Source organism: Triturus cristatus, chromosome 5_2 (genome assembly GCF_964204655.1).
Source record: "Triturus cristatus chromosome 5_2, aTriCri1.1, whole genome shotgun sequence".
Lineage (NCBI taxonomy): Eukaryota > Metazoa > Chordata > Amphibia > Caudata > Salamandridae > Triturus > Triturus cristatus.
Window position 1 is genome coordinate 1,048,973,531 of NC_140588.1, and position 72,089 is coordinate 1,049,045,619.

Here is a 72,089-nt window from a genome sequence, read left to right on the forward strand (position 1 = left end):
CAAGATGGGCTTCTGCGAACCCTCTAATGCAAATGGGGTTTTGTCAAAGGCAAGGCACCATAACAAATATCATGGCCTTAACAATGCTAATGGATGCTGCGAAGCAGGGAAAATATCCCCTTTTCTTTTGCTTTATAGATTACACAGCCGCCTTTGACCATGTAGATTGGACTAAGCTCTGGTGAAAACTGGATGGTTGGGGAATAAAAACTCCCCTCTTAGATCAACTTAGGACCCTGCATAATGATACCTGGATCAGAATCAAGCTGGGTGCTGGGACGCACCTCTCAAAAAGAATCCCCACTACTAAGGGTTTAATACAAGTTGCTTTTAAACCTTTTCCTGGTGGACTTACCAGGTGAATTGGGCAGTTGTTCATCACATGCTCCTAAATCGGGAAATAGAATATTGTCTAACCTGTTTTATGCTGATGACTTATGTATGTGTTTTTTTTGTAAAGCGCACTGCTGCAGAGGCGTCGTGGCGCTGTAGACCGCTGGGGAACCCGTCCTGGCTATCCCTGTGAGATGGTCCCTCCTGGGTATCTCCAAGGTGAAACCAGGCATCCCCGGCGAATGTGGGGGGCCGTTGTGGAGATGAGGCAAGCTAATGCCCAGAGTTGCCGAGTGTGATTCCTGGTTAGAGTAGGCACCGAGGCGAGAATTATCAGTCTGCTGGCCCTGGTCCACAACCCTGCCGCGTCGGGAATTGAACCCTGGTCCCGGGCTGTCCTCTGCTTCCGGGTCTGCCGCCTCTAACCAGTGAGCCACACTACTCTACTGACTTAGTCCTGATCAGCTGGACCCCCATTGGCTTGCAACATCTTTTGGACGTCACCCAAAACTTTTCGCTACGAAACGGTCTAAAAATAAATTTAAAAAAATCAAAAACCATGACAGTAAACCACCATAAGAAAAGGAACTTTAACTGGTTTCTGGAAGGGACGCGCTTAGACCATGTAAGAAGTTACACTTATTTGGGCATTTTGCTAGATCAAAATAACTCCTGCAAGCCACAGATGGAATCTCTGCGAAGCAAGGGAGTTATGACATATCTAGCAATAAAACCCTAACGCTAGAGTCTTTCTTAAAAGTTCTGGAGCAAAATTGAAGCCCACAATAACGTATGGAAGTGAATCATTGAAGGGTAAAGATGCAACAGTTCTAGATAAAATAATAGCAAACTCCTACCGAGTGATCTTCAAACTCCCTAAGTATGTCTCTCCAGCCCAAATAAGGTTGGAATTCGGCCTTCAAAATCAATCAATAGAACGAAGGGAAGCATATGTAAAATGCTGGCATAAGATTAGACTGCCGAGGAGGGGACCCTGGACAACCATGTCTGGGCTGAGTTGTCCCGTCCTAGAAAATCGCCAGCCAAGGAGTACCTCCAGGAATCCATCAAGCCTCTAGGCCTGACAGACCTCTGGAACACCTCAACGGCTCATTCAGGATTTAAAAGTTTTACAAGGACAACACGATTACTATCAGCCATAGAGGACAAGAAAGCTCTGTCAAAACGAGCGCATGGCTGGGTTGTGCTTAACAATTACGACGTACTGAAACCCCAACTTTACCTTAAAGCAGGAATCAAGAAAGCGACAAAAGGAAAAATTCTTAAAAGTTCGCTTGGGAGATGGTTCGATCAACCCGTTCTTACCGAAAAGGAGGCGATCAACCCTGCCGCCTGTGTGGCCGCGGTACAGAGGCTCTCATCCATATCACCTGTATCTGTGACGAACTAAAGGATACGAGGAGTTCTCCATTAAAACCTCTTTTTAACCAGCAAGAAGTCAGGTCTTGCAGACAGGCAGTAACGCTGTGCTTTAATCCAAAGTTAGTGCTTTTAAACTTTTTATAAAAGTTTTAGATATTACAGCACAGAGACTGAAATATATTTCTCCTTTGGTTAGGAATCACTCCTCAAACAAACAACTGGAGTAGTATCTGAACAGTCCTGTTAAATTTAATTAGACCTTTTAAAGATGGCACTAAGACACTAAAACCGGGCATGTACTGAAGATGCTAATTGTTGTCTAGGAAAAAACGCGTGGTCGCAGTCTATTAATATACCCACGAGCAAGGCTTGAAAGGGACTTTCTGGAGGGATGACAGTTTCATTGTTTATTCCTCATTGACGCAAGTTTTAATTGATTATGTACTAACTGGCTCAATTAGGGGAAAAAAATGTATGTGAAAATCTTATTTAACTTGATTTTTGTGTAAAATAACATGGATGCTCCAAACATTATTTGAATTCATTATATTTGAGCAAGGAGTCGGATTGTAATGTGTATTTAATGTACGCAATGGTTTTAATTAATCAGGCATAATAAAATTACCTTACCTTACCGCTGGATCAGTGTCAAACAGCTAAGCCTATCCATTAATTGAATGTACTACAGTGTAGCTTGGCTCCTGAAATGATCATAATAGCTCCTATTTGTAAAAGCGTAAACATATCACCCCTCACGGTTTCAAGGCGCTGGAACCGGTGAGGAGATTAAGTGAGCTACTGCCCAGAGTCACACGATGCTGATCTGCCGCCGGCGATCGAACGGGAACCAGAGTTAGCAGCTCTGGACACTGCGCCACACCTCTCCCTGAGAGAAAGAGTGAGATTCACGGCAGCCAAAAATGCAATTTCATTGTCAACAAGAATTATTTAATTGAGGCCAACATTAACTACAGCCAACGTAGCAAGAACCCAGTTCAACTATCTGGAAATCACACTTTAGATAGACATATGTAACGTGCATTAGTATAATTATACATAAAATAGTGACAGCACGACACCAATGGCTGATTTAGGGGCATATTTACAAGCTGGCAATAAAAATTTATCGCCGCTTTTGTGGCCGTCTTCGGCCAAAAAGCGGCGATCATTTTATCACCTAATTAGCAAGCTCACGCTAACGCGTGAAAACTTGCTTTAGCGTGGGTATTCATAATGCCCAGCTTTGCATCTCTAATGAGATGCAAAGTGGGCGTTCCTGACCTAACATGACAGGAGAAATGTCGCTAAGCGACATTTCTCCTATCATCAAGCCCCACGCTATGCAGCATAGCGTCAAGAAAAGTAGCGATAACCCCTGTTATCGCTACTTTCCTTACGCCTGCTTCAGGACTGACTTAGCCATGATATCCTATGGAAGGTGGATATCATGGCTAAGTTTGTGAGTCCCTATCAGCATGCTAACGCCACACTACGTGAGATTATCGCTGGGTTTCCAGCGATAATCTCACGTTAGGCAGTTAGTGTGAGGATTTTTATCGCTGAGGAGATAAGCGTTGCTAATAGCACGCTATCTCAGCGATAAAAATCCACGTTACCCGGCGATAATAATCCTCACGCTAAGAGAGCTGAGCGATAATTATCGCCGGGTGTTGCTGATATGCCCCTTAGTTTGCTCATGGTGAAAACCTGAGAGCTGCAGGTGACAGAGAGACCTGTTCAGCCTGCTCTAAGCCTCTGAGATAGACTAGCAGTGTTCCTACAGCTGTGCTGGCCTGCAGGACGAAAGCCTCCCTACTTCCGGCCCACAAGAGCCTTTCCTGCATTCACCAAATACATCATAAGTACTGGGAGCCGCGAATCTGCCCCTATAACTTTACACATGACTAATTGAGTGATACGTTTAACTGCCCCGCCCTGGGGACCCTTAATTACACCCAGGCACACTTGTTTCAATACAATGGAAAGCATACCTGGAACAATTCAAAACACATTTACAAACTATGTAGCAGCAGCTGCAGACGATCAGCACATTCTCTAAATGTTAGTGGTCGTGAAGCAAGTCAAGAATGACTTCTATTAAATAAAACCTGCTGGCCATTTTCATTTAGTTTGGTGATCTACATCAATTTCCTTCAGCATAAGAAAAGCCTAACCCTTGTACTCTGTGTTGTTTTTCATTATACAAAGGGTGCCTGTTGCTAACATCGTTTGCTTCACCCTCGCCTTCCTGAATTAAGTGGCTGATAGTCCATGGGCATCAATTCACCAAAATCATTTTTTTTGCAGTTTTTATATATTGCAAACTTGACCCAAAGGTTTTGGAGTGCTTTAAATGAGCAACAGTTAACATTACACAAGGACGCATTAATTTTTTTGTAGGCACAGGGAGATTAGGTGATTTGCCCAGAATCACAAGGTGTGGAGCCGACGCCGAGACTCGGACATGGTTCTTCAGCTCCAAAGTCTACAGATCTGGCAGTTACATTTAAACAAGCAAAGAGAGTGAGGATCAGAAAGAGCTCGCCCTTCTCCCCAAAATAATCTATTTCAACAAAAAGGATGGGCTCTAAAAATCAAACTGCATCTAAAAGCAATCGCATGAAAAAAGCGCTAGGTTTTTTAAGAGAACCCTCACCCACCAACCTAGTTGGCGGCATGCTTCATCATTGGGTTCCTACCGAGGGTGCCGAGTGCATCCTATGTGTGCTTTGATGCCTAATTACAGCGGAGCAGGTTTTTTGTTTGTGACAATTTGTGAAAAAGGTGGATTAAAACTTTCTCCAGGATCCCCCTCCTAACCAGGAGCATTTTAATGATGGGATCCTGGGACAGGATTAAAACTGAACTGTGGATGTCAGGGAGATATAATTGATCTCATACATCCTAAGATGGGTCTACATGTTTCAGCCAAATATCATGAATTTGCAATGGCATTGCAAGAATAATACAATAGAAAAAGCAGACACTAGTCAAGTTAAATTACCAACCATGCATTATTTAGTAGTCTGCCAGGACACGCCAGATGCACAGCCATCTCCCAGAGGGCTGCAGCGTTCAGATTCTAGACACAGAGCAAAATCAACAGACACAGCACCGAATATTCAGGGACAGCGCCAGATGGCCAGATTAGGCCCAGGCATGGCCGCTAATGCCCAGGTACAGACCTGAATGCACATCTCAACCATTATATGCCCAGGCATAGCTTTAAATGCTCTCCCGTATTCATCCTCTGCCCAGAAACAACCAGCAGATGGTGACATCAAGCCTTACTATCACCAGGTAACATGTATAATTTCAAACACCCAGTGCTACCTCATAATTTGCATGTTTATTTGGATGACCAGACCTGCCCAAGTGCAAATTTAACACCCAATGCCTTGTGAACATCTCCCATGTGCAGGTGTAGGCTTCAAACATCAATGAAGCAGCTACTTGAGTAGGTAAAGAGCCACATGTCATGTTCAGTACTTCTAACCGCAATTTCCTCACCTTAAAATAAACCCCAGGTGCCAGACTGGATCCCGAACTATTTCTCCAGCAATACTCCTGCACACCACTAGGTGGCACCTTGTGGCTCCGCATTTGCTTTGTACCATTCCGCAAATAATGTATAGGAGGCACGTCACTGCACCACCCGTGCGTGCGGACGTCAGTTCCTTTCTTTCTGTGCCATCCAGCACGGACACGGAAAAGTGCTCGCACTTTTTATCGGCCTTTAGATGATTTTTAAACTTAATCCAGGGTGCCACAGAACAATGTCCCCTCCTAAAATGACAGATTTCAAACCATTCCATGATGGAAGCAAATGTTGGTCACTAACCTTCACAAGGTGTTCTCTGCTGTTTTGGCTCAAAGTTGTGTGACAGATCCACCCTCATGCACTTGAAGGCAATCCTGGTATGAGAGGCGAAGCTGTATGTCACCGTACATAAGAAGAAGTCATGGCCATTCACTAAGTCCCGCTCCAAGTTGCAGGTGTAAACTCGATCTCGCTCCAGAGTCAAAATCAATGTCCAACTGCAAACACAGAGAAGTGAAGTGAGACTTGACTCCATTCCGCCACTCTGTGTCCAAAGCAAAGGCACAGGGGTGTCATTAGGTCAGGTGGTCTGCCTCTAGGCCCTCGGTCATGGAGCTGAGTCATCCATCAGATTCTGGCATGCCCTAAGTTTCCCAGGCCATTGGTGATACTGCTGCAGATTAATGTCTCCAGGGAGGCCATGCTGCAGGGTTTTGGTCAATTTCCAGTCCTTTCTGGCATGCCTTCAGACCCCAAGCAACAGCATGAGCCGCAAGTCAATAACCAATGGTGGATCCGCCTTTGGCAACATCTGACCACTTTGGGCTTTCTCTGGGCTCGTATTGTCTCTGGTACCGACCTCCACCCTTTAAAATCCAGTGTTGGTACCCTGGCCCCAAGACCAGCCCCAGGCGCTTCCGGGTAGATTCTTGTACCAATGCCACCTGGGGTTGAAGAAGATCTAGTGCTGATTCCGATGTCCGACACCGAATCAACTTCAGTCCAATGTCAACCGATGTTGCACTATGAGATTACAAAAGCACAACTGATCATCGTACCGCCTAAATTTCAACCAGTGCCTCTTCCAGGGTGGACGGGGCAGCAGAGGCTCCAATATTTTTTTGTCTCTGTTTCTGAACAAGGTAAACAGCAAGAGGGAAATGAGATAATGGTAGGGAGATGGATTAGTTTCTCTCTCCTCAATAGAGATGACAACTTGTACATGGACTTACAAGAGGCCAGTGGGATTGATACCTTCCCTAAAACAGGGTTTGACTCGTCTCTTGGACAGCCAAAGGAAGAGAGTGCACCATTTGCAATAGTGGTCCGAAGGGCAGCTGAGGTCTTGGATTTGCAACTGCCATCAGTCAAGACCAAAACAAATGTCCGCACAGAAATATTACAGCCTCGGCCACCAAATGTGAGCCCCTGCTCCTCTTTAATGAGACCCCCACATGTATCTTGAAGGCCACTTGGTCAAAGCCCTGTTTATGTCTACAGGTGAATAGGCAGGTGGCCAGGTGCCACAGAGCTCCTGGAGATCCTGATTTTATTGCTAAATATTCTACTCCAGAGCCCTGGTGGTTCAGGCTTCATCCAGCAAGGTGAACCCTAGCTCATTCCCCATGACTCTTCCAGATAATTGGCCAAGAGGAGTGTAGCATTTGGAAAATCTTTGATCTCTTCTGCTAGTGTGAAATTGAGACCGTCAATATTGGTTATTTATTAAGTCACTACATTCATGATCTCGGGGATATGGCCAGCAAAATCTTGCTTGAAACCCCGGAAGACCTTAGAGCCTCTGTGGTTCACACAATTAATTACAGATAAGATGAGGCCAAATAAGTAATATGGACTGACCTATCTATTACTGATTGACTGGGAAGGGCGATGTGCACCAGTGTTGTAATCCGCCGACAAAGACTGGTACTTTCCACAGGATTTTCAGGAGATGTATAAGCCTCTCTTGTGGAAATGGAAATTCCCTTTGATGGTTCATGCCTTATTGGTGAAAAAGCTGATTCTGCCTTGGAGCACTTCTTCTTCATTGACATACCGAGGATCTGCCTGTCTGTAAATGAGGTGGGCTGACCTTCAGTGTGACTGAGATGGTACTTCATCGCCATTGCGACGGAGTATCCTCTCCGCCAAACACTAATTAGTCTCTTAGGCTTGTGATTCACACCTAATGAGTCACTGTGCCTTAGGGTGTAAGATTCACACTCCATGAATGACATTGTGCTCCTAGAAGTGAAAATTATACCAAATAAGTAAAACTGTGCTTTAAGGCGAGAGACTCACACAAGAATGAAAGAGGTCGTGCCACACCAAGCTATGAAGCTTCCACCCATTGAGAGATTCACATATGGAGCTAAATTGTGCTCCAAGATGTGGGACTTGAGCACTTTGAATGAGACTTTGCTCCAAAAAGCAAGAAAAAGCAGATTCAATGAAAGACTTGTGTGCTGCTTGAAATGCAGTCAAGACTCAGTGAGTGGCATTGTGCAGCAGAGGCTGAGATGAGTAACCACCAAGAGAAACTGCAACAAGGTGTGGGGTTTGCATCAAACGACTTTGGCTGTGACCCAAGAAATGAGACCTAAAATCAGTGAGTGAGACTGAGCTCCAGAATGGCAAACGCATAGAAAGTAGGCGAGACTATAGATTACAAAAGGGAAGTAGATGCTGATGAGTCCTACATAAAACTAAGTTGTTCTAATTACAAATGCTTCTTCATCACCTGTCAGGGAAGGAAAATCGACATATTCTTAAATATTTAATTGGCAGGTGGTATCCTCCTCGCTGAGCTACCACTAAGATTTTTCTGGCTCTGGAGACGGAACTTTGACTAAAACGCAACTGAAATTAATGATTGCAGCAGTGATGCAATCTTTTTCAGCCGAGCAATGACGCCACAGATGTAATAAGGAAATTAGAGACAGGTTTTATACGTCATTATGTCTGCTGGATGAAAATTGCAGCAGCCTTTTTTGATTTCTAAGTGGAAAATATAAATTATTCTTTAATCTTTTATATGACACTGTTTTTCTCCATATCTACACCTCCCCTACACTCTGGCTTCTGTGCTCAGCTGTAAGGTCTACACCTCCCCCCCACTCTGCTCATTTCCAGCCTCCCTGATACGCAAGGGCCAAGGGGCTGCAGGCTTCTGTACTTGGCTGCAAGGTCTACACCTCACCCATACTCTGTTCATTTCCAGCCTCGCTGTCTGAGATGCAAGGGCCAATGGGATGCAGGCTTCTGTACTCGGCTGCAAGGTCTATACCTGCCTCCCACTCTGTTCATTTCCAGTCACCCTGAGATGCAAGGGCCAAGGGGCTGCAGGCTTCTGTACTCAGCAGCAATGTCTACACCTCCCCCACACTCTGTTCATTTCCACCCTCCCTGAGATGCAAGGGTCAAGGGACTGCAGGCTTCTGTACTCGGCAGCAATGTCTACACCTCCGCCACACTCTGTTCATGTCCACCCTCCCTGAGATACAAGGGCCAAGGAGCTGCAGGCATCTGTATTTGGCTGTAAGGTCTACACCTCCTCCACACTCTGTTCATTTTTGGCCTCCCTGTCTGGGATGCAAGGGCCAAGGGGCTGCAGGCTTCTGTACTCAGCAGCAATGTCTACACCTCCCCCACACTCTGTTCATTTCCACCCTCCCTGAGAGGCAAGGGTCAAGGGGCTGCAGGCTTCTTTACTCGGCAGCAATGTCTACACCTCCCCCACACTCTGTTCATTTTTGGCCTCCCTGTTTGAGATGCAAGGGCCAAGGGACTGCAGGCTTCTGTACTCGGCAGCAATGTCTACACCTCCCCCACACTCTGTTCATTTCCACCCTCCCTGAGAGGCAAGGGCCGAGGAGCTGCAGGCTTCTGTATTTGGCTGTAAGGCCTACACCTCCCCCACACTCTGCTCATTTTTGGCCTCCCTGTCTGAGATGCAAAGGCCAAGGGGATTCAGGATTCTCTACTCTACTGCAAGGTCTACACCTCCCCCACACTCAGTTCATTTTCACCCTCCCTGTGATGCAAGGGCCAAGGAGATGCAGGCTTCTGAACTCATCTGCAAGGTCTACACCTCCCCCACACTCAGTTCATTTTCACCCTCCCTGTGATGCAAGGGCCAAGGAGATGCAGGCTTCTGAACTCATCTGCAAGGTCTACACCTCCCTACACTCTGTTCATTTCCAGCATCCCTTAGATGCAAGAGCCAAGGGGCTGCAGGCTTCTGTACTTAGCTGCAAGGTCTACACCTCCCCCACACTCTGTTCATTTCCACCCTCCCTGAGAGGCAAGTGCCAAGGGGATGCAGGCTTCTGTACTTAGCTGCAAGGTCTACACCTCCCCTACACTCTGTTCTTTCCAGCCTTCCTGAGATGCAAGTACCAAGGGGCTGCAGGCTTCTTAACTCGGCTGCAAGGTCTACACCTCCCCCACACTCTGTTCATTTCCGGCCTCCCTGATATACAAGGGCCAAGGGGCTGCAGGCTTCTGCACTCAGCTGTAAGGTCTACACCTCCCCCACTCTCTGTTCATTTCCGGCCTCCCTGAGATGCAAGAGCCAAGGGGCTGCAGGCTTCTGCACTCGGCTGTAAGATCTACACCTCCCCCACACTCTGTTAATTTCCGGCCTCCCTGATACGCACGGGCCAAGGGGCTGCAGGCTTCTGCACTCGGCTGCAAGGTCTACACCTCCCCCACACTCTGTCCATTTACAGCCTCCCTGCCCTGAGATGCAAGAGCCAAGGGGCTGCAGGCTTCTGTACTCGGCTGCAAAGTCTACACCTCCCCCACACTGCATTTCTGGCCTCCCTGAGATGCAAGGACCAAGGGTATGCAGGCTTCTGTACTCAGCTGCAAGGTCTATACCTCCCCCACACGCTGTTCATTTCCAGCCTCGCTGAGATGCAAGAGCCAGGGTGCTGCAGGCTTCTGTACTCGGCTGCAAAGTCTACACCTCCCCCACACTGCATTTCTGGCCTCCCTGAGATGCAAGGACCAAGGGGATGCAGGCTTCTGTACTCAGCTGCAAGGTCTGCACCTCCCCAAAACTCTGTTCATTCCCGGCCTCCAGGAGATGCAAGATCCCAGGGGCTGCAGGCTTCTGTACTCGGGTGCACGGTCTACACCTTCCCCATACTCTGTTCTTTTCCTGCCTCCCTGTGATGCAAGGGGTTGAAGGCTTCTGTACTCGGCTGCAAGGTCTGCACCTCCCCCACACTCTGTTCATTTCCGGCCTCCCTGTGATGCAAGGGCTTGCAAGCTTCCGTACTCGGCTGCAAGGTCTGCACCTCCCCACACTCTGTTCATTTCCGGCCTCCCTGTGATGCAAGGGGCTGCAGGCTTCTGTACTCGGCTGCAAGGTCTGCACCTCCCCACGCTCTGTTCATTTCCGGACTCCCTGTGATGCAAGTGCCTGCAGGCTTCTGTACTCGGCTGCAAGGTCTGCACCTCCCCACGCTCTGTTCATTTCCGGCCTCCCTGTGATGCAAGTGCCTGCAGGCTTCTGTACTCGGCTGCAAGGTCTGCACCTCCCCACGCTCTGTTCATTTCCAGCCTCCCTGAAATGCAAAGGCCAGGGAGCTGCAGGCTTCTGTACTGGGGTGCAAGGTCTGCACCTCCCCCACACTCTGTTCATTTCCTGCCTCCCTGTGATGCAAGGGGTTGAAGGCTTCTGTACTCGGCTGCAAGGTCTGCACCTCCCCCACACTCTGTTCATTTCCGGCCTCCCTGTGATGCAAGGGCTTGCAAGCTTCTGTACTCGGCTGCAAGGTCTGCACCTCCCCACACTCTGTTCATTTCCGGCCTCCCTGTGATGCAAGGGGCTGCAGGCTTCTGTACTCGGCTGCAAGGTCTTCACCTCCCCCACACTCTGTTCATTTCCGGCCTCCCTGTGATGCAAGGGGTTGCAGGCTTCTGTACTCGGCTGCAAGGTCTGCACCTCCCCCACACTCTGTTCATTTCCGGCCTCCCTGTGATGCAAGGGGTTGCAAGCTTCTGTACTCGGCTGCAAGTGCCACTCGGCTCAGTCAGACATATTATGGAGTCAGTGCGCTCCGGGGCCTTCCAGCTCGGCGACACGTCCAGCGCCCTCACAAATTACTGCCGAGTAATGCATGATTAATCCACTGCAAAGTGCTGAAAGTCAGAGGAGCGTCCATAAATCGTTGGCAGCAGTTAATGTGGAATGTTAACAAGGAGGGCAGGCCTTTGCTTTCTGACAGAAACAATGAAACATGGGCTGGGGAAAGAACAGCTAAGGTCTACACCATTGTCACTGAGAAGTGTCACGTGGGATTCACCACTTCTTTCGCTTTCACAGCCTTTGGGTTCCCCTCTCTCCACACTCACCCTAGCACATTTCTCTCACACACTAGTGTTTTCCAGCTTCTCTATGACCCTCTCTCTCTTCCTCTTAGCCCTTCTAACACACATTTTCTTATGTGACATTTGCATCTCTGTATTTACTTTCTTTTTTTCTCATCTGATAACCTTTCCTTACCCTCCTCTACAACCCCCTTTCTCTTTTTTCTCCTCTACAACACACTTTTACTTCCCCTCTCTTCACCGTAACCATCACTCTTTCTCTGCCTTGCACAACTTTTCCTGATTCCCCTTTCTGTTTTCATGTTGACCTACTCCTTGCTCTCTCTTTCATTTACACACCCTCTCTTGTGCTTTTCTCCACTCTCCTCTCCATGCTCTATTTCCTTTCCTCTCTTCATCATTTTCTGTTTGTCTCTCTTCAGCTTCGCCTTCTTTCATTTGCTCTAAGTCACCCTTTTGTATCCCACTTTCTAAAACTCTTCTCCTTATGATTGGACATAGGTGTCCCAGAGACCCCTAGAGGCACCTACCTGCAGTTGGGTGCAGTCACTCACTTTACCTGAATGGGGGGGATCCATACATCCGCCTAGAAGTCCCACTGGTCCCGCTGCATATACAGAGGGCTGGCATTTCACATTGCTTTCTTGTCTTTAAATGCTGAGCTGTACCCAGTCCAGGTGTGAGGTCACAGCTGCACATTTGTTTCATAGTGAGTTGCACAGTCACGGTCTGCACTAGGAGCACCAGATATGTGTGCACATTGCACGTACTGCCACTGTGCACTGCTTTACAATAATTCGGTTTCGTGACAAGATAACCACATTTAGTTTACAATTGCACGTCAACTACAAGCATGTAACAACTTTGTCCAAAGTGCAGATATGGGGTGGGGCAGCCAAGGAATCTCTTGTCCCACTGGCACCTACAATTTAATATCAGTTTTTTGAAGTACAAGTTTTCTGCAGCAGAGCTTCACAAAACTTTTCCAGGTGGCAAAGTTTTGTCTGAAACAAATTTGCAGTGCAGATGCAATTCAGTATCATCATTTAATTAGAATGGTCATATTTTAATTACATCTTTTTTTACCCATATAGCTGCGTTGTTTTGGCAAGAGGGTACTGAGGTGAAAGTTCAACATTGTTCAACATTCTGTCCATCTATTGCTCTTTTTGCATTTGTTTTGCAAGAGCTCAGGCATATTGCTTTCTGACCTCTTGTTGGCCATGCCTCGTCGCCACTGTGGCTGACTGAGCCACCATGAATGGGCAACAAACAATAGGCCAGAACGGAGCAGATAGTAAGTAAGTGGCTGCTAGAAGGCAAACTCATAAAATATAGGATCTGCTCCTGAAGGACCCCACTGCTTTTAGTTAGGATGGCTCGACAGAATTTCAGAGCCAAAAGTCTCATTGGAGCTATCGCCAAGTGAGCTTCTAGGCGGAGGATGCGAAACTGGGCCAGCCTGGGGTGGCATTTGAGGAAGTGCGGTTCTGAGCACAAGTAAACAAAGGTATCAGCATTTTGGGTTTGTACAGCAAAAGGGGCCATAGAATAGAGTTGGCCTGAAAGAAGAAACCCTGGATCTGGAATGAGGTAATATTGCTGCACCAGATGATAGAAGAAGATGGGAATTTCCTTAGAGACCATCATGCACCTGTGAAGGCTGCCACTGTGATTGGATTAGTGCCACAGGAAGCACAGACATAACTCCGGACACTCACAAATGGACAATTTGCTGCACTCAATCGATCAATCAATCAGGGAATTGTAAGCATGCTACTCACCCATGAGGATCTCAAGGCACTGGGGAGGGGGTGGGGGGGCAAAGTCAGCAGATCTGCTTAGCCGAAGAGCCAGGTCTTAAGAGTCTTCCTGAAGGTGTTCTGATGTCTGCCGGGAACTCGTTCCAGGTTTTGGCCACACTGAACTGGATTTGTGATCAGCCTCTCTTACATCTTGCCCCAATAGTTTAGTCTCCAAGGAACAAGTCCATCGGATTGGATATTTTGGTATCAAGAATATTTATTTCTCCTAAAGGGGCAACTCCAGTGTAACCTACAAAATCACTGGTGCCCATTGTGGCCTTTTTTGAAAAACAATAGTTGTTCTTTACCTTGTCCAAAGTTTACTTTTATTGATAAGCATTACAATTCTTGTTTCTGGACCCATCAGGGCCACAGCATGAACAGTCAAGCTGCATTTCCTAATGCGTTTGCACAGTCTCAACACCCACCCGTAACTCTGAACTTCTCCAGGTCGGTGCATGGTTTTAATGCAGCCCTCCTTGCAGTCAAAAACAGGAAACCGCTGCTCCTTGTTGCTGAGCTGTGCAGTCTGCAGGTCCTGCATTAACTCAGAACAATCCAGGTAAATATAGGCGGTTTAGACACTGCAGACAGTCTCTGGGTACTGCACTGAGCCAGCCCAACTCTGCTGAATCGACTGTTCTGAATCCTCACTTTGGAACTCCTCTATTTCGGGTGTTTTTGCTTATTAAATTGGTATTTCTTTTAACTAACTTGGTTTGAAACAGTTAGGTGTGTTATTGTCTTAGCTGTACAGCCTATACAAAAGAGGAGCTTCTGAGGGTGACACAGGGATTCCTAACAAAAACCAGTTTACCTTTAAGAAGACAATATGGCAGAGCTCAGGAGAGTTCTCTTAAGACTCTCTTCTTTCTCTCCCATAGTTTACCAATCCGCATAAGTACAGCCACCAATCACTGCAGTTAGTGGCACTTTTCCGGCAGAAACATGACTTTTTAAGTTTGCCACTTCTGTTAGCGGGACTTAACTAAAATTAGATACACGGTGGGCGTTCCTGTGCAAAAACTGCTGCTACCCCACTTTGCGATATTTACAATGAAATTCCCATATAGCGATAACCTCCAAAACTGCAGCTGATAGAGGCAGTTTTTTAATAGCAGAAAATAGCTGGTCTTAAAATTGGTGCAAACACTTGAGGCCACATTTCAGAGGTTTTGGGGCTGGACAGCGCTGCAAGGAATGTTGCTGCGCTGCCCTGTGACAAAATAAAATGGCAGGAACGCGCTCTATCAATAAGATAGGGCACATTTCTGGGCCTCATTCATGAAAAGTGTTGCTTCGCAGTGACAAAATAGCATTGCAACACTTTTCACTGAGCCCTCCTTGCAACACCAAGGATGCGCCGTATTTACTGTACGGTGCTACATGTCGCAATCAATGTGAGATACATCTGGAATCCTGACGTATCTAGCAGCGCTAAAGTCACGCGTTGCTACAGTAGTGTTGCGAGAATGATGCAACTCCAGCAATTCATGGGGCCAGCCTATCCCTATGGCACTGCGTCACCCTTACACCTGCCATGAGGCAGGCATAAGGTTTTGATGCAGTGGTGTCCTAGAATTGTCACAGTGAAATCTGAGAGAATTCTCTGCGCCAGTCCTACAAGGCTTTGTTGTGTGGGAACACCCACCCTGCTTACATCATACCAGACACAGCTATAATGTGGTACAGGGCTTCACAAGGTCACGCATATGCCTAGATGCGTCACTTTGTAAATACGGCGCAACATGGTGCAAGATTCACGCTGCAAGTACGTCAAGAAAATGACGCACCGGTGGCATTAAACTGCAGGAAGGGACTCAGGATTAAGCACTCCTGTCTTTTGTCCCTACGATTGCGCACAATGGCTGCCATGCGCCAACGCAGGCACCCTTGTGCCATGTTGCAAGGGTGTCTGTGTAGCGAAGTTGATTGATGTTGTAGCTCCATCTCTACTCGAGACGTCTGCAGGTGCATCTGGACTAGTGGAGGGCGGGAGTGAACCAGTTGGCCTTCTTGGAGTGTTGTTTGCCTGGTCTATTCTTGAGGGGTGCCAGGGGGTCGGCGCAGTTGGAGATCCATCGGTGGAGGATGCGCGCTGCGGTGTTGGCATCTGTAGGTGTTGGCATCTGTAAGCGTTGGCGGAGTTGTGGTGCTGAGAGAGTTGACGAGAAGTTCTTCGGTGGCCTTGATCCAGCTGGGATGGAGGAGTGGGCGATGATGGCGGTGGTGTACGGTGGGTGTGGTGAAGGCGTGATGTATACAATGATGGTCAGTTCAGGAGAGTTTTGTGGTGTGGCTATAGTTGAAGTTCCCTCTAGCGATGAAGATGGGCTCGAGCGTGTGTCCGCCTATATGGGTTGGTACAGTGACTAGCTACTTGAGTCTGATGTTGGTGAGGTTCCCGGGGGGGGGGGGGGTGGTGTTCTGGTCACTGGGATTGTCCAGGTGGAACTTGAGTAGGACGTAGTGGGTGGATGGGAGAGCCTGGGGTGTGATGAGGTGTACAATGACATCGTGTTGGGGTTGGTCTGGATCTGGAAGTGGAGGGGTTCCATGGTCACCGTTGGGTCATTAGTGTGTGTGGTCAGTCGAAGTGTGCTTTTGTAGACTATGACAATGCCTCCTCCTGGATGGTCGGGTGGTTCATGCGGGTGATTTTGTAGCCATCGGGGATGGCGATGTTGTGTCCGGAGCAGAGGTTGGTCCAGGTTTACATGAAGAAGGTGATGTCTGAAGAGGTGGGGTTGAGTAGGTCCCAGATATCTGTGGCATATTTGTGGAGGGACTGCACGTTGAGGATGATGCAGTTGAGCCGGTCGGGTGCGCTGTTGGTCGGCTGGGCGGCAAGAGGCACTGGTGTGCTGATGTGGCAGGAGGTGCATTGGCAGTATTGGCAGGCGCAGGGTGCAAGGATATTCTTTGGTGATGCTAGATGGCAGGCGGCATGGTGTCCAGGGTTGAGGGCAGGGAGGGTGCTGGCGTCATAGCGGTGGAGAGTCTGAGAGGCAGGGCCCCTGGTGCTGGGCGCAGTACAGGGGCGGACGGATGCAGATGGGCTTGACTTTGGCTTGCCTTCGGCGCACCAGTGGCATGCCTGCTGCGCATGGCCATACAGCGTATGCCATTAGGTAGTGCTGCAGGGTGGCTGGACAGCTGGGAGGCGGGAAACGTGGGAGAGCACCAGAAAAAGAAAGTCAAAAAAGACAAAGGTAGAAAAGCAATGGACCAGAGCAGAAAGATGAACAGGAACAGCAGAAAAGTGGGACAGGATGGCAGTCAAGCGGCAGAGCGGTGACGCTCTACCACTGGACCACCAGGATGAGGCTCAGGCGGGAGCTTGCAGGTGGAGGAGGGACTTGAACACTGACCTCCGGGTCAGGGGAACCTGCAGCAGCAGATGGGGACAGCAACAGCAGCAACCAGACGGCGCAGCTCTGTGGGAAGATGAAGTCCACTAAGCGTTAGTCACCCATCCACCCAAAAGCAAACAAACAGGGGGCAAGGAAAGCTAGCACCACACGGTTGCCTCTTCTGATCTAAAAGTGGTGGCCAGATTCCATGGCCCCCAATTCCTCAGTGAGTATTAGTGAATCAAGCTGCATACCCAAGGGCCTGGACCAGAATTGGACCTTGTGCCCCTGGCACCCAATGCCACCGATGGCCGATCTCAGTGACTTGAGCCAGTTAGTGGAGTACTCCACCAGTCTTGTGAGGTGCCCTCGATGATGTAGGTCACCCGCAGCGCAGGGATTGCTCAGGGCACATCACCCACAGGTGCTAGGCCTGGGCCTGACTCACCCCCGGGCCTCCTCCGCCAGGTGTCCCACCTTCTCCTCACCTGGACATTGACACCGGGGCTCAATGCGCTGCACTCTCTCCAAATCTGTGACTCAGCCAGCAGGAGACTCAGCCAGGTGGTATTTCACAAGTCTGGATACAGCAGTCACCGCCAAGTCCGCTGAGGAACCTCCCGATACCAGTGATGCAATAGGGCCCCCTTAGTTGCAGCGCTCCCGCCACACAAGTATGGCGCAGCTCAGGGGCCTCCCCTCCACAGCGTCCGGCCAGCGCAACATCCCCCAGCCTATGATGCAGAGAGGTGTGGCTCACCATTGGTAATCTCCTCTGTGCACCCAGGTGTAGTGGTGCCTCCTGGTATGAGATGCAGACCTCAGTACGTTGGTGTGCAGGAGCGCCTCTACCATTCGCAGCTCCAAGGTGCACCAGGCGGTCTTCTCACACAGGTCAGCAATGTGTCTCCATGCGACCCGCCAGACTTCACCACCAGGTGAAGTCGATTACCGAAGCCTCAATGTCTACTGCCATGGCCCAGCAACTCCATTGCACCTCTGCCTCCTACTCCAGGTCAGAAAGTCAGGCCTTGCTTTCAAGGTTTTGTCTGCCGTGGTGTTGCAAGGAGGGTGCTATGAAAAGTGATGCATCACTGGTTTTTCCATGCAATGCGCCTCTCTACAGATATGGAGCCCTGAATCTGCATTTCCTCTTCCACTGGGATTCTTTCTGCTCATCCTGGCTATTGGGGAGGTTGGGAGGGTTGTTGATCTGTGCTGCACTGGGCCCAGGCTGCTCCATTCTGCATTCCATTGGTTTTATTTCCTACATGAGTTTTATTGCCGCTAATGGGCCTTTCGTCACTTTTCTCTCGCTAACGTCAACATTTTTATTGCCTTGAGGCTAGTGTTAGCGGCAGTTTTCACCACGGCTAGCTGTTACTATCGCCATGTAGCAACATCGCTAACAGGTCGATAGTTTTTGGTTATAGGCCGCGTTAAGAAAACTGCTGCTAACTAACTCTAATGCTAGTTTGCGGCAGTTCTTGTACAAATACCCCATACTGCAGACAGGCTGAAGATGAGTTTACATTTGTTGCAAACACTTTGCATCAAGAGGCAGCTTGTTTGCGCTATGTGCTGTATTCTTGTATTGACAGTTCTATTCATTAGAGCCAGTGGCATTTTGATGTAAGTCACCACACATTCTTTTGACACAGTGGTACAGAGTAAATTGTTTGCAGCAATTAGACCTTTGCTCGGTAGCACTTTTCAGATAATAGCAAACCTTGATGGTCTATTAAGCAGCTTTCTCTGGAGTTCATTTCCATATCTATCAATTGGGCCAGCCCACTTCTGCTCCACTGTGGATCAGGAAGTGGGGCTCAAATTTCATTAAGTAAGGTCACTGACGTAATCGAAACACCTCAGGGAGAGGTGTGGCACAGCGGCAAGAGCGGCTGACTCTGGAGCGCAGGGCTCGCAGCTTGATCGCCGACGGCAGCTCACCTCAGCATCATGTGGCTCTGGGCAATAGCTCACTTAAGCTTCTTGGCAGGCCCCAGCGCCTGGATATCCTTAGGGGTGAAAAGTTGCACTTTACAAATCTGAAATTATGTATGTATGTAATTTTCCACAGTGCAAATCATAGTCAAAGACAAGAGAAAAGTCAACAATTTATAGGATTGACAGGAGAGGTAGCAGGTTGGTGGACTGTTAATGCACTGTGATGTAGTGTTCTTGAAACTGCTCCTTCATCTCTTTCCTAAATTGGAGCAGCGTTGGGTGATCCTGATGGATCCATGGATGTTGTTCCAGATTCTGGGTGCATAGATGGAAAAGTCCCGATGCCTTTTGTTTTTTACACCTATTTGTCCACAGTCTGATGGAGCCCTGGCTGTTGGTGTGCTGAGAACCACCAGAGGTGGTGAGCTTGTCAGTCAGGAAGGCAGAGGTGCTGATTGAGATGGGTTTTTAAATGATGCAGCTGGTTTTCAAGATGGTGCGGTCTGGCAAGTGCAATTAATGGAGTTCTATTAGGATGGGGTGAATTGATCATACTTCTAGGGCCCTGGGTGAGACAAGCTGGGGCATGTAGGATGCCTTTAAAGGGTGCCAGTGTGGAGTCTGGGAGACCATGAAGCATTGTACTACCACCATTCAGATGCAAGAGCATAATGGCCTGAACAGCAGTTCTGAACTTAATTTCTGAAATAAACGGTTTCACTTTCTTTAGAAGAGAGAGCTGGCACCAGGCTGTCGTTGTTTATTTGTCAGTCTGTTCCTTGAGGGTGAGGTTATGGTCCAAGGTGAATCCAAGTGACTTGGAATTCATTGAATGTTGAGGTTCAAACCCATCAAGGTTCATGTCACTAAACCAGGTTTGTACATTTCTTATAATAGTTCTCCTGTAGTGAAGTCAGTGTGAGAATATTCATGTTAGGGGCTGGATTGCTAGAAGTAAACAAACATAAAACACAAAATCATGAAAAAATATTCAAAAATTCAAAATTATAAGTAGTAGTACAAAAAGCATAGAATGGATCCCCACTGAATCCAGGAGGACAGTCACCCATGCCCCCATCAGCAGCAGACTCAAGTACGACAACACACTTAACGTCGGCGTCACCCAGAAACTCCTCCGAAGACTCCAGAATGTCCAGAAAACCACAGCAAGACTAATCCTCAACATCCCCTGTCACAACCACATCACTCAACACCTCCGCGATCTCCATTGGCTCCCAGTCGACAGAAGAATAACCTACAAACTAATCATCCATGCATACAAGGCCCTTCACAATGCCGGACCTACATACCTGAATCACAGCCTCGCATTCCACGCACCCAAAAGACACCTCCGCTTCGCACAGCTTTCCCTGGGTACCATTCCACGAATCCGCAAGACCAGAACAGGAGGAACAGCCTGCCCCTCCACCTCAGGAAGTCACCCTCGCTGATGATGCATTTCAGGAAGGACCTCAAGACCTGGCTCTTCAGATGAACTCAGCCCTTAGTCTAATCCGCTTCGACCCCCCTAGCACCCATAGCGCCTTGAGACCCTCATGGTTGAGTAACCTTGCTTTACAAACCCTGATTAATTGACTAATTGATTTAATGCGTATTTACACACATTTGAATAATAAAAATAATAATAATCATAATAGTAATGATAACAATACAATTAATCAAATTGAATCCTTAAAGGGTTTTTCCTGATGTTTTCAGGCCTTAAACAATGGAGTCATCAAAATATGAATATTTCTCTGGCTGCTCAGTGACCCCATGAATATCCTCCTATTCTTGTTGCCGCTTTTCAGTCTGATGCAAAATAGTTCCTGCAGGAAATTGTGTACCATTTGAATAAGATGAGCAAATAATTCTAGGTTTTATTAAAAGGGCTGTCACGAGTCAGAGATGTAAGCAGCAGGGAGTATTCAACATAGAATATCCCGGTGTGCTTCACAGCCGGGCTGCGTTGGGCGCACAGTGGTTGTGATTGGCCTGGAGCAGTCATGGGTAAATATAATGACAAATGGTGCATTTGAAAGAATTCCTGACTAATACTACAGGTCAAAAAGTTGCATGAATTTGTGAATATCTGACAAGAGGGAATCAAGGATCTCTCACATGGAATTGTTTCCAGAATGTTGGTGGCCATTAGTGCCCCTGAAGAGGGCCAAGTCAAGGATTTGTAAAGTTGAGGTTCCCATTTCAAAGAAGCTTTGTCTCACACAGAAGTAGCATCCTGTAGATAACAAAGAGCCACTGGCTCTGGTTTAACACAGCACTGAAGGCCTAGGTCCTTCTCTGTGGTTATACGATCCACAGCCTTTAGTTTATACTGCATAGTTAACTGTCTTACTTGCAGAATTTAAAGAGTCAGCATGCATTCCCATCCCTCAAATTTAGGCCTCAGCAGAGATTAGCCCTGGACCACATGACCAGCTTCACAATATTACTCAGACTACTTATATCTCAGAGTTTGGTGTGTTTCAACTTTCTTTGTTACTTTTCATAGTGGAACAACGTGTAGTACTTAGAACCCTACTGATGGGACCCCCAAAACTCAGGAGGTGTAATATTTACAACTAAGGAAACATTAAGCAGCCCTTTTCACTGTGTCCTTACATATATAGTCATGAGTTAAATCACTTTCAATAAATAATAATCTAACCCTCATATTAAGGGTTACCACCATCTGTAAGTTATCATTTCTAAGTATAACTGCTACCCAGTACGTTCCAGTAGTAACAGTACCATATCGCCACAAAGAATGAAAAATGAGCTAGAAAAGAGAGAACAAGAAATAGGAGGGAAGAATCGGAACCTACCAGACTCTTGACTTTAGAGCTGTTCCCAATCTAACACAAGCTTGACCCTATCAACCCCGGATAGTAATCACATTCCTTCCTGGTCAGTGTCACTGCTCTCTTCCTGGCAGATCCACTGCTGAGGGACTGGCCTTAAACCCGAGCTCCGTGCGAGGTAGGTGTTCGAGGCCCTCCTCCATCTGCAGGCTCCTGCCCGTGCCTCATCCCTGGTGGTCTAGTGGAAGAGCACTCTGCACTTCTGCTACTCCACTCTGTTCTGTGTCATCTGTGCCCATTTTTCTCATTTTGCCCCATCTATTGGCTCTTTCTCTTCTTTCACTCTCTCGGCCTTGCTCTTTTCCTTCTTTTTGCTCTTTCTGGTTTTGCTATATTATTGCCTTTATTTTTCAATCCTCTCTTTTTCGCTCTGTTTTCCCGCTCCTCGCTGCTGCTGCCCCCACGGCCTACCCACCCCCAGCATGTCGCTCTCCCCCGCCCAGCTCCATCATTGAGGGACTGCCCTTGAGCCCGAGCGCTGTGCCAGGTAGGTGTTTGTGGCCCTCCTCCACCCGCAGGATCCTGCCTGAGTCTCATCCCTGGTGGTCTAGTGGAAGAGCACTCTGCTCTTTTGCTACTCTACTCTGTTCTGTGTCCTCTGTGCCCGTTTTTCTCTTTTTGCCCCTTCTATTGGCTCTTTCTCTATTTTTCACTCTCTCTGCCTTGATCTTTCCCTTCTTTTTGCTCTTTCTGGTTTTGCTCTTCAATTGGCTTTATTTTTCATTCCTCTCTTTTTCGCTCCGTTTTCCCGTGCCCCGCCACTTCTGCCCCGCGGGACCTACCCCCCAGCGTGTCGCTCCATCCTCCCAGCTGATCGCCCTCTCCCAACCCCTACTTAATGGTGCGCCGAAGGCAAGCCTGTCTGCGCCCATCCGCGAACTAACCGCGACCAGCGCCAGGGACCCTGGTCCCCCGACCCGCCACCGTTACGACCGCAGCACCCTCCACGCCCTCAACCCCGGTCGCAGCAACAACTGCCAGGTCTCGACGCCGAGCAACAGCCAAGGCCCAATCTTCTGCCATCACTGCAGCCGCACCTTCACCCACCTCCAGACCCCAGCATTAGCCCCCTGCCCACCCGACGCCTGCACAAACAAACCACTGTACTGCATACTCCTCAACGTGCGCTCCCTGCACAGACACGCCATAGAAATCTGGGACCTCCTCAACACCCACAAGTCCGACGGCGCCTTCCTCACAGAGACCTGGACCAATGCCAGCTCCGCACCTGACATCGCAAACCGCAATCCCCGAGGGATACAAGATCCTGAGAAAAGACCGCCCCACCCTCCCAGGAGGAGGCCTCGCCATCATCCACAAAAGCTCCCTCCGCAAGACAACCACCAACCGCACGACTCCTCGATCTAGGTCCAGACCAACCCCAGAACGATGCTCTGCAGAACTCCAGTCTACAGACCGCCTGGCCCGCACTCTCCTTTCACCAACACATCGTCAACCTCATCACACCCCACGCCCTCGACTTCACAGACTACATACTACTCAGAGACCTAAACTTTCACCTGGACAACCACGATGACCCCAACACCACCGCCCTCTTAGAGAACTGTACCAACATAGGACTGAAGCAACTTGTCTCCGCCCCCACTCACACAGCAGGAAACACACTTGACCCCGTCTTTGCAGGAGCATCTTCTACAGTCACACCACGGAACTACTCTGGACTGACCACCACTGCATCCGTTTCTCCTTTTGAAAACCCACCGCACACAAGCATGCATGCCACCTCCACGCAGAATCTGGAACAAAGTCTCAGAAGAACACCTCACCTCCGCCTTCACCTGCACTCCACCCCCAACTATGACAGGCGCCAACACCATGGCAAGCAATGTCCACCAATAGATCACCAACTGCACCAATACACTCGCCCCCTCCAGAAGTCAACAAGACGACACAACAAGAAATCAAACTGGTTCACCACAGCACTCCAAGAATCCAAGCGCTCCTGCCAACGACTGGAAAAGACGTGGAGAAACAGCACAACCCCAGAAACATACACGCCTACAAAACAGCCACCAAGGTACACCACCAACTCATCAAATTCACAAAGAAGAACTTCCTCCAAGGCAGAATCCTCTCCAATGCCCACAACTCCAAGGAACTCTTCTCCATCATACAGGAATTTGCCAAACCCAATAGCGAAACAGCAGACTTTCCTCCCTCCCAAAACCTCTGCAATAAACTCAGTCCTTCTTTCACCTCAAGCTCAAGATGCTTTACGACAACTTCGTCGACCAAGACCTCTGCACCGCCTCAACCCCAACCCCCACCCCCAGCAACGCCACTCTACAGTCCCTACTTATTTGGACCCCACTCACAAAAGAAGACACCCTCAAGACTATGAAGAGCATCCACTCCGGAGCACCTTCAGACCCCTGCCCGCCACACATCTTCCACAGGGCCGCCACAGACATTGCACCCGAGCTACGTCGAATGATCAACTTCTCCCTAGAGACCACCACATTACCCGACAACTGGAAGCACACTGAAGTCAAACCCCTCCTAAAGAAACCCTCCGCAGACCTGACGGGCCTCAATAACTTCAGGACCATCTAGCTGCTTCCATTCTCAGCCAAGGTCATTGAAAAGGCCATCAACACCCAGCTATCATACTTCATCGAGGCCAACAACATCCTAGACACCTGCCAATCTGGATTCTGCACCAACCACAGCACCAAGACCGCCCTCCTCACCACCACAGATGACATCTCCTCGACCAAGGCCAACTGGCAGCCCTCATCCTCCTGGACCCATCAGCAGCCTTTGGCACAGTCTCCCACCGCACACTAGCCACCAGACTCCACGATGCTGGCATCCATGGAAAGGCCCTAGACTGGATACGCTCATTCCTCACAGGTAGAACACAGAGAATAAGACTCCATCCCTTCCTCTCATCACCAACAGATACCAGATGTGGAGTACCTCAGGGATCCTCCCACAGCCCCACCCTCTTCAACTTCTACATGGCCGCCCTCACAACCATCGTCAGATCCACCACTACAGATCCAGATAGTCCGGACCGGCATTACGCCTGTAATATAACAGATTGATCAGGACCTCCCGACATTACCGACGACCCATGTATTTCTAAGAACCGATTACGCCCTGAGGGAGCCCCAGGCCGGATGGCCATGAAAGAGGCAAAACAGGTGTTGGCTGTCAGTCACTTCTTTGCCCACTCTCACGGAAAGAGTGACAACACCTCATATAAACAAATATCACCATGAATGCTTGTTTTTTGGAATTTTTCCCTGAAACAGTACGATAAATCAGACTTGCCCTGACAACCACTTTGGAACTCGTTAATATATTAGGGGGTTCAGGGTTTCCCCCTGTGAAGGGCAAGTGCCGCAACAAGAATTGCTCAATAACTAACGGCCAGTAAGGGACCGGGACCTATTACCCCTTATCTCATAAAACATCGTCAGAAACCAAAGGCTCAACATTGTCTCCTATGCCGATAACACCCAGCTCATCCTCTTTCTCACCAAAGAACCCAACATCAACAGGCACAACTTCCAAGAAGGGATGAAAGCTGTAGCAACCTGGATGAACAACAGCTGCCTTAAACTCAACTCAGAGAAAACAGTAGTCATGATCTTTGGCTCCATCCCCTCCGCATTGGTATGACACCTTGTGGCCCCCCACCCTCATAAACCCAGTCATTCCAAGAGACCATGCATGTAACCTCGGCATCATACTGGACTCATCTCTGTCACTATGAACTGCCAGATCAACGCCGTCTCCTTTGCATGCTTCAATACCCTCTGCATACTCTGCAAAACATTCAAATGGATACCCTCCGATTCCAGAGAAACAGTCATGCACAACCTCATCACCAGCAGACTGGACTACGGCAACGTCCTTTACGCTGGAATCAACAAAAAACTCCTCCGCAATCTCCAGACCAACCAGAGAGCCACGGCCAAACTAATCCTCGACATCCCACGGCACCACCACATCACCCAACACCTCCGTGACCTCCACTGGCTCCCCGTCGAAAGAAGAATAACTTTAAAGCTGCTCATGGACGCCTACAAGGCCCTCCACAACATCGGACCAAAATACCTCAACAAACGTCTCTCCTTCCATGCAATCAAGATAAACCTCTGCTTTGCCGACCTCTCCCTAGCCACCGTCCCACGCTTCTACAGGAACAGAGTGGTTGGAAGGTCCTTCTCCTACCTCACAGCCAAAACCTGTAACGACCTCCCCCTTCACCCCCTGCAAAACCCAACACTGTGCCAACTCAGAAAAGACCTCAAGACCTGGCTATTCCAATGAACACAACAGAGCTGCACCCCCCCCCCCCCCTTAGTGCCTTGAGACCCTAACAGGTGAGTTGTGCTCTCTACAAACCCCTGATTGATTGATTGACATTGGAAACAAAGACAGGCTTCCATTGTATTAGTGTACCACGCCTCATGGTGATTTCAGCTGTCATTCATATATTGCTTTCGCCTACCACCGCATACTTCAAAGGGCAGATGGCCTGCCCACTTCAGGCACTGGCTCACTTAAACGGTGATTGACAGCATTTTGACTGATCAAACATGCATATTCACCTACAAAAGAAGTGCAGTACTGTGCCACGGCGGTGGGACAATACTTCACTTCCCCACTGCTTTTGTCCCTTCTTAATCCTTTTTTTTTTTTTTTAATTAACCTCATGTTTTTCAATCTATATCTTCAGTTTACAACTAATTGAAAGGAAGCAATAATTTGTATTTGTCCCAATAAGAATCATATATTCATGTGATGTGAATTAAACCTGAAAAGTGTTTTGATACCTTTTCAAAGTAAAACAACCTGCTAGGACACACCTTCAGAATTCTAAATTATATGCAATGGTTATTTTGTTTTAAATTAACTTTTTAATTGCAGCCATATACTAAGATACCACATTTAGGTTGTGAAATGTTTTCTTTATTTTTGTTCTTTTTTGTATCATATGCTTGCAATTAAAACGAAACACAATAATAATCACACCACCATGCGAAGGCCAAGATTACTGGCTTTGCCAATCTTTGTTAAAAATGTTTTACATATGCTCACTCAAATATAGTATTTTTATTGCTGGATATATGTGCCATTTTCACCATATAAAGCACTCTTACATGCCTTTGTAAATTGACCCCAAAAAATATAATACGATTGGAATATTCATATGTCATCAGTACAAATAGACAGGACTACCTTCTCTTTACACTTTTTTTTAATACGGAGTTGGACGTTCTAGGGTGAATCACAAATGCCTGTGGCGGTATATAAATAAGCAGTCATGCAGTACTACTTTTCCTACTCATAAATGGTTATGAATGGTCCTCTCCATCTTTAGCTCCTGCCTATTATTATATAGTGACCAACAAGGCTGAATTTCAATGGGCATAGACTCCAAAGACTCTGGCCTTATTTCATTAGTCCTTTACCAGCTGCAGTTCCAGCTGGAAAGGATCTTGGCATAATCCTAGAGGCAAGTCTGGACACTCCAGTTGATGCCATAACCAAAAGCTATTGACTCACCACACAGATATTCAGCAGGGCCTTTGCAGTATCAGCTTGTAGCTAGGAATCTGAGGACTACTCCTCACTTATAGCAAGATCACAGTACATTCCTCTTGTTCTCATTTGGTCAGATATTTCATCCAATCTGACTGGCTGTGTTGGATCTGGCCCTCTCTGCAGGGTTACCCCCAAACCTTTTGCCTGCACCCCTCCTGTTCTGCTGAATTTATTTTTGTTGGCTGGTAGGTCTCCGTAAACTTCACTACTGCTGACCAGTGCTAAAGTGTGTGTTCTCCCTTCTTTAAACATAGTAAAATTCAATTAGACCCAATTGGCACGTTTAATTTGCTTGTAAATCTCTAGTAAAGTGGAACTACATATGCCCAGTGCCTGTGAATTAAATGCTGCAGCAATGTGTAGTTGGCTATTGGCCTGTGTATTCCTCCCAGATAGCCACACAAGAGAGGGACTAAGTGTTGGCAGGCAGCAGCGGTCAGTGCAGGTAAGCCCGGTGGGGTGGGGCGGGTGGATGTCGAGAGATGACGGAATATTTATTTATTTATTTTCCCTATTTCGTATTCTCTCGACATCCTCCGACCCGTCTCTCCGCGCTTACCTGCACCTACCTCCACTGTTGGCAGGATGCGCCATCCTGACTTGATGGTGGGGATGGAGCTGATACCTGTCACACTTGCACTTCAAAGACACTGCCTCAGCTCAGGCACAAAGAGCTTCAAATAAGCTTGTTGAGGCTACAGAAAGACAGGGAGGCAGGAGATTCCAAACACCTCTGTGGGAGGGAAACTCCAGAAGCTTCTCCCAATTCAAAGCTAGTGCCAGCTATAAAAATAGGACCTCTAGAGCCACTCTTCAGATCCCTTCTGGACCTGTGGATGACTCAGGAGAAGGACTGCTCTGCTGCCCTGCTGTTGAAAAGACTGCCCTGCTGCCCTGCTGCCCTGCTGCGAGAAGGACTGCCCTGCTTCCTAAGGAAGAAAGACTGGATCTCCCATTTGTGTGGGATGCACCATTTTATATGGTAAAGCAGTTTTGACATACAATTATGCAGTATTAAATGCCTTTAGGCATCATACATATGCTATTGTGGATAACTCACATTTATGGATAACTCTCTGGAGGAAATACTGTCATTTTCAGGCATAATCCTACAGCAATGGCCATCAATGGTTCTGTGAATTGGTCTCAGAGCTTTTACTTATGCTCCATACTAACTGATATTCTCTTCAATATCCTCTATATCTCCTCATTGACTTAATCAATGAGCTCCCACACAGTGTTCTCCACAGTACATATTCTCCTAAAGCAGTTGATTTATTTTTGACCTGGTCTAGTCATTGTGCACTTGTTAATCTCTGTTGAGGAGACCAACATGTATGTGATAGTTTCTAAGAACATGGAAAATTTGGGGGCATATCATCAAGACAGGCGTTAAAATTATCGCCGCTTTAGCGGCAGAAAACCGCCGTTAAAACGGAGATAATGGGCTTGATAATATGCTCTATGGAATTCCAATTGAAGCTCAGGTTAGACGTCCTTCACATCTAACCTGGACTTCAATTGGAATTCCATAGAGCATATTATCAAGCCCATTATCGCCGCTTTAGCGGCAGTTTTCTGCCGCTAAAGCGGCGATAATTTTAACGCTGTGCTTGATAACATGCCCCATAGAGACGTAAAATCCGCATAAGGTCCCCGCATGAGTGCGTTCGAATTTTCATAACCTACTGGTTTCAGTGATCGCTGAGCTTGTGAGGAAGCTTGTGTACGTGCACAATCATTGGCTGTGGATACCCAGCAGGACCTTGAGTTACCCATCTTTGAGACTGTCAGGGAGGTTGTTTTACTTATGTTAAAACCAAGTGGATTCCATCATTAGGTGAGGGCAGGGTGTGCAACAGGATTCCCATTTACCCCACGGGCTCTGGATTCATAAACCAACAATGCAGAGGCATTCTATGGGTGTATGCTGTTTCAATGTTGGAGAGAGTAGGTGGGGCTCAGTGTGAACCCCCAAAACTGTGTAAGTCCTAAACAAACCCAGAACATCCAATGCTGGTTGGAGGAAGAAGGGGGAATGAGTTTCTGTTTAGAGCAGGTCCGGGCTATCCCCAAAACAGTAATGGTTGTGAAGTTGCGGGGATCCTCCTCCATGGGTAAATATATGGAAAGCCACAAGATCCATTTTCACCTTATTCTGTCTCACGCATTCTGATTCTCTTCCAGTTTTACCCTTTTACTGTTGTCTTTTCCTCGGTATTTCTTTCCACATATTGTTCGTGCCCGTTCCTTTCCTTGCAAAACTTCTTTCGTACACATTTTCCCCAATTACTTTCTCCAGCGTGAAATTTCATTTTTAAATCGTTTTCCATAGCATTTCACCCTCTGCTGGTTTCCCCTTTCCTCCGGGCACCTTGCTGCCGGAGCGTATTGAAAATATGGAATGTGTATTATTGCTTCAGTCCACAGGGGACTTCTCTTATTGGCTGCCCTTCAGCTTTCTGGCAAGAAGCATGCACTGTGCCCTCCCTGCAGGGCACAATAAAGTCCAGAGCACATCTGTTAGAAGACTTAAGTCAACAGTAATGAAAACCCCCATTACATAAGGCCAGGGACTAAAACCAGTGTTTCATTGTCGCAGCTGGACACTTCTGAAAAGGACCAATGGCTTGACATAGATATAGTAGGTGGAAAATAAAGGGCGCAATGCGTAATGGAAAGTGGTATTTGCCTTATGAAAGGTGAGCTGGCGGTCTGATTGCTTCTCGGCAGACAGGCTGCTTGTTATGGAGGCGAGAAGCACCTTGTAACTTCTATAACTGCAGCTTTCAAGCAGAGGTGCGAAAGGGCCTCACAGGCGAGAACTCGGCGGCCAAGTCATTTAAAGTGAAAAAGAAATTGCTAACAGGAAAATGGTAGGAAAGAGCTGGAGAGGCTTACACCAAACTGTGCTGACACAGATAAGTGACATTAAAAACCAGAACCAGTGAAAAGCACACACTGTGCCTTCCCAGTGCATTCTTCGGGAGCCAGATAAACTGATTTTTAAACGGAGTTTATTTTCTGCCAGTGGTGGATGTGCCAGAAAAGTACACACCTCAATAAACCTTTTTCACAAACAGAATAAAAATGCAATGCAAAATCTCCCATGAATAATGTGACAAAGTAGAAACACCAACCCGTCCCCCACTGGCAGAGACAATGAAATGCAGAGCAGAATGAAAAATATAGACAATGGAAAAATACTGTGTTACATTATGATGGCATCATCTGCACTATTGAAACAATATTAAAAACCGCAGTGAGTAAGAGGCTGCAGTTCACGGATAGCAGAGGTCGCAAACACTTACGCCCATATTTACCAATATTTCATGGAACGCAACACAGCAAGCCACGCTGCTGTGCTGCGTGAAAGGGAGAGGGCAGGGATGCTCCACATATACAGCACATGCCTGCTCCCTGCCTGCGCTGGCACACAATTTGCTGCCTTGCGCCAAAACAGGTGCCCTTGCACCATGGTGCAAGGCTGGCTCCACGGTAGGCAGGATTATTTTTGTGCAGGAAGGAGCAACTTCTGGTGGAGAGGTGCACAATTCTGATGCATTCCCAGATCTACCAGTCAATTAATCAATCAGGATTCTTATAGAGCGCGACTACTCACCCATGAGGGTCTCAAGGCTCTGAGTGGTGTGGGGAGACTGGGGGGATGGCTCCGTGGTTCAGTCAAAGACCCAGGTCTTGAGGTCCTTTCTGAATTGCGGAAGTGATGGTGATTTCCTGAGATGCAGAGGCAGGGAGTTTTAGGTCTTTGCAGCGAGGTAAGAAAAGGATCTTCCTCCAGCCGTGGTCTTGCTGATCCGTGGGATGGTGGCCAGGGCCAGTTAAACGGAGCGGAGATGTCTGGTGGGAGTGTAGAAGGAGAGGCGGTGGTTGAGGTATGCAGGTCCGGCTTTGTGGAGGGCTTTGTGGGCATGCATGAGAAGCTTGAAGGTAATTTTTGCTGTTTTAGCAAGTGAAGGTTTCTCAGGTGGCCGGTGATGTGGCTGCATCATGGGATGTTCAGGATAAGTCTGGTGGAGGTATTCTGGATGTTTTGCAGTTTAGTTTATTTTGGAGCTTCTGGGTGGTGCCGGCATACAGTGCGTTGCCGTAGTTGAGTCTGCTACTGACGAGCGCATGGGTGACAGTTTTCCTGGACTAGGTGGGGATCCACTTGAAGATCTTATGAAGCAGCCAGAGCGTGTGGAAGCAGGAGGACGAAACGGCATTGATTTGTCGGTTCATTGAGAGTGAGGAGTCCAGAATGATGCTGAGGCTTCGTGCGTGGTCCGTCGGTGTGAGATGGGTACCGAGCCCTGCGGGCCATCAGGAGTTGTCCCAGGCGGAGAGGGTGTAACCCAGGATGAGGACTTCAGTCTAGTCTGAGTTTAGCTTCAGGCAGCTGTCCTTCATCCAGGTGGCGACTGCCTTCAACCTGTTGTGGAAGTTGCTCTTGGCAGCTGTGTGTTTGTCTGCGAGGGAGAGGATCAGCTAGGTGTCGTCGGCGTGGGAGATGATAGTTAGTCAGTGGCTTCTGACGATGGCTGCCAGTGGGGCCATGTAGATGTTGAAGAGGGTGGGGATCTTGGAGGATACCTGAGGCACTCCGCAGTAGATTTCTGTTGGTTCTGAGTTGAACGGTGGAAGTCTGACTCTCTGTGCTCAACCAGTGAGGAAGAAGTGGATCCATTCAAGGACTTTGTCATGGATGCCGGCGTTGTGGAGTCTGGCACAGAGGGTGTAGTGGGAGATGGTGTCGAAGGCAGCTGAGAGGTCCAGGAGGATGAGGGCAGAGGTTTTACCTCAGTCAAGGATTGTGCGGATGTCATCTGTAGTGGTGAGGAGAGCAATCTCAGTGCTGTGGTTGCTTCTGAAGCCCGATTGAGAGAGGTCCAGAATGTGGTTCCTTTTAATGAACTCGGAGAGTTGGGCGTTGATGGCTTTCTTGATGACTTTGGCTGGGAAGGGGAGCAAAGAGATGGGTCTGTAGTTCTTGAGGTCCGTTAGGGCGGCAGAAGGTTTCTTCAGCAGGGGGTTGATCTATGGGTGCTTCCAGTCTTCCGGGAAGATGGTAGACCCGATGGAGCAGTTGATGGTACAGCAGAGTTTGGGTGCCTTGGGAAAGCCAGCCCTGTTGAAGATGTGGTGAGGGCAGGGTCCAAGGGGGCTCTAGAGTGGATGCTCTTCATGATTCTGATAGTATCATCAGAGGTAAGGATGGTCCAGTTGGGCAAGGTCTGCTGGGGCCTGGAGCCTTTGTGTGCGGTGGTAGCAAATGGGTTGGGTGGTTCTTGGGTTGCGATGCTGTCGTAGGTCTCCTTGATCTTGCAGTGGAAGCAGATGGCAAGGTTGTTGCAGAGGTCTTGAGAGGGAGGGATGTCTGCTGTCTCTGTGTTGGCCTTTGACCACGGTGAAGAGTTCTTTGCTGTTGTGTGCGTTGGAGTTGATGCGCTCCTGTATGGCTACTTTCCTTGTTGTTCTGATGATGTGGCTCGGTGTTGGTAAATATGGGAATGTGTCCGAATGCATGGGTGGATGTGTGGGAGCACCCAGTTTCCACCCATGGCACTCCTCCCCACCGCAGAGTGCAACACAAGGCAGCTTTGATCTGCCTTGTGTACCTCTAGATTTATCAAGCCACACAGAGCCACGCATGGTGGCCTTGCGTGGCTTGGTAAATCTCATTTAAGGTTTTGTGTCGCCCTGCATCCCCTTACGAGACACAAGGGCGACGCAAAGGCTTGATAAATATGCGGATAGGAAATACATCCAAGGGTCCAGAGCACCACAAAGGTGGAGCTTTAAAACATTTCCAGACATAAGCAGCAAACCAGGACAACCATCTTAATTAACAGAGGAGACATTCATTAGTCAGCAACTCCCATTCCAGAACAGAATAAGCAATGAAAATGTAAGTTTTTCAAAGAAAACTTCTAACTAATTCACAAAGGTAAGTTACACTTTTGTATAAGTTTACACTTTCTAGTCAGTTTACTACTTTTGGTATTGACAAACTCCGAGTGTAAACTTACTAAAAAAGTGTACATTACATGTCTCCAATGCAATTGGCTTTCTCTTGTGTGGAAAATGATGTCTAGATCTGGATTAAATGTTAGTTATGTCAGAGTAATCAGAGTAATTCCAGTAATTGCGCATGACTCTTCTGATGCGAAATTATCGAAATTACACGATTACACCAGCTTTAGTAATTAAGAATCATTTGGGGCAAAAATCGTATCGCAGGAGCACAGGAACAATGAACTAAGAGACAGCGAGTGGCTGCTGGATACTGCTGCTTGTGTCTTGTAGCCTTTAGCACTATTTTCTTACCACAAAAATGATCCCCAGGCCCATTTTGGGGCGTGAGTGCATTTTGCACTAAGAAAATAGCACAAGGTGCTGGATCACGCTTCTGGCGTAATTATGCACAATAACGAGCAATTTTGCTGTAATTACGATTAATTATGCTACAAAGAATTGAGCCAGTTACACCCACCCGAATGATGCCCCTCTGTAAACCCCTCCCTGACGCTCTCTAATCTCCTCTTACTCCTCTCTTTTCCCACCCTTTTTAGTACTAAGTCTGCTCCGTTGCCCCCCACTCCCCTGTGTACCGCTCACATTTACTACTAAAATCTATACTTACATGTGCGGAGAATCTACAGTAGGGGCACAGAACTCTACACACATTAGTATAAGCAGAACTTACATTTCATAGTATGATTTTTAGTACTACAAATCTTACTACAAAGTGCAGTTTAAGAATCAGGGCCTGAGTGCTGAACTAGGTGGTCTAGTTCCAATCGAAGGACATACGAAAAACCATTAATCCTTGACATACTGCTCGGGATTTATCTAACGATTCTCAAGAAAGTCACTATACAGGCATGGTCTTCTCTCTCAGTATATGAAACTAAATGGTAATTTTACTTCGGTGAAAAAAGAAAAGGAAAATGGTACAAAGTTCATGCAAAGTTTAATTTTAATATTTATCAAAGATTGTCTAGGTAGGTTTTTGCTAAATATACTGCAAAGGTAAGTTTTGAAATACTATGCTGATCTTCTCACCCTCTTACTAAATTGCATTGGCCACAAAAGTTCCTTCCCTGATGATGCTTCATTGACTCAGAATAAAACAAAAGATTTAAATAAATAACTTTAACCTTGTGCACTAGGTGCTTTATGACCGAGCTCAACCATGCCCTGCCAAACTACTCATGCCTTATTGACCAATCAGACATCTAAGGTCAACCACCCAAAACCATCTTGCTTTGTAGCTAGTAAGATACAAATGCTTTGATGGCAAATTATTCTGTTCTCAAGGCTCCTCCCTTTGAAACTTGCTTTCCTCATCACTCTTTTCGGAAGCCAACTATCCTCAAGTTCAAGAGATCACTAAAGACCCAACTCTTTCAATAGACCCTTACGCTGTCTTATTCTATTGCCTCATAGCGCACAAGGAAGGTCTATACCAGTTGTTAAAGGCCCTGAACCAGAGTTATAGGCTTGGACCGAAGGTGAAGGCCTATAAAGAGGGAGAGGCCCTTTAACAACCTGTATAGCCCGAGGCCAAAGGGCTATAATGCTATTAGAACATTCCACCCACAGAGGGTAGATTTGTTCTAAATTAAAAAGGGAAAAACATAAAGACAAACACTGGAATGTTGCAGCAGAAGGCTTATACCAGCCATTATAAACCCAGAGGTACTGCATTGTCTTCAATGGAGATCTCAACAGTTCAATGTTCTAGTATAGCCTTATAGCCAGCTGTAGCGGGCTATACCGGCTATTAAAGGCACGCTCCTTTAACAAGGGAGCAGGACTTTAATAGCCGGTATAGCCCTGTTACGAAGGGCTATCAGGCTATTAGAACAGTCTGCCACTAGAGGGCAGAATGCTCTAACAAATAAAACAAAGGCCTCTCGGAGCTTGAGGGGATTTAAATCCCCTTGAGCTCCGAGAGGCCTTTGTTAAACATTGGAATGTTGTTCTGCGGGCCTTTACCGGCCGGTAGAAGCAGGGAGCACTCCATTGTCTTCAGTGGAGCTCCCAACATTCAAATGTTCTAATTATATTCAGAATGCAGGCTCCTTAAATTGTTTGACTTTCAGTTGTCAGCTGATAATCCTTGTACTACTTGTTGTGACACCGCCCTTTAACCCGTTCCCCGCTCATGACGGAACCACTCCGTCATGAGCCACGGGCGCCGTGTGCTCATGACGGAGTGGTTCCGTCATGCTGCGGCCGTTGGCGGCCGCTCCGCCCACGCGGCGCTAATTCCCCGCCTGTGCGGGCGATTAGCGCAAGTGGGTGGAGTCATGACGGAACCACTCCGTCATGAGCACAGCTCACCAGTGACTCATGACGGCGTGGCTCCGTCATGAGCATAGCGGCGCCGCAAACCCTCAAAACCCCCCCAGCGCTGCGGCGGAATTCGCGCCGCAGCGAAGGGGTTAAAGCATTTTGAAGCAGGCCCAATGGCAAGAAACGATTAATAAAAATAAATAATTAAAACTAAATTTGTGATCTCTAGGATGATACACACCAGCGGCAAGCCACCGAGCACCCCGACATGCAGTCTTCCAGGACCCTTCCTAAAATTACCTAATTTCTGAACACCTCTAAACCAGTTCAGATCCAACAATGATGCCTTGCATGCAGGGGTGAAAAATAGCAGCAATATATAGGATCACAAGACACTCAATATCTATGCAATTTATCTGATGTTATCTGTGATCAACTTCACAGCCTTGGCTAAAGGAACAATAACATAGCATCATCCTGACATTTTGTTGGCAATATAGGGTACGATAATGGGGTGCCAATGGCGTTGCTTGCTTTATGAATTCTTTTTGCCTTCTCCCTAAATGACACTAAAATCGCTTCTGCAGTTTTTCTATATGGTTGTTCTCAATGCCTATAACATGGCTTTACCTTACTCGTTAGATTTTGAGAAAATGTTTGTGATCTGTGGACTGGTGCTCACAATGTGATTGATGCCCAGAAAAAGGAATGGCTACATAGACACAAGTAACAGGAAGACAAATGAGAGAAAAGATGGAGAGCAGGATGAGTATTTCCCATTTATGTCAGCCTTCACTTCTTACCTATCTGTGGTGAGCATAAGATAACAGATGGCCAATCAAACCCTGTCAACTTCAAGAGACCACCTGAAAGCAGAAGCCCTCAAAGTCTGTCCACCATTAGGGGAACTGCGCAAACATATCATCCACCAGTTCCTGGCTGCCTATTGAGCATACATGTGCACAGCATCAAACTAATTTTCGAATATTGAATAAGTATGATATCCTACCTAACTAAAGGGTCACACATTTACAGGTTACCCATGAAATACTGCTTAGCTCTGAATCCCTGGAGTACTGTCTAACCATGATGGGTACTGCAAGAGAAGTTACCCATCATGAACAGCTTACTTGTGACTGATATGGCACACGCCAGTGCTTAATTTGAGCCAGTGGTCTCCGGTGCTCGGCACCGGCACATAGGGGCACCTTACGATAGCGGGAGGACCGCCACCGTCAGCCCTTTGGTGATGGTCCCCCCGCCAATCGCAAGGGCTGATCAGACCGCCACATTACCATGGCGGTCGGATCGGTGGTGGACAGAAAATCCAGCTGCTACGGTTCCGACATTTGGATTGAATCCGACTGCCAGTGGGACCGCCTGCATTGCCCACAGTGGCGGATTGGTCAGATTAGGATGTCAATCTACACCAGCCTTCCCATGGCTGTTCAACCACCATGAAGAGGCTAGCAGGGATGGACACTGGGGACCCGTAGCGTGCCTCTCTTCCCCCCTGGACCTTTCCTTTGGGATTTGGGGTGCACCTATGGTGCTCCTCTACATATCCCGGTACCAAGTGACAGGCACTGCATGGTGCCTATCACGTAGTACAGGGATGTGTACAACATCCCTTTTTAACATTGCGGCAGGTGCACCCGCTGCAATGTTAAAGGTGGCGGTCGCATCCTAATTCCTATTGTGGGACTGCCACATGGTTGGCGGGCGGTCACAGATAGGAGACGATGGCAGACGAACTGAAGTCTGTCCGTCATCGTAATGAGGCCCTTAATTGTCAACACCGGCACTTATGACAGCTGCCACATGGTGGTGCTGTTTGTATAATTTAGAGATGAGCAGAACAGCAAATGTTTATTAATTCAGTATACATTCAAAACAACTAATACCTGCTGCACAAGCCATTTTTTTTAGATTTGGTTGCCTGAAATAGTCTGAATTGTCACACTTGTAGCAGTGTGCCGTACTCTCATTGCCAACTCTGGCAGTGGCAATGTGTGGTGCAAGCTGCTGCGGGCTCCTGACCAGAGCCCTGGCAAATATTGTATAACAAATTAAGCACTGGGCACACCCATTGAGTTTTGCCAAACTTGAGGGGGCATTAATCTGTATACATCACACAAAAGACAAAGGGCCATGTGTATGAACGAGTTTTCCCATTGACACAGAAGGGTAAAACCCTTTCATACATATGGTCCAAAGAGCCTTATTTAGGGGCATATCATCAAGGCCAGGCGATAAAATTATCGCCGCTTTAGCCTCCGTTTTCGGACGGAAAGCGGCGATAATTTTATCGCATTATCAGCAAGGTCACGCTATCGCGTGAATCCTTGTCTCATCGCCCTTTCCCCCAACGCCCAGCTTCGCATCTCTAATGAGATGCAAAGTGGGAGTTCCACCCCAAGATAAGTGACATTTCTCCTATTATCTAGCCACACGCTAACCTGCAGAGCGACAAGAAAAGTAGCGATAACCTCGATTATCAGTCTGCCTTGCCCTATCAGCAAGCTTTCGCCAAACGTTGTGCGATTATCGCTGGATTTCCAGCAATAATCGCACAGTTGGCAGCTTGCACGTTGAATTTTATCGCTTTGGAGATAAGCGTTGCTGGTAGCACGCTATCTCCGCGATAAAATTCAGCGTTGGCCGGCGATAATTATCCTCGCGCTAAGAGCGCTGAGCGATAATTATCGCCTGGCCTTGATGATATGCACCTTCGAGTGTAGCAGTTGCGGGACATTTACCAAAAAACAAAAAAACGGCGTGAGTCCCATGCTCCCTATTTAGATTGAAAAGGACCTCTATGCACTGTACATGGGCAGATGCTTCTTAGCAGATGTCCCGCATCCATCACACTGTATACAGGGCCCCATTTGCCAGATGTACTAAGCATTTTAACTGTCACAAACACTACAATCGTTTGCAACCATTATAAAGCTTTTTTCTTATGTGCTTATCCCTTTTCAGGAATCATAAAAAGGTTTTCCAACTACTAAAATTGGGTTGCAAAATGGATACTAATCCGGTATCTTGAAGGGGCATGTTGGAGGTGTCCCTTACAAATACTGAATTAGTATTTAAGGAATCAATGTTTTCCAACAGAAATCTGATTGCAAAATATTGATATTTTACCAACACCTCAAAGGAGCTGTTAATGCATTTGTAAAAGTACAGAGGTCCCCTTGGAACTCGTTCCCCTTTCTGAATGTTAAAAAAAGGTTTGTTGAAGAGAGAGCAGTAGTCCCCGGGGCCACCGCCAACAAAAAAAAGAAACATTTTTTTTAAAATACAGTCCATTTCCTTTCAGGAAAACTAGCTGCACTTAAAAATAAGGTTCATTTTAAGGATGGACGATCACAGACATGGTGGTCTGCTGGCCCAAGCAGGCCACCATCCCTAACTAGTCACTCATGCACTGGAAAGTTGTCAGGTATATTTATTGAACGATCTATTTAGCCATGCCATGACCTGCCATTGTTTATATTTTCTGTGTAGAACTTTGGACCAGGTGCATGACTATATGGTCACAAAATATTGGTAGCAAATTGCGACCAATATTTTCATGACCACTAAAGATTTTTAAGAACTGACCTATGTACAGGTCAGTTCTTAAAAATCTGAAACGTAGTGGGTCACAATCTCTACAATTGGAGGCCGTCATTTCATTTCAATGGTCTTCATTAATAGTGCAAATTTCAGCTTGGAAAATAGACTTTGATTGAGTTTCTGCTTGAAGTTTACAGAAACTATGTGGTTCCTGCCATGTAGGAACCACATATTGATGTTGAAACCTCTGCCGTCTTGCATACTTCCTACATGAAATCAACCTACCACCTAATCAATCAATCAGTGTGTTTAAAGCACACTACTCACCTGTGAGGGTCTCAAGGTGCGGGGGGTGGACGGGGCGAGGGGTGAGGTGCAGCTCTGGTTCAGTCAAAGAGACAGGTCTTGAGGCTCTTCCTGAAGGTGTGCAGAGTAGTGGAGCGTCTGATGTTGACTGGGAGATCGTTCCTTGCTTTGGCCGCGATGTAGGAGAAGGCTCTTCCACCAGCTCTGGTTCTGCGGATGTGCAGGGATTCTGCTAGGCGAGGTCGTTGGAGCAGAGGTTTCTTTTGGGTGCGTGGAAGGAGACTCTTTTGTTGAGGTATTTGGGGCTGGTGTTGTGGAGGGACTTGTAGGCGTGAGTGAGCACCTTGAAGGTTACTCTCTTCTCGTCAGTGAGCCAGTGGAGGTCTCGCAGGTGTTGGGTGATGTGCTCATGTTTTGGGATGCCGAGGACGAGTCTGGCAGCAGTGTTCTGGATGGTCTGGAGTTTGCATAGCAGGGATTTGTTGATTTCAGCTTAGAGGGAGTTTCCGTAGTCCAGTCTGCTTGTTATGAGTGCGTGGGTGACGGTCTTCCTGGCTTCGGGGGGGATACACTTGAAGGTCTTGCGCAGGATGTGAAGGGTGTTGAAGCAGTTGGAGGCGACGGCATTAATCTATCGTGTCATGGTGAGGGAGGATACGAGTATGATGCCACAGTTTCGGGCATGGTCTGTGGGAGTCGGGGGGTTGCCGAGGGCAGTGGGCCACCAGGTGTTGTCCCATACTGAGGGGCGGGTCCAAGGACGAGGACTTCTGTCTTCTCTGAGTTGAGTTTCAGACAGCTGCTGCTCATCCAATGCGACGTCTTTCATTCCTTCTTGGAAGCTGAGTCTGGTCGTATCAGGGTTCTTCGTGAGAGAGAGGATGAGCTGGGTGTCGTTGGCGTAGGAAATAATGCTAAATCCATGTTGTCTGACGATGGCGGCGAGGGTGGCCATGTAGATATTGAAGAGCGTGGGGCTCTTTAACATTGTGTGTCATCATGAATAGTACTCTAGGAAGGTTCAGAATGATGCATCATGCATTAAACACAACCCTTCTAATACAGATATTGGATAAGCAGCGCAGTGTGTAGTTGCACCATGGTGGACTGATCCATAAAGAGGACACTAAACATCCCTACACCCACGTAGGGTAACACGATGCAACTCATCACATTATCAACAACTGGCACATGTCATGCAGCTTGTACCAAGAATTAACGCAAAATCATGCATTTTCGGATTTACCCAAACTATATTTATATTTCCTACCTCCTTTGACTTGTGTCCTTCAAAATCTGGCTTATTGCTTAAACTGTGCGGGTTAAATGTGATGGCTCTTCTGATTCTTATTGGGTTTTTTTCTCTTTCATTCTTATGATCTTATTATTCTTTATCAGTAATTTCGGATTTATATTGAAGTGAGGTACTTTGTGGGGTACTTTGTATGCTATTACAGTTGTTATTTTTTTATTATAAAAATCACAAAAAAGAAATTTTATAAAGAAAAAGAAAAAAAGAAACCTGGCCTTTGCAATTGCCTACCCCACAAGGCTTTTTAGTTTTGTGGATCACTTTTAAATGGTGCCCAGTGTGTGTGCTTCCTGCCACCTGCTCCTCTTTTGTTTTGTGCTCTTGTGAGACTGACCGCATGGTCATCTCCCTCAGCTTCCAGCTGTGCATCTCCTGTCAGGAGGCAGGGCTGCCGCTCCACAGGTCCCTGTAGCCCAGGCCAACATGGACCATGGAGATTGTCTGGACTCCCTCATTGGGCTCTAATTTGGTTCCATGTCCTGCTGCCAGCAGCCCTCACTCCCAGAAAGATACCTTTGAAACTAACGTGCTGGAGACGCCACCTGTCTACACCGCCTTTTTGAAGGACAGTCAATGAGAGCTGTCAGATGAAACACAGAGAAAGGGCAATATCTGAAAAAATGTTATTAGCTCTCTCCCCCTCCCTTCCGCGCAGTCAATCAAAGCTGGCAAAGAATGAAGGGATAAGATAAACTTCACCTCTGACGAGGCAGCAGACAGCAGCCGGAGGCGATCCATCCCCGTGTCAGGGAGACAGCTGTGCTGGCATCAGTCATGGGCAGACAGCATGCCTTCTGGGGCAGAGCTGACAGGACTCTTAATGGGACATTTGTCATCCTTTGCTTGCCCACTAGTGAATTCAAATGACAGAACACTGCTCCAGGTCCTGTTATAATAAAGCTCCTCTCCTCCTCGCCCTGCTTTGGTTTAAGGATTATACAGTGTTTCAACTGAAGCTCAGAAATATTGCAAAAGGTCCAGGTTTCTAATAGATATCAATGCACAGTTCTCCAGCTGAATTATCCAGAAACTAGCTAAGTCAATGTAGATGCAGTCCATGACAACAAATGCAGTTCAGATTATGCTCTTAGTAAATTGAATTAGGTTAGATAGAAGGAAATTTAAAAGGATGTTTGAGGACAAATACGGGAATGAAGAGATATGAGCAGCCAATCTTTAAGCATAACAAATCTTTGCGGTAGTGGGGGAGAATTTCTCAAAATAAGGAGATCCGCAGGGTCATGTGTTGAAGCGCCCACGGCTGGCAGTTTATTTGCTGCAACTAAAGAGGACTCAATCCAAGCAGAGAGATCAGTACAAAGTATTGCCTGGATTGCGAACCATTGATCCAAAGCCTATGGCTTGGCAAAGAACATTGATCATGAGAGATCTTGTCTAAGGGGGCTATTGGTACTCTTTTGATACTGCACCAATGATACTCTTTCTGCAGGAGACTGCGTGGTTGCACCACCTCAGAAGCGAATGGACTGCGGATTGCGGAACACTAGTGATCCAGGGAGTCCAGCATTCAACGACTTTCAGTTTTAGAAGTAAAGCTATGGCAACTCTGGGACAGAAGGATCATACATATAATCTAAACCTGAAGGCTCTGGACTTCCAACAGACAGAGATGAGCCCATCCAACAGGCAGATACACACTGTGACCTGGTCCTTCGAAGTCACTTGGAAGTATAAAAATCTCCTAGAGAAACATCAGTGATAGACACACCAAAATTTGAGGTAATGCTTAATTTTCAAGACGATGAAGTTTAGTTGAAGCAAGAGCGAAAAACAGAAACGATTGGGAACCCTCAACAAATTAATAAAACATTCAAAGAAGGCACATTTTTAATAATGAAAAAGCAATAAATCAGAAACCAAAACGGGTAACAAAGGCTACCATCAGGTTTGCTAAGAGATTCTAGAACACCAGGGATGTTGATGCAATTTTATTGCCATATTCAAATGAGTGGATATCTTAAAGCACTAAATTGTGCCTGCAGGCATTATTTTACTAACCATACCATGCCATACCATACCATACTATACCATGCCATACCATACCATACCATACCATACCATACCATATCACACAATGCCATGCCTTGCCATACCATACCATGCCATGTCATACCACACCATACCATAACATACCATGCTATGCCATGCTATGCCATACCATGCCATACCATACCATAACATAGATAAAATGGCATGCAAAGGTATGGCATGTTACACCATAGCCTAAAATACCATCACATATACCTAGAAAGATATTTCAGCAAGAAGAGCTCACACTGAGATATGTGATCTGAACTTGTTAGGTTGGAACGCTGCACATGTTGGCTTAGCCTTTCATCCTTCCAAGGTTAATAAAATGAATAACAATTTCAAATCAGTAATATATTTTTATATATCGATCTCTATAGTAGTGTAGTTATAGTTAGGTCTGCTTTTCCATTGGAGGAGTATAGCGTTTTTTGGTTTGCTAAAAGCTTTGGTGCCTTTTGATGAATATTCACGTAAAATTCCCCCAAAAAAGTTCGTCCCTATCAGCTCCTTCCTTTTGGAGTGATCTGTGAAGCAGGGGCTGAGAAAAAGGAGTCCCAAAACCAAATTTACAATGTATTTTCCATAGACTTTTTTGGGACGCGATACCGCAAAACTACTGAACTGAATTACAACAAATTTGGCAGGAAGCTAGATCTTGGCCCAGAAAGTGCGCTTTTGTGATTTGGTGTGATGTGGTGTAAATCCACACAGTAATCCAGTCCAGCAAATGGCTTTGTACATCGGTTAGGTGACAAGTTGGGTGAGGCCGATGTTGCTCAGGTTTTTCAGGAGAGAGGTGAAGTAGGCGTTGTTGGAATCGTCAACGTGGAATTGAGGTCACTGAGTAGGAGTGGTGGGAGGGGGCAATGAGGTTGGAAATGATGTTGCTGAATGTTGGTCAGAGTCTTAGGGTTCGAGGGTGCCTTTTAATGTGGTCTTGGCATCAGTCTGTAGTTGGAAGTTGAGGAGCTCCATGAAAGACGTAGGGTTGTCGTTGATGATGGTGCATCGAACAGTTTCCTTGAAGATGATTGCGATGCCCCCGCCGTGTTTGTTAGTGCGGTCTAGGTGTAGCATGTTGTAGCCATTGGGTGTTGCGGTGGCGATGTTCGGGTTAGAGGAGGGGGTTGAGCCATGTTTCGGTAATGAAGGCAAAATTAGTGGAGAGGGAGGTGAAGGTCTTCTGTGCAGAAGCAGTGCAGTGTCCAGTGCAGGCTGGCGGTCCTGGGTTGCAGGAGAAGTGGCTGTGGTGGCAGACGAAGGGTGCTTCGGTTGATTGAGGGGAGGAAGTGCAGCAGGAGTTGTTACGGTGTCCAGGGCCCTGAGCTCCTTGGCAGTGTAGTGGTGGGTTGCAAGGGGGCCAGGGGTCCTGATGCTGGCCGTGGTCCAGGCGTGGATGGGCTATCACTACATAGCTCTCTGAGACATAAAAAATCACTCAGAAGACTCTACTTCTGCAGCAGACCTCTTGACCAGTTGTTAGAGGCTTGGCACTGGACGTGATGAAGACTCTTTGTATGAAAGGCAAGTGAGTGACAAAGCAACTTCACACAAACTGTGAGCTGGTAATAACACTCTCAAGAGTAAGGGGAGGACTTTGGCCTCAACACCAAGGACTGAACCAACAACAGAGAAAGTAGAAGGTACCATCTACTAGCCTAGGAAGAATCAGAATAACCAGAAGAGACTCACTCTGCAAAGGACACTGAAGCAAGATGAATCCACCACAGGACCTGTGTGTAGTTTGAAGCTGTGCCTGCCTCCACAAGGTAACTGACTCTGATCCAATTCCTCCAGCCTGACTGAAGGCAAGAGGCAGCCTCAAGTTGTTATTTGTGCTGTATAGCTGGAGTAGGTAAAGTAGTGCCCACTTGTGAATACTGCACAGGAACGTTCATTGACTAGTCTGGAATGCAACTGTTAGTTTGAAACACAATAAATTTCAAGTGAATGATTTAATTGATGCTATTTTGACCTTATTCTATTTGTAAAATACTTTGTGGTGTTACTAAATTTGTCCAAAAGCTTTACTGAGTGGTTTCCCATACATATGTTGTGCTGGTACAGCTAATCCTTAACACACCTTTTCTGACAGAGCTTTCAGCTCTGCACTACTAAATGGTAGATGAAACTGAACTAGAGAAAGAGTAATGGCCTGATTAGGAACTAGGGTCCAGATTTACTAAAGTTTCACACGATGCAATGCAGCAAGGTAACTCACTGAGCTGCATTGCATGAATGAGGTGAGCTGGAAAATGCCATATCTGCTTAGAAATGTCACACTTCTGCTTCCTGCTTGCACTGGCACACTGTCATCTGCCTAGCACTAACTCTGGCACCCTTGCATCATGGTGGAAGGATGCTTCTGTTATAGCCAGGTGTGCTTTTCATCAGGAAGGGGTATTTTCCTGCACAAAAACATCCTCATAGGCAATTCCCTCTTTCTGTTTGGGATGCAGGATGCATCACGCATAGAAAGATGAAGCAACAAGAAGAAATACAAATATTTCTCCTCGTTATGCCAGCCTCGAGTAGACATACCATTTTGGCACAAATCCAGGTTTACAGACCTTAGTACATCTACGTTTGGTTAAAATCCATGGGTGGATGTATGCATATGCCTATGTTACACCCATGGAATTCCTCTTCGGCGTAAGGTAAAGCAGGGCAGTGCTATAAACTGTATCGCTTTACGTTTTTTTTTTTGCTAAGCCATGCAAATCAGAAGGTTTTTTTATTTTAATTTCATTTTTGAGCTTTATTCAAGTATAACAACATTCACATACAGTAAAAAAACGAGCATGTACATCACATGACTACATTTGTATACAATATACATCCCACCACATAATATTTGTTACACGGTAAAATATTTACATAGAGTGTATCCAGGACTGACCGAGACTTCAGTCTACGGGGGAGGGGGGGGGGTCATCAGGGGGATCTGCGCTTTGGGAGGTTCGCAAAGAAGCAGTCGGGGGGGCCAAAAGTTCTTAGGCCTTGAAGGTAACGGGAGTTCTTCGGCATAATGGGATAGCTCATCTCTATAGCTATCCCATCATCCAACCATTTTTGTAATTTGGGGCCACTTCTATCATCCCAGTGTTGAGCCACTTTTCTTACTGCTAATAGAAGAGCTATCGACACCAGCCTTCGATTCTGCAGCTTTAAATGTCCCGCAAGGCCCAAAAAACAAAACTGTGGTGTACATCTCACCTGTTCCAGTACATTATCAAACAAGGCCTTTGTGACCTGCACCCGGAAACCGCGCACATGCTCACAAAAACACGCCATATGCATAAAATCTATGGGGCATATCAAGAAGGGCTTTATCTCTGCTTTTTTTGCTTTAAAAGCCAAAAAAGCAGAGATAAAACTAGCGCCCTATCAACAACTGGGTGTTAACATGCAAATTTGCATGTTAGCACCCTTTTACTCTACGCTTCCCCTTGCATCTCTAATGAGATGCAAAGGGGGCGTTCCAGAGTAAAATAATAGAAGAAATGTCGCTAAGCGACAATTCTCCTATTATCAAGAATATCGCTAACCCTGTTAGAGACAAAAAAAGCAGCGCTAACCGCGGTTAACGCTGCTTTTTTACGTCCGGTATTTTTCTGACTTAGCCATGATATCCTATGGAAGGAGGATATCATGGCTAAGTTTGCCTGTCCCTATCAACAAGGGAACGTGAGATTATCGCTGGGTTTCCAGCGATAATCTCACGTTAGCCACTTAGCGTGAGGATTTTTATCGCTATTGAGATAAGCGTTGCTAATAGCACGCTATCTCAGCGATAAAAATCGGCGCTAGCCGGCGATAATTATCCTGGCGCTAAGTGCGCTCAGCGATAATTATCGCCGGTTGTTGTTGATATGCCCCTGTGTCTTGCATTTTGCATCGTTTACAGTTGGACGATTCTCTCAGCCCATACCTCTTGAGCTGCTTAGGTGTATAATACAACTGCTGCAGATACTTAAAGTGAATGATCCGCAGATTGCAGTTAGTTATTAATAGACTTGTTAAAGGGCAGCAATAGTCCCAATCCTTTCCAGTAATTGGTAGATCAAGTACCTCATTCCACCTCTCCATACCCCTGCTGTGCTGTGCTGTGGTGGTGTTTGCTTGCATTACAATATATAATCGAGAAATCAATTTCATATGGGAAGGACCTGGTAGCATAGTCTGTAGCAGTTTGAATGTCAGCGGCTCGGAGGGGTGCAATATATTTAAAGTTTTAAGAGCCTCTCTCAATCTATAGTATGTGAATACCAACAACGGGGTACTGGGCGTAGGTGTCTGTATATCCACCAGGGTCTTAAATGTGCCTTCTGGGTATGCATCGCCCAGTGTGACAATTCCTACACTTGCCAGAAGGGAGAGTGCTTTAGGTTCCCGTGCCACTGATATGGTGGGGCGTCGTGCCAATGGGAGTGCCGGGGCATACAGTAGCTGCTTCCCTGCTTGTGCCGCTAACGTCCGCCGCGCCTGAACTGCGCAATCTAACGCGCACATTTCTCGGGGGACATTCTGATTGTATCCGAGGCAGCATAGCAGTCAATGGTTCCAGATATGCCTCATCCACCTCCACAGCCACGTGGGGCAGGAAAGGCGGGGGAAAGTACCAGTAATGCGCAAATTGCGCCTGTGCACATAAGTAATAAAGGTAAGGATCAGGAGCCCCAAATCCTCCTTGTAAAAATGGCCTGGTGAGCAACTCCCAGCGACAGCGAGGCTGTTTACCCGCCCATACCATTGTAATTAGGGCGGAACACAGTTGCGCAAAGAATGCCTGAGTCAAGTGAATGGGGACATTAGAAAATAAATAAAGAAATCTCTGGAGAACTACCATTTATAAAATTGCCACTCTGACTGCCAGCGATAGGGGCAGTCTTATCCATCTCTCTACATGTTCCTCCAACTGCACCAGCACACGTACAGCAATAGGGAGACCAGGCAGCCCTGTCTTGTACCCCTGCAGATTGGCATAAGTGCGGAAGGACAGTTATTTAAATGAACTCTGGCAGCAGGGGCAGTATATAACAATTCTATCTATTGAGTAAATGTATGCGGCATCCCCATGTGCTGTAATACATCAAACATAAACCCCCACTTAATAGAATCGAATGCTTTGGCCGCGTCAAGCGTTACAGAACGATGGGGGGACCCAAAAATCCACTAGACCTGGGTCATGAGCAGTACAGAAAAAGGTGGTCACAGTGGAGACATAATTAAACAAAACATCACCTGCTCTTAAGAGCCGGATTTTCCGACCAAGAGTGGATGTCATTCTGGGATTGGTTCCTACTTGGATTCTTCGATCCATTCTGCCTCTTTTCCACCATCCGTTTTGAATATGAATTTACGAGTGAGTCTAATGATTGGGACGCCATTATAATATTTCCTCGCCCATTGATTTGGAGATGTTGACACATTTCCATATTTATTCAGAGTAGTTCTAAAGCCACGACGCGACAACAAGCACTCTTCTCTTTGACTCAGGAGCCTACAGGCCCACAACTTTGAACTTCCCCACCAGATTTCTCTGGGTGGCCATAAAGGGTGTCCCCATATGTCCTGAAGACCCTACTCCAAGGATCTAAATTCTCTGTACTCACTATTGGGGTCGAAACCTCGACGGTCTTATTTGTTTTCACATACTGACAACAGCAATCCATTTACTGTGTCATTGAGATACTAAGGGGCATATTAACAAGCCAGGCGATAAAATTATCAATGCTTTAGCGGCAGAAAACTGCCGCTAAAATGGCGATAATGGGCTTGATAATATGCTCTATGGAATTCCAATTGAAGCTCAGGTTAGATGTCCTTCACATCTAACATGGGTTTCAATTGGAATTCCATAGAGCATATTATCAAGCCCATTATCGCCGCTAAAGCGGCGATAATTTTATCGCCTGGCTTGTTAATATGCCCCTATGTGATTTCATGTGTATGTAGTCATATATGTGGCTGAACAGGTTATTATCGTTTGTTGATGTAAATATCGCACGCTGCCTTCCCTTTCCCTCCTTCACCATTACGCAACCTTTAGCAGTCCTTATCATAAAGTTTGTAGACATTTGTGCTAAAATATGAAAGAATATCATGTTATAATGCAAATAAATTCGACAAGTTGAATTTCTGCAGGTGATGTTATGTTTAATTATGTCTCCACTGTGACCACCTTTTTCTGTACTGTTGGCCGCGTCAAGCAGCACCACCGCTGCCTTAATATCCAGGTCAGGTTGGTGCATCACTGCAAAGAGCGATCACAAATTATGTGTGGTGGAACGAGACGGGACAAATCCTGATTGGTCAGGGAGAACAAGCGCTGGCAACAAGGGGCGCAATCTGGGGGCTATCATTTTCGCTATTATTTTAGTATCTATATTAAAAAGTGACAAAGGGCGATATTACTCGCATCGCGCATGATGTTTTCCTGGTTTCAGTAGGGTAATAATTAGTGCTTCACCCAGCGTTGGGGGGAGCAGTTTATTTTCATAGGCTTCGACATACATTTTATTTAGATGTGGGGCCAACAATTCTGAATACGTTTTATAGAATTTGCTAGGCAGGCCATCGCTGCCAGAGGCCTTAACACCAGGGAGCGCTTTTATAGCCTCCTTCACCTCCTCAACCGTGAATGGTTGCATCAGGAATTCTCTTTGTCCTGAGGAAAGCCAAGCAAGCTCTATTTCCTCCAAAAAGGCATGGATCTCTTCCCCAGAGGCTGCAACACAAGGACCATATAACTAAGAATAGTATTCCACAAAGGGATTAAGTATTTCAGCTGTGCTGTGGCTTTTCGTGCCATCCTGATGTTCCAGCTGTGCAACAAACTCTTGCGCCCGTGGTGCCCCAATCTTAACTGCCAAACTACGGCCCGGTCGCCCGCCCTCCCCATATGCCCTTGCCAACCAGAGCCTGGACAAGTGCTTAATTTCTTACTTTCATTATATTCCATAATCTGCTCTCTAATTTCTGCCAGGATTTTGACTTTGTGGGTTTCCTCATAATCTTTTTCCAACCTTACTAATATTTGCTCTATTGCATGCATCCGAGACCGCAAATATCTGTGCACACCTGCCTGCAACCCAATACAAGCCCCTCGAATCGTTGCCTTAAAGGCATCCCAAAGTGTGCCTGCCTCTTGCACTTGGCTCTTGTTCTCCAGAAAAAATTTTTATAATGGCTTGCCGCACCCCTACCCTGAAAACTGGATCCAACAGCGAAGCTGCCTGAAGCCGCCACTGAAAAGGCTAGGTGTGTTGTGTAGGAATGCTCAACTCTAATATCACAGGACAGTGATCAGACAGAGTGCGTGGAAGGTGCGCAACCCTCCTTATCCACGGTGGTGCCGACCTGGAAACCAGCCAGGAGTCCAATCTGGACAATGATTTATGTACAGATGATATGTGCGTACCTTCCTGCGCCAACGGATTTCGTGCCCTCCAAATATCAATGATCTTATGGGTGTGCATGATGTCATGTATAACTTGCACTGCCCGTTCCCCCTGCCAGTCAGTCACTGCCCTACGATCCATACTAGGATCCAAGTGAGTGTTCAGATCCCCCCACAGTATTATTTCTGGTTGTAGGGCATACAGTTTACTCTCCAACCTTCGGTAAAACTCTGGGTCATCAAAGTTTGGCCCATAAGTTGTGATAACAGTAAGGTTCGTTCCACAAAGGTTCCCCTGTATTAGCGCAAACCGACCCATGCCATCCGATTCTATGTAAGTGAGCTTAAAGGGGGTACACCGTTTCACCAAAATAATTACCCCCTAGCATACGAGGAGTACGATGATGATAATTTTACCACTGCCCATTTCGCCCCCACCCTTTTCTCTACGTCATTTGCGAGGTGGGTCTCTAGAAGCAGCGCAAGCTGCACCTGATGCCTATCTAAGTAGGTCAACACTTGGCTGATTTTTTGGGGATATCCCTACAAACATTTTTAATAGGGGCTGCATCAAAAAAGTGACACAACCCCGATACAAAACGTTAGTAAATCTAGCCCTAGTTTTGTACAGTGGTGGGAGAAATTGCACCATCAAGCAACCATGCTTCCTACAAGACCAAGGGGCATATTTATCATAGGGTGGCGATTTATCAAGCCAGGTAAGTCCACATTGTGTGGCCCTTAGTGGGTTGAGAAGGTTGGACAAATGCAATGCATCGCAAATCATTGCATTGCGTTACTCTGCACCAGGGAGGGGTCCATGGGTGGTGCATGGGTGTTCCCACACATCCATGGAGTTTGTGCATTTCTAGATTTACCATAAATGGTAGACCTGGGAATGCATCAGAACTGCTACACATTTCCAGAGGAGGCGTAAGGAGTAGACACATTCTTCAGCACACATAGAAAGAGGAAGGTGTCCGTTCCTGCACAAAAACAATCCTGCTACAAGACAGGCACCCTTGCACCTTGGTGCAAGGGTGACTGCATTGGCACTAGGCACCACATTGTGCATCAACACTGGTAAAAATCAGGAATATCCCATATAATGTTAAATACATCGCATCCCTACCCTTTCCCTGTGATACAGTGCAGCAAGGTAACTTCGGGGTATCCGTCAAAAGAGGACCAAGAAAAAAAGGGAGGTTCCAAAATGCAAAATCCTTATGCATTTTCCACAGACTTCTTTAAGGAGTGCTACCGCAAAAACTGCTGAACGGCATTACACCAAATTTGGCAGGAAGGTAGATCTTGGTCTGCAGATTGTGCTTTTCAAGATTTAGTGTAAATCTGTTCAGTAATTTTCAAGTAATTAAGGTACAAATATATTTGTATATGTGGACGGTTGAGTCAGTGAGAGTCTTGTGGGAGAGTCTGTTTAAAAATGGAGCATTCTGATTTGCCCAAGGAGCTTCTTTTGCCATGGACGATCTTGCTCCTGCAGGAGTCAGACTCCCACTGGAGCGAGTGATTTGATTGGCTGCCAGCAACATGCTGCTGGAAGCCATTACAGGACTCGGAGACTTAGGGCCTGGTTTAGATTTTGGTGGCCGGGTTACTCCATCAACGGATATCCCATCCGCTGAAATATAAATACCATAGAAATTTGTGGGATTTATATTTAGTTAGATGGAATATCCGACACCGTTGTGCCGGAGTAACCCGTCTTTTGAAATCTAAATCAGGCCGGCCCCTCAGTCCCCTATACTGAACTGTAAAAAACAAATAATCATAAAAGGGGGGACCCAAAGGATCAGCCCCAACCCCCGGGCCAAAACAAAATGATGTCTTTTGCCGCAATCCCTCAAGACTCCTGCAGGATCACTTCAAAAACAAGAAAAGTGGTGACTGCCATTTTTATTTAGTATTTGTGAGGAGGACCCCACTCCTTGCCCATTTTGGTCCCTGTGGACCCCATTCTCCGGTGTCATTTAGATTATTTAAGGGGTGGGTGAGCGGCCCACTCCCATAGCCATTTTTGACTCCAGGGACCCCATCGACCGGGCCCATGACATTTTATAAGGGGAGGGGGTGCACAACCCCCTCCCCAAGCTGTATTTGGCCCCAGGGACCCCATCCCCGGGGCCCAATGTGTATAAAAAGGGGAGTTGGCCACGCGGCCTCTCTCCCAGAGCCTTAAAAGAACCAAGGACCCCATCCTTCAGGGCCAGGTCACTTGCTGTGTCCCGGAGAGCTCATTCTTGGGACACAGTGGTTTCCCTACCCGCACCGGTGCAGGCAGGAAAACCTGTGTTTGCTTCCGTCTGGTGGGAGCATTTTCAAGTCTCCCGCCAAATGGGAGCAAACACAAAGTCTGCTCCTAAGCAATCAAGTCATACTTGTAAAGCACAACTAAAGCCTGGATACCCAAGAAGGTATCCAGCTTCTTGCTACAGGTATCAGTCGTAGAGACTGGTCTTGAGCCCCTTCCTTAAGTGGGTCAGTGGGGGTATGTGTGGAGTTGGAGGGAGAGGTCGTTCCAGGCTTTGGCTGCGGGTTGGGAGAAGGAGTGTCTCCTGGAGCGACAGCGGCATGTGTGTGGTATCTGTGCGAGGGCGAGGTGTGCAGAGGGAAGGTTCGAGGGAGGTCAGAGGAAATGCAGGTGGTGGTTTATTCTGATAGGTCCTTGGTCGTGGAGTTCTTTCCAGGCGTGTGTCAGGAACTTGAATTGGCATCTCTTCTGGCCTGGGAGCCAATGGAGGTCCTTCAAGGGCTGGGTGATGTGGGTTCTCTTGGGCAGATTGAGGATCAGTCTGGCGGGTGGGAGCTTTAAAAATGCTCCCGCCGACTAGTAGCAAATTTGCATTCTGTTTCCCTGCTCGGACTGATACAGGCAGGGATACAAAACAAGAGATTGCTCCCGCCCGGAGGGAGCAGCATAAATAGCTGCTCCCTCCGTGCAGAAGCATAGCGGGCTCCCGCATCATGCAGGGAGCCGAATGGGACAGCGGCCCGCAGCCCAAAACATGTTGTTTGTGAGTGCCCTGAGTGGGCACCGGGGCACCTGCCTATTTTAAAGGTAGACCCCAAGGGATGGGGTCCCTGGCGCCATAATAGGCTTGAGGAGGAGGGCGCCCACCCCTTTAAAATAAAAACTATGTTTCCACCATTTTTCAAGCTGATGGACAGCTCAACTTACCAAGTTAGCGCATTTCCCAACAATTTTGATGGTGCTTTCTTGATGCAGAGGAATATGAGGGCATCTCCACCAAACAAAGTAGCACTTAATGGATGTAATTATGATGAAATATGAGGAAGTACCCTTGTTTGATGGAGATTCAACACTTTGTCTGTTGTCTCGTCATCTTCTCTATACGAGGATTCATTTTGTGCATTATGTTCACATCGGCTGATGCGACATATGATGAGTGATATGTTTATCTTCCATGTCATCGTTCACCTCATGTTTGATTCCCATATTTTGTATTGTTTTTCATTTTTAACTCTTCATCTTGTTGTCTCTGTTCTGATAGCTGTGTGGCTTTTCCTGTTTTCCCAGTTATGATGTCTGCTGAGTCATGATGCCAGCCCACCCCTTTCCTTTTCTCTGGATGTTTTCTCCTTGTATACAGTGTCCCTCCTTTGGTCTGATTCATTGTTGTTCTTTAATTAGGCATATACAGTATCAGAGGGATTTTCTTCTGGTAACGTAAATTTCTATCGATTTTCACCTTTTGTTATTCCTTATTTTTTCTTTTCTAAACAATGAGATGTATTTGTAGTGGTCATCAGGTGGTTGTCTCGTATGCGCACACATGGTGTTAGCACAACGGATGTACATGTTTGGGTAGTTTACAGACTGGAAGGTTTACTGTTTTGATACCAGGCTCAGTTATATACTCCGCTCTGATCATTATCATGTATAAGAATGTACTGTACTGTGATCTCTGCCACTTGACATATATGCCTTTTGCAATTGAAATTATGTGGGGCACTTTAGGAAAAGAGAATATGTATATGAAGCCACTTAGCTTCAATTTACTTATTTATGTTTAGTCCCTATGCTGTGTTTATGGAATAAGCCACTCAGCTTTAACTATGTTTTCTCTTTTGGTGCCCTTGTCATGACACTTATTATCATTTTGGCTTGATTATTTGTGGCTTGATTATCTTTGGCTTGACAATCTGAATCACAATGTTATTCCTTCATTTAGCAAATGATTCTGTTTGAATTACACGAATCATAGCTGTATAACTTATGAGCCTACTGAAAATGACTAAGTACAAAGTATGTCTTCTATGTTAATGGTCCCATTTCACCCTGTCTGTTTTTTTTAAGGGCGATAGGGCACTGTGTTTTCTTTATATGGCCAGAAGGCCCAAGTGTGGGTGAAATGCGTTGCCAATAAACGCTTGTTGAAACTAAAACTGTGGAGTGTGAGCCTTCCTGTAAACTATTTTTCAGGAGCTTTGCTTGTATTCATTACGGGCCCTTCACCCGTGTGACTGCACCAGCCCCGTCTGTGCGGACTACACCGCTTTCATTGCATGACCTCCTTTCTGCATATATATATATATATATATACACACACTTATGCAAAAAGGGTTGCCCCACCGTTGAGGTGCACTCGCTGGCGGCGTGCGGTCGTTGAGTCAAGCGCTTCAGGGCACAACACAAGTCTCAACACTTGCCTACGCGTTTCGGGCTTTGCGCCCTTCTTCTTGGACAAACAGCAGCAGAAATGGCAAACGAATAGCTTCAAGAACATCCCCTTTTATTGGTCACAGCCATTGCACACGGGTGAGTATCCTGCTAGGAATTCTGGGACTTGAAGTTCACAATTAAACCCCCAGTGGGTCGCTGCCATCTCTGCTAACTGGAAAGTTCTTTCAGAGAAACTAAAACCATTGCGCTCCTGTGCGCCTGCATGTCACACGACCTCCACCTGCTCACGCCATGCCGTCTCAGTGAACAGCGGCGGATCCCCTTCGATCTCGGGGTGGTGCTCCTCGTGGCCTGGGCTGGCCACAATATTTATGCAAAAAGGGTTGCCCCACCGTTGAGGTGCACTCGCTGGGGGCGTGCGGTCGTTGAGTCAAGCGCTTCAGGGCACAACACAAGTCTCAACACTTGCCTATGCGTTTCGGGCTTTGCGCCCTTAGGAGCCAACTAGCCCACCAGATGCTTCCAGTAAGCGCCACTGCGCTGCGTTGCAGAGAGGTGGTCCAGGCGATGCCCCTTTTTACACCTCTCTGCAACGCAGCTCTGTGGCGCTTACTGGAGGTACCTAGTGGGCTAGTTGGACCCTAAGGACCCTCAGGATTCAAGGGGACTTAATCTCCCAACTTAAAACGGCCACAGGGCGTGTGTACACAGTGGTGAAGGGAGGGGACGGGGCCTGAGGTGACGTGTGCAAACACGTCCTGTGGCATGTTTTCAGTTGGGGAAATAATTCCCCTTCAATCCTGAGGGCCCCTGGAGGCCAACTAGCCCACCAGGTGCTTTCAGTAAGCGCCACTGCGCTGTGTTGCAGAGAGGTGGTCCAGGCTGTGCCCCTTTTTACACCTCTCTGCAACGCAGCTCTGTGGCACTTACTGGAGGTACCTAGTGGGCTAGTTGGGCCTGTCATGAGCACGGAACCGGTGATGCGCTGTTTACCGGTAACGCAGGCTCCTGCTCCGACATTCAAGCTCTGTTCGGACTACAATCCCCATAATGCTCGGAGGAGCACGCCCCACGTGTCCGACGTAACGATCGGTGGAGAGGATATAGTCCGATACGCCCTGAGAGCATTGCCGATGATTCCTGGTTATTTTCCTGTCTTGGCTTCCATCAATCCCTCAGACCCCCGACAACGGTACCTCCGTTCCAGTTTGTTGAAGACCGCCCAAAGATTTCCGGGCTCCGGATTACAGCGACAGTGCTCCTCTGCCCACGGAGTTCCGGGCTCTGAGTTGCAGCGCCAGCGTTCTTCTGCCCAAGGATTTCCGGGCTCCGCACCGTAGCAACGTCGTTTCATCAGCGCTCCTCTGCCCACGGAGTTCCGGGCTCTGAGTAGCAGCGCCAGCATTTCTCTGCCCAAGGATTTCCAGGCTCCGCACCGTAGCAACGTCAGTTCATCGTCCACAGATCCCCAGGACTTTCCCTAAAGGAAGCAGAAGTCGGGTTAGCCGAGCTACTGAACCGTGAGTAACTTACAGGGTAACCTGACACAATTACCATAAGGGAGGAACAGTCATTCGCTTACAGTTATAACCTCTTTTGTGCATACTCAGGAGCATTAAGCACAATCAGAATTGAGATGCCCTTTGCTCCGTAGAGATACTCTGCCTTGTTTTCTGAGCGACCCTACGCCCTGAGACCGCTCTCCAGTGCCCTCTTAACTGGATTGCGGGTTTCCTCTGAAATAACGACTGGGACACGAAAAGCGGGAGGCTGTAGCAGGTAAAGAGAGACCAGGGAGGGGATTAGGGTTTCAGGTCAGGAAGTGTGGGAGTATCGTTTGTCTCATGGTATGTTTGTGTCGTTTCAGGTCTCTCTCCCAGCCGTTCCTACCCTTCCTTCCCTCGCTCACCTGTCTCCTTAGTCCGCGTGTATAATACCTCTTCCGGACTGGGGACAGATGGGACCCCTATAGAGCATCAGCGCCATCCTGAGGAGAGGAAACAGTGGCAAACGTTGACAGGACCATAGGGACGCTCAGGATTCAAGGCGACTTAATCTCCCAACGTAAAACGGCCACAGGGCGTGTTTACACGGTGGTGAAGGGAGGGGACCGGGCCTGAGGTGACGTGTGCAAACACGCCCTGTGGTGCGTTTTAAGTTGGGGAAATAATTCCCCTTCAATCCTGAGGGCCCCTGGGGGCCAACTAGCCCACCAGATGCTTCCAGTAAGCGCCACTGTGCTGCGTTGCAGAGAGGTGGTCTGAGGCCATGCCCCATTTTACACCTCTCTGCAATGCAACTCTGTGGCACTTACTGGACATACCTGGTGGGTTAGTTGGCCCCCAGGGACCCTCAGGATTCAAGGGGACTATATCCCCCAACTTAAAACGCCCACAGGGCGTGTTTGAACACATGTCATCTCAGGCCCCCCCTCCCTTCACCAGTGAGCAAACGCACCCTGTGGTGCATTTTAAGAGGTAGTTTTAATCCCCCTGCCCTTTTATATACTGGGGGCTTACAGAGGAGGTCATGCTAATCACAGGGGTACCCCAACGCATAGTGTTCCCTAGTGTATGCAGGTGTTTTCACTGTATTCTAAGTGTCTTTTAGCATACCACTGGCTCTAGGTCTAGTTAGTCAGAGTCAGTTAACACCAGTACCCGTCTGAAAAAGTTGTGGGCACAGGATGATTTTGTAAGAAGTCCTCTTTCTGCTCCTCTGTTGGTTCTTTCTGCACATCTTGCTTATTCCTGCACTTTTCTTCGTCTTTGAGGACTTCTGTTGCTTCTTTCCGTGCATTTTTTCTTCTTTGTTCACATGTCCTACCTCTGTAGGCATAGTTAGAAACTAACATTTAAAAAACCTTTGAAATTCACTTAAAAACCATAGGTTTCAGGCACGTTATAGTTATGAATTAGCATTTAAAAAACCTTTGAAATTCACTGAAAAAACCATAGGTTTCAGGCACGTTATAGTTAGAAATTAGCATTTAAAAAACCTTAGAAATTCACTGAAAAAACCAAAGGTTTCAAGGGCGTTATAGTTAGTTGCATATTTCACTCGTACAAAACCAGTGAAATTCCCCCGTTATAGTTAGAAAAGATATCTATAACTCGCGCGCCCGCAATGCACTGCTTTTTTTTTTTTTTATTGTCCTCATTACAGCATGGTTACTGCAATATGGGCCACTTCGAACAACAAACACCCTTGATCCTTCTTTGGTCCAAGCAGTTACGTACACTACCCTCCACGGCACCCAACTCTCCTTCCTTAGAAGGGCACGGGGGGAGCGGCCACGCCTACTCAGCACCCCAATCCATGGCTTGATGTAATCATTGGACTAAATTCCGAATTAGATTTCCAAATTGATTTACCAAGGGTGCCTTTCAATTCAGCCAGTTCAAAAAGGGCTCCCACACCTCAGCCGGAGTACTTTCAACCCTTTTAACATCAAGTCTACATGTCCATTTAACCACGTTCAGCCAAGTTATTGCATTGGGGGATTGAGGATCTAACCAAAATTTACCTTCTAGCCAGAAGGATTACATAAAACAACAACCCCCTCTGTTTAGATCTTAATGCCTGCTGAATTACGTAGTCCACTCCTAAGAGAACCAATGTTCCTGTTAGGGTTATATTTTCTCCTAGAATATCCCCTATACTATTTTCCACAGCGCACCAATAATCCTTTAGCCCTGGGCATGTAAAAAAGACATGTAGATCATTTGCTTTAAGAAGGTTACACCTTTTACATCTTGGGGCCGGCTGTTGCACAAATTTTGATAATCTATGTGGTGTCCAGTACAGTCCATGCATGACGAAGAAGTGATGTCTTTTAAGATTGGCTGAAGTGACTATATCATAGAGGATTTTGACTGAGTCAGACCACAAAGACATGCTTCCCTCCTGTAACACCCCTGTCCAGAACTTCGATGGATCCTGTGTGTTTTCAATCTCCGCCTCCAAAAGAAGTCTGTTCCATAGGGCTACTTCTTTGGCTTTCTGTGAGGGATCTTGTATGAAGGTCTCAAAGTCCCAATTGCTTCCAACCTCAGTCCCTACCGTTGTAGCCCATGATGTAAGCTGTATGTACTTGAACCTTGAGAGTCCACTACCCGTCTTGATAGGCAGAACTTCCCATGGGATCACTACGCCATCTAATATTAGGTCGCCCCATTGTTTAACTCCTGCCTGCCTCAAGGGTAAGCTCAGGGCATCCTTAAGACAATCCGGTGTCCCCCGGGAATTCCATATTGGAGCAAATTCTGAAAAGTAGCCAATCTTAAGAATTCTTCTCACTGCCACCCATAAACTTAAAGCTGCTTTCAGCACTTTCAATCTTACTTTCTTGAAGTATTTCTGTGCTCCAGATTTATAAAAAAATGCTCCGCCGGCTTCTTTGGTCATCTCATTCAAAAATAAGCCCCACGCGGTACTCTCAGGCTCTCCTACCAGCGTACGAAAGTTCATCCATTGAAAGGCCATGCAATAGAGCCTAATGTCTGGCAGTGCCAGTCCCCCCTTTTTTAAACTTCTTCTGAGTTTTTTCCAAGACAAACGTATCCCCTATTGACCCCATCCCCTGGGGCCTTCATGTGAGTATAGGGGAGGGGGACATGCAGTCCTCCCTCTCCAAGCCATTAAAAGGTCCCGGGGACCCCATCACAGATGACTGGCTCACACCCTGTGTTCCAGGGATCCCACCCCAGGGACTCTGCACTCTTGCAGGCATACAAACTGAGATTCCTCCGGCTCAGAGTGGGCAAGCAAAAACAGCTGCAGGAGCAGAGCTGTCTCCCAATACACACGTAATGGGTGCAGGCAGGGAGTAGATGAGGCCATGGAGTCCCTGGTGCACCCCCACAGCCTACAACGGTGTGTAGTGTGGGTGTCCTGGGTAGATACCAGGTACCAACATAAGGCACCAAGGGGTGGTGATCACTGGGGCCCCAAGATGCTTGGAGAGGGGGGGGCTGTGTGCCTCTCCCCTTAATAAAAAATGCCCCCAGGGGATGTTTTTCTCAGATCCCCAACAGGCTTTGGTGGCGGGCAGGCCCCTCCCCTTAAAATATATGTTTTGGCCCTGGGGATGAGGTCCCCAGGTCCACCACTGGCTCTGGAAGGGGGGTTTTGCGTTTCCCCCTCTGCTTGATAAAAAACTGAAAACCCCGGGATGGAGGTCCCTGAGGCCTATAGTGGCTCCGGGAGACGGGGTTACAGACCCCTCTCCACTTAATATAAAATGAAGGCCCCCGTTAAAGAGGCCAAAGCCCATAGTCGCTCAGGTGAGGGTTCTCTGCACCCATACCCTCAATTAAAAATAAAGGCCCCAGTGGATGGGTTGCCTGGAACCTGCAGTGACTCAGGGTGAGAGGCCACACACACCTCTCTCCTTCAAATATAATTTTTGACATCAGCCGATGAGGTTCCCGGGGTTCTACAGGCCTGGGATGGGGTACTTGTGCCCCCTCACCTCCTAAAAATAAAAAGGTCATGGGGGATGGTGTCCTTGGGGTCCAGAGGAAGTTAGGGAGGGTGGCCACAGCCCTCTCCCCTTAAAACAATAAAGTGTCCAGAGGATGGATTTCGTTTGGTCCTAAAGGCTTGAGAAGGGCAGGCTGCATGCAAAAAATGAAGACCTCGAGGGATAGGTTGCCCAGGCCCATAAAGGCTCAGGGAGGAGAGCTGAAGGCACCACTATCCTTAATAAAGGAGAGTAGATTGGCATAGAGTAGAGTGACATAGTGTGGAGTGTTGTAGGGTGTCGTGTCGCACAGTGTTGTGGCATAGAGTGTTGTGACCTTAGAGTGGAGTAGTGTGTCATAGAGTGGACTGGCTTGGAATGTCGCAGAGTGGAGTGAAGTGTCATACACTGGAGTGGCATGTCATAGAGTGGAGCTGCGTGACATAGAGTAGAGTGGGGTGTCATAGAGAGGAGTGGAGTGGCCTGTGGTAGAGTGTCATAAAGTGGAGTACAGGGGTATATAGTGGAGGGGCATAGAGTAGAGTGTTGCGGAGTTGACTTGTGTAAAGTGAAGTGGTGTGCTGTAGAGAAGAATGGAGTGGCATGTCAGAGTGGCATATCACACAGTGTGTTAGAGTGTAGGGATGTAGAGTGGAGTTGCGCAGAGTGGACTTGTATAGAGTGGAATGGCGAACAGTGGAGGAGTGTGTCATACAGTGGAGTGGCGTGGCGGAGTGGCTTGTTGTAGAGTGGAGTGGCATGTTGTACAGTGGAGTGACGTGGAGTGGCATGGAGTGGCGTGGAGTGAAGTATTGTAGAGTGGAGTGGCGTGTCATAGTGTGGAGTGGCATGCCGTAGAGTCGAGTGAGGTGGTATAGAGTGGAGGGGCATATAGTGGAGTGGCATAGAGTGGCGAGGTGTGGCATAGAGTAGACTGAAGTGGACTGTTAAAGATTGGCGTGTCGTAGAGTGTCTTAGAATGGAGGGGCATAGAGTGTAGTGGCATGTCATGGAATGGACTGGCATGTTGTAGAGTGTGGTGGCATCTCGTAAAGTTGAGTGGCATGTTGTAGCGTGGAGTGGCATGTAGTGCTGTAGAGCAGAGTGGATTGTCATAGAGTACAGTGTCATGTCGTTTGTCAAACCTGTAGCATGTGAAAGCTTCGAGCTGGCGTCTCAACAGCTCTGTGATGGAATATCATCTTTTTTCTCTAATAAAATCGATACTATTTATGAGAAAATTGTGGAGTCTAATAATGCCATGGCTACTGATACAGTTCTTGCTTTCCAAAACACGGAATTCAATCATGAGATACATACCTTGGACACCTTTCCTCCCATCACTCATGAGGATCTATCTGTATTGGCCATGCAGATTAAAAGTGGCAGCCCGGATGATATTATTCCAGCCAGATTTATGCCCACCTTATTTGAAACACTATGTCCTACGATCGAAAAACTCGTCAATTTGTCTCTTAGCACAGGATCTGTCCCCAGAGAATGGAAACGTGCATTAGTTAGGCCTATTAGGAAAAATACCACCATTGCTTGGACCGAATTATCTAACCTAAGGCCAATCTCATTGCTACCTTTTCTGGGAAAACTTACAGAAAAGTATGTCAATAGACTCCTTTCCAGCTTTATCGAAACTGCTGGCGGCCTGGACCATTCTCAATCTGGGTTCAGGCCAAAACACAGCACTGAGTCTACCTTACTGTCTGTTATGGACGACCTGCATATGCTCCAAGACAAAGGCTACTCCGTGATCTTAGTGTTATTAGATCTGTCGGCAGCGTTCGACACCGTGTCACACAACATTCTTATTAACCGGTTGTCGAACGTAGGAATTAAGAACAAAGCCCTTGCCTGGCTGAGGAGCTTCCTTTCCGATCGCACCCAGACTGTCACCATGGGTACGTATCACTCAGCGGAGGTAGAAGTTATTAAAGGGGTACCACAGGGCTCTTGTCTAAGCCCAACGCTTTTTAACATCTATGTGGCCCCCCTGGCAAGAGTGATGCGTAAATTTGGCTTCATCCCCGTGTCATATGCTGATGATACGCAGCTCCTCTTCCCTTTCAAGACTCTTACCACGGAATTGAGGAGCTCCTTCTCTGCAGGCATGGAAGCTGTAGCGTGTTGGATGTCTACTAATTACTTACAGTGTAACATCAACAAAAACGGAGGTCATGTTGTTCGGAGAAGCCAAAATACTCTGGACACCAGACTGGTGGCCACCTGATCTAGGCGTAGTACCTGAGCCCAAACAGATCGTTAAAAACTTGGGGATTCGCCTTGACCAGGATTTGTCACTAAAACAACATACAAATTATGTCGCAGGCGTATGCTTCCATACTATCAGCCTGCTACGTAAAGTCTTTCCATTACTGCCGGACCTTTTCAGGAAGACTCTGGTGCAGGCCCTTGTCCTGAGTCGGATCGACTATTGCAACGGCCTGTTGCTTTCTGCAAATGAGGGAGTGTTGGACAGACTCCAGGTGATACAAAACACGGTGGCTCGCCTTGTCCTCAATGCCCCTCCAAGAACAGCATCAAAGCCACTTTTAGATAAATTACACTGGCTCTCAATCCGCCAAAGGATAAAATTTAAAACTTGCTGTCTGATACATAAGAGCATAAATAGACAAGGTCCACTATACCTGGAAAAGAAATTCATTCCGTACACTCCCTCCAGAACGCTCAGATCCAGTAATGGGCATCTACTGGTAGTGCCGCGTGCCAAGAAGGCCAGGCACGGAAATAAAGCTCTATCAGTATTGGGACCCAAACTGTGGAATTGCCTCCCTGTAACTATTCGTTCATGCTCTGAACACTTGATGTTTAGGAAACAACTTAAAACCTTGTTGTTCAAAAATGCGATTTAGTGACTCCCTCTTATTTCACTCTTGATAAAGGATTAACTAGCCAAAAGCGCAGAGATACTCCAGCTGGAGTCGATTCTAGCGCTATAAAAAACCTGCAAATAAATAAATAAATAAATAAATAAATAAATAAATAAATAAATGTCATTGAGAGGAGAGGAGTGCCGCGTTTTAGAGTGGAGTAAAGTGGCATGGAGTGGAGGGGCATAAAGTGTGGTAGAGTGTTGTAGAGTGGAGTGGTATAGAGTGGAATGGCATGTTGCAGAGTAAATTAGAGTGGTGTGTCATGGTGTGTCTTAGAGTGGAGGGGACTAAAGAGGAGTGTATTGTTGTAAAGTGGAATGGTGTGTTGTTCAGTGGAGTAGAGTGACATACAGTGGAGGGTCATAGAGTGGGGTAGAGTGTTGAAGATTTGAGTGACATACTGTGAAATGGCGTGTCGGAGAGTAGAGTGAAGTGGCGTGTCATAGAGTGGCATGTCACAGAGTGTCTTAGAGAAAAGGGCATAGAGTAGAGCAACGTAGAGAGGATTGGCATGCCATACAATGGAGTGGTATGTTGTAGAGTAGAGTGGCGTGTAGTACAGTGCAATTTCGTGTCTTACAGTGGAGTGTCGTAGAGTGGAGTGGAGTGTCGTGGAGTGGAATGTCATAGAGTGTCTTCAGTCATATATAATTATTTTTATATTTTAATAGGTATCACAGAGAGGAGTGGTGTGTCATAGAGTAGAGTGGAGTGGTGTGTCATAGATTGGAGAGGAGTGGCGTGTTGTCGAGTGCCTTTTGTCATAAATGTCTTTTCTTTTTTAGATTTCAATAGATAACACAATATATCCCAGATAGTTTCAATGAAGAACAGTTGTACTACACAAACCTTTTTAAAAATTAATACAACAAAAAACTACTTTGCCCTCATACTTTGCATTCATACTTTGTTAAACTGCCTCATTTCTTCCTATAGCTTAAAAAATAGTACTAAGCTATATCTCACGTAGAGACCCACAACACAGCCAAACGTTAGCCTAAACAATATGGCTGCCTTTTTATTCTGTGATGCTTTTATTAGAGAATAATATTGTGTTTTGTCATTGCCATGTATCATCGTATCCCATGAAATTACCACAGTATACCACAGCTTAATACATCACTAAAACTTTGTTCCTTAATAATGAAAAACTACTGAACTAAAATGCCGCTCGTAGATACTGACACTGCAACTGGAGTTTGTTCTCGCCCTGCTGCTGCTCATCGACCGAGGGGTCGGCTGCGCTGCTTGTGGAGGTGCTGCCCTGGAGCTTGAGAGGCCGGGACTGCGAGGACCAGGGTGCCTTCTGATCGAATAACTTGGCACACCTGGAGACTCTTCCCGGCCCCGCCCCTACCGCCTACATTACTCCTCGCGGCCCCCGCTTCGCGGGAGCCGCTCGTAGATACTGACACTGCAACTGGAGTTTGTTCTCGCCCTGCTGCTGCTCATCGACCGAGGGGTGGGCTACGCTGCTTGTGGAGGTGCTGCCCTGGAGCTTGAGAGGCCGGGACTGCGAGGACCAGGGTGCCTTCTGATCGAATAACTTTGCACACCTGGAGACTCTTCCCGGCCCCGCCCCCCTCTTGGACCCCTCCTCTAGTATATCCATTTTGCTCTAACGCGCCAGCGGTTCGCGCCCGGGGCGAAGACCGGGCAAAGAGCGGGCCCTCTGAGGCCCTCAGAGGCACGAGGAGACCGGACCGGGGAAATCCATCATCTCTACCAACTATTGTGAGTTCTGATACAGTTTATTGCCACGCTAAGTATGGCCGAGACTTTGTCCACAAATTCACTCATAATTGGAGGAGGTACCGATAAAGGTACACTGGATGATTATTTTACCAGGGCTGTTGTGACTATTGGGAAGGAGACTATCTTAGCTGAACGGAGGGCTGAGCGACGTCGTTCTATAGAATGCATCATAAATAGACTGCCCACGGACATTTTGCTTTCTACTACTCCTTCCCAGCCATGTCCACTCACACTCACTCAGGAGTCATTAGCCACTGATAATGTTCCCATATTGCTCCGAGACACCCAATCTCCACCTGATAAACTTAACAATTCGCATGTTTCCATCAATCCACTTCCCTTTAATACTCCTAATAAGGAAATTGATATGATCACTGTTTCCTCTCAATCCGAGGCTAAGGCTACCAAAAAGAAGTTGGGGAGGGTGGCTGTGTCCAAAGTTCATAGACCACCTCCTACTAAAAGAAGAAAGAGGCTAGGAGACTCTTTAAGGAACAAGATTAATCATTCTGACTTTGGCAAGGGACCAAGGCACATTTTAGACACTGTATGCATGCCAAAGTCTAGTGCACCACCTATTTCATCTACAGTGCCCCTTATGGCCACAAGCACCATTGTTCCATTGGCACCCTCCTCCTCTGATTCAAACTGTCCCCCACATTGTCCAACTAATGAAGGTTTGCATGTTGCCCCTCTTGAGAGCATTGAACAACTACTAAGGTCATTTGCTCTACCCATAATGGAAAGATTAAAAAATATTGAGCAACGCCTGGGGGATCTAGAATTGGCTATCACTGAACACGTGGGGGCACGTAAAGATCAGGCACATCTAGTTTTGCTCCCCCCCCCGCGGCACTAGTGACATCCTCCATCCACACTAGGAAAAACGATAAGGTCATCTCTGATAGCCAATCTATGGTTACATCTCCCAATACAGCTCAACATTATTTAGTACAAAAAGATATGGGTGAAGCGCCAAAGGGAGTGTTAGAATCTACCTCAGGAAACATCCTAAATGTAAGGGGAGATACTTATTCTTCAGCTAGGGCAGTGGATCAACCGAGGCATCAAGTTGATCTACCCCCAGAAGCGGTCCCATATGTGGTAGTGCTTACGAGAGTTCCGCCATTGGAAAAGGGTAAAAAGGAAGGCTTTTTCGAGCTTAAAAACAAGACCATGCATTGGCTTACCCTAAACAGGCCCCTTCCCTTTAATGTAAATGGGGAGATACTGCATGTCCGGAGACTTCCCTGGTTGGGACGTAGAGCTAAGGATACTGAGGGGGATATAATTATTATTAACTTTAGAGACCCCAGAGTAGTTACACATATCCTTGACCATACTCCGACCAAAAACTGTGGGTCCATTATGCCTCGCGAATTGACATACTTCTACCCAAGACCCTTAGTCTTTCAAAGGGCATATTCCAGGGCCCCAGCTAGAATGCAGTCATACCCTCCTGTATTACCTATACCCTTTGATAATCAGCACCTCACCCATGCACCTATCACTGCGGCTCACGAAAGTGTATCTGATTGGGTCACTGTGCCCTATGGGAGTCACCGATACGGTTCCAGGAGGATTGATCTTTGGCCACCATTTACCCCCCTGGAAGTAGCAAATAGATTCGATGCCCTCTCAGGCTTTGATGACTGTGATTGACAGAGGAGATCCCTAATTAGTGGGCCTACCACTTTGGGCCACCAGGCTGTGGATACCGAGTTGATTCCCCCACCGCAGACCTTCTCCCTGCAACAATCTATTCCCTCTGGAACAGTCTCATCCCAATCTGATCTATACGTATTGCCCTATGAGTATGCCTCTGCGCCAGAAGAGGGATTTGCTACGATTAATGATCCCTGTAGCCCTTTGCCCCATGATCAAGCTAATCAAGATCTACTGACCTGCCATGTAAAAATCCTTTCCTGGAACGTGGCGGGCATTAAGAGTAAACTGGCCATTCATGAATAGGGCTCCTTTATGGCCCTCCACGATATCTGTATGTTACAAGAAACTTGGGCACTGAAAAGTAATCAAGCCCAGGGTTTTGCTACATTTGATATCGTGGCTAGTAAGGGTGAGAGGGGTAGACCGGTAGGGGGTCTGTCCATATGGGTTGGTACGCACTTAGGCGTGACTGCAACACAAATAAGTACTAACTCGCAGGATGTTCAGTGTGTATTGCTGACTACACTAGATGGGCAAAATATTGCATTATTTATTGTATACTCAAGGCCAGTTAGGCGGGGTTTTGTTTCAGAGGCCATTGAAACTCTGATGACTCTTATCCACACAATGGACCCATCCACTGTGTTGATCGTGGGCGGTGATTTCAACTGTCACTTTGAGCCACTGATGGACTTGTCCATGGGTGACTCAGATGACGTTGATTCGTTGTGGGGGATTCCCCATCCACTGGTTCCCCGGGTCAAGGTTTGGACACCGCTAGTTTTACAACTGCAGTCATTTGCACTAACAACTTCATTTCGAGCCTGTAATGGAAGGGTGGAACCTGACAGACCGGGAAAGGTGACATTTAATCGGCATAACCAGTCTTCCATAATTGATTACATCTTTTTAGAGGCCAGGCACTGGGATAAGGCGCTTGAATTTAGAATTATTGAAAGAACTGACAGCGACCACAATGCCTTGGTACTCTCACTTAGGGCAGGGAGCTTTGGGCTTAAATGCCAAACTTTGGCTGAACATTCTGTCACCGTGCCTTTAACTATTTCAAATTGTAGACGAAGAGTTAAATGGCTAGACTTTCAGATGTCCGATGCAAAGTTAGTCGCCTTATATAAGATCATTATCCCTTACATAGAAGAAATGGGAAAAGTTGAACAACTAGGCAGGGCGTCGGATATTCATGTCAACCTGGTGGCAGCAATTAAGGACATCTTTTGTCCCGTGAGGAGGGCCAACCTTCAACGGACTTCGTCCCCACAGTGGTATAATGCCTCCTGTCGAGCCACCAGGAAGGCTCTTATTAGAGCCTTAAAAACTAGAAATAGGGAAGCCATTAAGCTACATCGCTCTGCGTACAAGAAGGCGCTTAGTGATGCCAAAAAGGATTGGGAAGTTGCCAAGTGGGAGAATCTGGGCTCTGCACTTGGTAACAATAACTCGAAACTTTTTTGGACCATAGTAGCCTCTGGACTTAGCGGCCACAGTTTGGCCCCCGCCCCTAACATTGCCCCCTCCGCTTGGGAAAGCCACTTCTGTGCCCTTTATGGCACTTCTGAGTGTGGCGATATGGTTAACAACGTTATTGAATCCCAGCAACCCTATAGCCCTAATATACTTGAAGAACCTGCCCGGTTAACTGTTGCTAGCCAATGTCTCGTACCTGAGGAATTAATCACTCTCCGTGAGGTTGAGATCGCCCTAGGAAATCTACTCCCAGGAAAAGCTCCCGGCCTGGATAAACTGCCTGGGGACCTTTTTGGGACACAACCAAAAATTTGGGCTCCTTACTTGGTCACCCTATTTAACGGGATTTTGCTGGGCGACGATTTGCCGCCTACTTGGCTAGGAGCCGAAATTGTGCCGATTCACAAAAAGGGTTGTCCTTTAATCCCCTCAAATTACAGACCCATCAGTTTAATTGATACATCACAAAAACTGATGGGGAGGGTTATTTTGGACAGGATCCTCGGGTGGATTGAGGAAAAGGGGATTTTATCCACTCTCCAGGCAGGATTCAGGCCTGGCACTTCTACTTTAGACCAGATATTTCGCCTACAGGTCCTGTATTGGAAAACAGCTAAGGTGGAGGGTGGCAGCCTCTACCTTGTATTTGTGGACCTGCGGGCAGCTTTTGACCTGGTCCCGCGTGGGAAACTTTGGAATGTCCTTGCAGAAATGGGTCTCCCGCCGTATCTGTTAGCAATTCTTATAAAATTACACCAAAACAACTTTGCTCAGGTTAGGTCTGGAAGGAATGGAGAACTCACAGAACAATTTCCAGTCTTGAAAGGAGTTCGCCAAGGGTGTGTCTTGGTTTCCCCGGATTATGGGACACGCCGGAGATTAACTGCCCTGGGATATCTAAGAAGACACTCCTCTACTACATTTACATGTCAAATCTTCAGACGCTGATGAGTTCACCCTCCGTGGGTAGGTTATCATCTGAGTTCCTTCTAATAAAAACAGAGCCTAGGGCCGAGGTTTTTGTGGACTTAATTGAACCCCCAGCTGCCCGTAAGCTGAATGTTCAGCTGCGTTATGGCACTCTTCCTATAAGATCTTTCACTTCTAAGTGGACTAAATCAAATATTTTAGCTTGCCCTGTATGTACTTACCATACTGAGAATATTTCCCACGTTTTGTTTTTTTGTCCCGCTTATTCTGTACCTAGAAAACGCTGGTTGATTCCTATTTGTAGGATTTTGGGTTTTTTGCATTACACACATGCTTGTAGGATATTAACCTATGACACCCACCCTCCCATTGTGTTTGCTGTTTCCCGTTATTTGTTGTATATGTGGCGTATTAGGCAGAATTTTTTTAATTAATTGTTTTACATGTTTTTTTATTCTCTTTTTGTATGTATCTGTACTTTTAATGGTCGTTCGACCGAAATAAAGTTACTACAACAACAACAATTTTAATCAAATAAGAATAAGGACCTTTTCCACGCCATGATATATGTTTTTGCCAAATATCATAAACATTTTTTCAATCATTTTGCTGTTAAGTCTGTCTAAAAAGTCTATGGAAAATGCATTGGGGAAAAAGTGTTTTGGGGCCCATTTACTTTTCTTTGCATCTCCTTAACTAATCACCACAAAATAGTATATCCCCAGCAAATGTAGAACAAGGAATAAGTCTGCACAGTGTCGGGGAGATTCACCACACAGTGGCAAAGTTATTACCAATCAAAAATCATAGGAATTCTTATCTCTTGGAACCATAACTATTACTATAGAGCAGCTCCGGCCACTCTATAATATATGGGATAAAGCACCTCCTGCCATACATCATAAGGATATTGCAAGCCAAAAAGGAGTCCCATAACCATATAGCGTAACAAGCCCGAAGGCCGTTCCTTAATAAGGTTATGGAACTCCGAGATATAATCCCATAGAATAAATGGTCGCACCATCACCTTTCCCAAACTTTGGTGCATCGCTATTTCATAAGAAAGAAAGAGCATGATTGCGAACATGAACAATAAAAAAATAGAAGCTGAATTGCAGAAATAAACACACCAAAAGCCTACTAAGTATTTGTTGCAACAAATATAAGAAACAATTCATTACAAGTCAGTTTAAAAAAAAAAAAGCTGCTGTAGCTCCAACATATAGAAACATGTAGAAAGAATATAACTGTTCTATAACCTAACTTATAAATGTATCTAAGGAGTGCAAAAAATAAACATGTCTGTGTGCTAATCACCATAAACTAGAAAAATACAGCAGATGAAAGAAAAGCAATGTTTCATTTTCGTTATTTTAACCAGCGGCTCCTTGACCAGACCTGCCTTTCTCCTCAGCTGCTGGCTCTGGCAGCACGCATTGTGAAGTAGGAACTTGGCTGTAATAACTTATTACAGTTGAGCTCTGATGTCTTTTCATCACAAGTCACTGATTATATAAGGGCTCAATGATGCCCCTGCCACACATTGTATGGGTATTGCAGGACACGAAGGAGCTCTATAACCATACAGAGGAACGAGGTCAAAGGTTGTTGTGGAACTCCAAAGTGACAGGCAATATGCTTATCATGTCCGGGTCAGTGGCGCAGTGGACAAATGCTTCCACTGTAGGGGCCTGTGTTCGACCTCATGGTCATAGGTTCTAATCCTGGCGGGTCCACTCAGCCTTTCATCCATCTGAGGTCGATAAAATGAGTACCATTGAGTTGGGTAACAATATACATCTGTTATTCAGCGCCTTGAGACCTTTGGGTGATACGTGCGCTATACAAAAGTACATGTTATGTTATGTCCGCCAGGGGAGAATTTATGTCATATAATACATGGTCAAACCATCACCTTCCCCACAAAGCACTTAAAACCTTGGTGTGTAGCTCTTCCATATGAAATAGCAAGCATGTTTGCAAACATGAAGAATAAAAACAAAACCTCTAGTGCAATATTAAACACGTCAAAAACCTGTTAGATATTTGTTGCGAACAGATATTAGAAATAGTTCAATACAAGTCAGTTGTTTAAAAAAAGAAAAAAAGTTAGAGTAGCTTGGAATTTGTAGTAACATACAGAAAGATTCTAGCTTTTTTCTATCGAAGTGAATTGCAAAAAATAAACATATTCTCTCTGCCATTGTGAGCTATAAAAATAGAGCAGAAGAAAGATAAGCACTGTTCCCTTTGTTGCTTTAAACAGCTGCTCCAGTCATGCTCTATGACATGACCTGCCTTTTACCTCAGCTGCTGGTTCTGGCAGCAGACATTGTGAGGACAGAACTCGACTGTAATAACCTTATAATAGTCGAGTTCTCACGTCTTTTCTTTATAATCGGCGGCGTGGTGCTATAAAGAGATTACTGTCTGCTATTTATACCGGGATTGCAGAATCTCATGTATTATGTATACGCTTACCCCATAGATGCTTCTTTCAACCTTTTGTAAAGGTTTATAAATGCAAGTGTGCTGGAGCGCAGAAGACATAATAATACTGAAATATACATGATACTGACAACATCTGAGTACTGGAGAGGTTCAGCCATATGTAGCTGTCAGTGATCTCAGCCGCTTGTTTATTTCTACCTCCTCCGCCTGCTACAGAGCCCAAAGGTCAAGGAACTCTGGCAGGAGGGTGTAAATTAACTCCGCAGTACATGATGTCTCGCGGCCTGGCATTATGGCATGTATTGATCCGCGCCTGCTTTTTATGTACTAAACGGCGGGGCCAGCGGCAGCAGAGGCTGAATTATGCAGGATTAGCCTCTCCGCCTGGACCACGGCCCGTTTATCACCGTGTGGATCGTATGCAGGCGGGCAACTAGAGCCAAATTTCGGGGGGGGGGGCTGAAAAATATTTCGGGGGGGGGGGGAGGGGGGGGCTAAGTCTTCCAGCCATAGGCAGAGTGGCTGTAAGAAGCGGTGAAAACACAACAAATGCCTCATTAACGAGACCTGTGAAGTACTCGGGTGCGGCTGCAATTAGACGGACGCCAGCACGCGAGGCAGTCTCAGCCGGGCTGACACACATAAGGGGGGGGGGGGGGGCTGAAGCTCGGTGAGCCCAATGGGT